Source organism: Arachis hypogaea, chromosome 4 (genome assembly GCF_003086295.3).
Source record: "Arachis hypogaea cultivar Tifrunner chromosome 4, arahy.Tifrunner.gnm2.J5K5, whole genome shotgun sequence".
NCBI lineage: Eukaryota > Viridiplantae > Streptophyta > Magnoliopsida > Fabales > Fabaceae > Arachis > Arachis hypogaea.
In genome coordinates this window covers 7,675,424-7,747,512 of record NC_092039.1, presented here as the reverse complement: position 1 = coordinate 7,747,512, position 72,089 = coordinate 7,675,424, and the positions used below count along the sequence as shown (strand labels likewise).

Sequence of the window (72,089 nt, the reverse complement as noted above, 5' to 3'; positions counted from 1 at the left end):
TGTCACCCCGGATTTCTTTGGCACCACTTGGACCGGGCTCACCCACTTGCTATCCGAGATAGGTTAGATGATGTCCGCTTCAAGCAGCTTAGTGACTTCTTTTTTCACAACCTCAAGAATGGTTGGATTAAGTCTCCTTTGAGGTTGTCGGACCAGTTTTGCTCCTTCTTCAAGAAATATGCGATGCTCGCATACTTGGGGGCTTATTCCCACTAGATCCACCAAATTCCACCCGATTGCCCTTTTATTTTTCCTTAATACATCTAGCAATTTTTCTTCTTGTTGTGGAGTTAACTCTTTTGCAATTATCACGGGGAGCTCTTGGGCTTCATCAAGATATGAGTACTTTAAATGGGGTGGTAGTGGCTTCAATTCCATCTTTTTGTCATTTTTTGAAGTTTGAGTTTCCGGATGGTTTGTATGGTGTGTGGTGTTTAATTTGCTTGGATCTTCATTCGCTTCTTCAATCATGTATTTCTCATCTAACCTTGCAAGGTGCACTTCGGCAACCATGTTGTCAATTGGGTCACACCGGAATAGAGAGTGATTCTCCGGTGGATGCTTCATTGCTTCTTCTAAGCTGAAACTTACGACTCTCCCATCTATTTCAAATGAGTAGGTTCCCGAGTAGGCATCTAGCTTAAATCTAGAAGTTCTCAAGAATGGTCTTCCAAGTAGGATAGATGATGCTCTCTCGGTTTCGCTTGATGGCATTTCAAGGACATAGAAGTCAATTGGAAACACCAACCCTTTGATATTCACCAATACATCTTCCGCAACACCCGTCACGGTTATTATGCTTTTATCCGCTAGGACAAATCTTGCCGTCGACCTTTTTAGTGGTGGCAACTTCAATACTCGGTAGACGGAGAGTGGCATGATGCTAACACATGCTCCGAGGTCACACATACAATCGATAAATTGAACTCCATTGACGGTGTAAGTGACCATACAAGGGCCCGGATCATCACACTTCTCGGGCAATGCTCCCATTAAAGCGGAAATAGAACTCCCCAATGGGATGGTTTCCAATTCAAGAATTCTATCCTTGTTCATGCATAGGTCTTTAAGAAATTTTGCATATCTAGGAACTTGATGGATAGCATCAAAGAGGGGAATGGTTACCTCAACTTTCTTGAACATTTCTACCATTTTGGGGTCGAGTCCCATGCGCTTTCTAGCTTTCTTTGCAAGTGTTGGAAATGGGAGTGGTTGAGCAATTTCTTCTTCCAAGGTTCTCTTGGCCTTGGGGGTCTCCTTTGTTGGTTGAGCTTCTTCCTCAATTATGACTTGTGGTGTCTCCTCTTCCTCTACCTCTTATATATCTATTCTCTCCTCCTCTTGGGCGATTGTGATAGGGTTTGAGTCCTTGGCTCCCTTCTCCTTTAATTGTGTTCCGGATCTAAGGGTGATGGCATTGATGCCTCCCTTAGGATTGGGTTGGGGTTGAGAGGGAATGACGCTTTGGATTGGGGGTTGAGGAGTGGGGTTTGATGGTGTATCCATTCGTGCAAGAAGAGCTTGTAGTGTAGAGGTGAGGCCGGTGAGGCCGGAAGCAAGTGTGTTTTGTAGTTCCTTTTGGCCTTGGATGATGGTCCGGAGTGTTTCGTCTTGGTTGGAGGGGGTGGTTGCATATGTGAGTTGAGAAACTTGTGATTGGTTGGGTGGTGGTCTTTGATGTGGTGGTTGGTATGTTTGGTAGTTTCTTTGTGGGTTTTGTTGGTTGTATGGTTGATTTTGTTAGTTGTATGGTGGCCGGTTTTGTGAGAAATTTTGTGAGTTGTTGCTCCATCTTTGACCTCCTCCATTGTTGTTGTTGTCCCTATTCCCTTGTTGATGATTGTCTCTCCAATTTTGATTATGGTACCCACTCCCTTGATTGTAGCTTCCTCCTTGATAAGGGTGCCCTTGGTTAGGATTACCGCCTTGGTAGTACCCTTGATTTGGGCGGTCATAGAAATTATGGGTAGCCGCCAAGGTGTTATCTTCTTGAAGGCTTGGGCACTCATCCGTGTAGTGGGAATAGCAAGAACAAATGCCACATACTTTTTGAGGGACCACTTGTTGGTTGTGTTGTTGAGGGGATGGGGAGTGTTGTTGGTATGATTGAGGTTGTTGTGGTTGTTGTTGGTTCAATTGGAGTTGCCTCAAGATGGATGTCATTTCGCTCAAGGATTGAGTTAGAGCGGTAGTTTCACTACTAGTTGATACCTCATTCACAGTTCTCGGGCAGTTGACTCTTCGTCTCATATGTTGATTGGATTCGGCTAAGTCAATGATAAGTTGCCATGCCTCCTCCGCTGTTTTATATTTAGACAAAGAACCATTGCTAGAGGTGTCCAAGAGAGTTCTATCTTGTTCTCGCATCCCTTGACATATGTATCCAAGCAATACTTGAGTGTCAAGCATGTGATTAGGGCATGCATCTAGTAGCTTACGAAACCATTCCCAATACTCGTATAGCGGTTCCGTTTCACCTTGCACAATACAAGACATTTCCTTCCTTAGCCTATCCATCTTCTCCGGGGGCAAGAATTTATCCAAGAATCCTCTTCTAAGTAAGTCCCAATCGGAGGTGACTTCACTAGATAGAGTGTAGAACCATTCTTTCGCCTTGTCCTCAAGAGAGAAAGGGAAAGCAAACAATCATATAGCAACTTCATCGGATCAAAAGGGACTAAGCTCGGATTCGGTTGTGAACGCGTCATGCAATGAAGGGGAAGTGAGATTCATGGTAACGATGAGGGGTTAGTCACTTGAACAAATTACAATGAAATGCAACTATGTACATATATACACATTCATTCCAAACAATAACATGGCACACTAAGCAAACTCCCCGGCAACGACGCCATTTTAATAAACAAAATTTAGCATGTCGATTTAGAATTCAATAATGAATATGATCGTGAGTATAGTCTAATCGACACTTAAACTTCGCACCAAACAATCCTACAATCTATAACCGAGAGTACTAGTCTCCTGAGTCATCCTCCCTTGGAATTGCTAGAGTGTGCATCTTATTGATTAGAAAGCCTTGTTATGATTCCTTGAAGGTTTTAGCAAAATAGAAAACAAACAATCAATCCTTAAAAGACTTGGCTTAGGGTTGGCATTAGAGATTCTATCCTTATAGTTCTTTCAATGATGACAACAATTAGGCCTTGCTTCATTTAGTTAACCCCTAGGCATAGAGGAAAGTCAAATGAGAGTAATCAACTTGAGTCACAAGTCCTAGCTTTACCTTATGGAAATCTAGCTTTAGTGTGCTCCAAGTCAATTAGCAATCCCTAATTCTAATTCAACAATTGACACAACTATTCAACTTCTTTTAATGGCCCAAACCCTATGCCAAGTAAGAAACTTTTACTCTATAACTAGTGTTGGTATTTCATCAAACATTTGGTGAGCAAGAGTGAAAGTCATAGTAAAATTGAGAAGAAAGTAGAATTAAAAGTATTTCAACACAAGGAACTAACAACAATGAACAAAGAGAAACAATGGAAACAAGATTCTAAGGAAATTGATTAAATCCACAATTACAAGATTGAATCTAAGATCTATGAGAATTGAGCAATTACAAATACTAATGGAGATTGGAGAAGAAGATCTATGACATGAACAAAATGAATTGAGAATTGCAAGGGATCTCACCAAAGAGTGAATGAAAATTCAGAAATTAGATGAAGATGAACCCTAATGAGAGCTTGGGATCTCTCTCCTTCTCCACAAGTGTAACTAACTATCTTCCAAAATATCTAGAATCTAGAAATTGAGCTAAAAGTCCCTTAACCCTTGTTCCTTTGGTCTTTTTATGCTTTTCCCGCCAGGGCACTTTCCCAAAATGGGATTCCCAACTGCCTCCACGCCCAAGTCACGTGGCTCTTAAAAAAATCATATTCGAACATCGGCGCGCACGCGCAATGTACGCGTGCGCGCCACCGGGCATCTTGTAATGTGCGCGGAGGCGTAATGTACGCGTGTGCGCCCACTAAGATCATGGCCTAGCCGCTACGCAAGCCGGCTCGTGGCTTGGCTCTTGGCTTCGACTTCTAGCTTCTCAATCCACGCGGACGCGTTAAGTGCGCGCACGCGCCCATGCTGAGATTTCGAAAGTTCAATTCTCATGCTCTCTTCCTTTGCACCCGTCCTTCTTCTCTCTTCCGGTCCATCCCTGCTCTATATTCTGAAACCACTTAACACACAGGTCACAGCATCGAATGGCATCAAGAGAAGATTAGAAATGTATCTAATTTAGTGCAAAATAAGCATGTTTTCATCCATGAGGCAAAATTAGGAAAGGAACACAAAGTCTTGTATTTTCATCTAGAAAGCGTGCAAAATTATTGATAAAACCCCTGAAATCAACACAAGATGAACCCTCAAAATGGGGTACATCAGCGTCTGGACTCTATTTTCAGACACATTAGATAATAGTTCAAACTGGACAACACCTACGTCAAATATTATCAAAATCAGACCTAGCAGGTCGACTGACGAAATGGGCAATAGAGCTCTCGGAATTCAATATCTCCTACCAATCACGAGGATCCCCTAAAGCACAAGCACTGGTCGACTTCATTTCATAATTTACCAACACAGAAGAAACGACCAAGACATGGGAACTATATGTAGATGGAGCGTCGAACGAGAATGGATGCAGAGCAGGGATCTTCCTGAAAGACGACACTGGAGTTCAAGCAGAATAGTCAATCAATTTTCTCTTTAAAACAACCAATAACCAAGCCAAATACGAGGCGCTCCTAGCAGGCCTAAGGTTAGCAAAGTAAATAGAAGTCAGAAACCTAAAGGTATATTGTGACTCCCTCCTCGTAGTATAACAGGTAAATGGTCACTTTCAAGTATGAGATCCGCTTTTAGAAAAGTGCTTAAATTTGGCAAAAAATATGATACAACCTTTTTAAAATTTTAAAATATCACATATACCTAGAGAACAAAATTGTAGAGCCAATATTTTATCCAAATTAGCCACATATAAAGTAACCGACCTGTCAGACAAATTATACCATCTCACATTAACAGAACCAAGTTTAGATATCAAATCTGTTCCAAGTGGGTTGCATGAAGAAGATTGGCAAAGCCCAATTATTTGCTACCTAAGAACTAGATAAATACCAGAAAACAAAAACCCGAGGTCCTTTAGACAAAGAACAGGCCATTACACTATCATGGGGGCCGACCTATACAAATGAGGAATCTCTCGACCACTACTAAAATGCCTCGACCGAGCAGATGCAGAAAATGCCATAGATGATGTCAATGATGGAACCTGTGGACATCACACTGGAGGCAGAAGCTTAGCCATAAAAATCCTACGAGCAGGATACTACTGGCCGACGTTACGAGAAGACTGCAAAAATAAGGTACAAAGGTGTGATGCATGCCAGAAATGCGCACCGCTCATTCACAGCCCAGCCAAATTGTTACACACCTCAGATATTAGTTGGCCATTTCACAAATGGGGACTGGATATACTCGAACCATTTCCGATATCACCAGGACAGGTAAAGTTCCTTTTCGTAGCTATAGATTACTTTACAAAATGGATAGAAGCACAACCACTTGCAAAAATTACGTCGGATAAGATACATAATTTTATTTGGAAATCCATTATATGTAGATTTGGTATACCTAGAGCAATTGTCTCCGATAATGGCAGGCAATTTACAGATAAGAAAATTGCTTCATACTTAACCGATCTGCATATCAAACATCATTTCTCCTCCGTCGAGCACCCGCAAAGTAACAGGCTTGTAGAGGCGGCTAACAAAGTTATTTTGCAGGCTTTAAAGAAAAAATTAACAGATGCTAAAGGACACTGGGCCGAACTTATACCAGAAATACTATGAAGCTATAACACAACACCACAATCCACAACAAAAGAAAGCCTGTTCCGATTAGTGTACGACACTGACTGCATGATTCCCATAGAAGTCAGCCAAGGGTCTACTCGGACCGAGTACTTTGATGAACAGGCAAATGCGGAAGCCAGGTCAACAGAGCTCGACATAATAAGCGAGGAACGATGCTTAACCGAACTCAGACAAAAAACCATACAGGCAGCCATGAAAAGGCAATATAACAAAAAATATGACCGAGAACTCCAAGAGAAGGAGACTTAGTGCTAAGAAAAATACAAGAAGTTTGAAAACCACCAGGACATAAAAAATTAGCGGCTAATTAGGAAGGCCCCTTCTAAGTTTCCAAAGTCGTTGGAAAAGGAGCATACTCCCTCGAAACGTTGGAAGGAACGATCCTCTCCAACACTTGGAATATTTCATTCCTGAAGATCTATTATAGTTAATCTCTTCTTGTAAACGTGGAGTGGTCAGGTACTCTTTTTCCTGATTACGAGGTTTTATCCCTAAGGAGGGTTTTACTCTGGCAAGTTTTAACGAGGCCGACCACCCCACACCTCTCAACAACAGAGAGATCTATTTCACGTATACAAAAATCTAATAAATTTTTTCTTCCTGATTATTATACCAAAGTTGTTCTTTGACAATCATCAATATCAAACCAACAAAACACAAGTTGGAAATCACATTCATATGTATGCAACAACTATTCAGAATATTCATAAAAGTCAAATCCGACACGATACATTGGTAAAAAAGTTTCAAAACATAACCATCTTAAATATCGGTTTTCAAATGACAATACCAAACAAACATACTCGTAAATTTCAAATTACAAATATTAACAAATTTCTTTAAGAGGGGAGAGGAATATTCTCAGCATGACCCTTGCCCGGCTTATCTTCCACAAGTCGAGCGCCAATCATAATCTTCGTCACATCAAGCCTTCTGACGTCAAACTTGGGAGAAAACAGAGCAACTTGGCTAACAGCACGGTCAAATCCCGCATCAAACATCTCAAGACCCTCATCTTCCAGCTCATGACTCAGGGATGTCATCTCACCCTTGGTCTTGTCATTCTCCTTAATCTCGGCCTAGAGAAGACGGATTTGATCCTGAAGTTTAGTAATTTCCTCCTCCCCACTTTTCATCTTTGCAGTTACGTCAACAATGACGTCATCCCTCTCCTTCAAGGTCCGCTCCAAGCTAACCACCTTGTCCACAGCAATTTGTTGCTCCGCTCGTAGCAACTCGGTCGCATGACCAATGCATAACAAACGCGACGCCACAATCTACATAACAACTAATTAGTGATAAGTCCAGATTTAAAACAAATACACAAAATAAAACACTTGCTGACCTGGATAAATTTTCCTATTCCTTCTACACCAGTCCACCGAGTCAGCCGCATATCCCCAAGATAATGGGAAACTTGGTCAGCAAGTTCACCAATAGGAAACTGGTCGCTCCAAAGAGATTGGAGATTCACTCCATCAATAAACCCGTGAAGCCTTTTATGTCTTTCAAATACTAACTTATTGCCAGTAACAGCTTCCATACCTTCCTTGGATATGACTTCCAAAGACTTGTCCGACTCATTTTTCCTCCTCTTCAAAGATACAGAACGTTAAGCAGCAGAGTGGGCATCGTCCCCACCAGTTTCTTTCATCACCCCAGAACTACTACCAACCTTTTTCTTTTTCCAACTCAAATAGGACTAGAGCCGAGAAGTGTTTAGATGAGGAACTCGTCCACCTACAAGAAACAACAACAAAACATCAACAATCAGAAATTATCAAAAACAAAAACACAGGTTCATGAGTAACTATATATGCTTTCATCCCCTCTTTATCATTTTCCCTCTCAAAATGTAACATATCTATAATAGACAAGCATTCGCCAGCAGAAAAATTTTCTATGAGAAAATCTAAAAAAGGTCTTCTTCCTCACTTCTCTTATTAGCCTCAAGAATCTGCATTGGCTGCGAACACCAATACAGAGGATACTTCTCTATCAGTTCATTAATTATCTAAATAAAAAGGATATTCGGTCTCTAAAGATCGAACCTTTACAAACAAAGACTTAAAGTTTTTAAATAAAAACTTGTACAAAAGAAAAATGGAGCGTCTAGGGAAACTACTGAAAAAAACTCAAAGGCCCTTCCACACCCCCTTCGATTGAAATAAAGAAAAGAAAACGTTCAGAGAATAGAAAAACTCAAGAAAATCCATCAAAAATTTATACGCACGCAGAAATGCCCAGGAATTAGGGTGCAACTACGACGGGGCACAATTAAGCTGAGTCAAGACTTTGCATTCAAAGTCAGAAAAGGAGAATTTCACATGCAACTCAGTAAAGTAAGAAGTATACATATAGAAATACCCCAAATCTCCCCTCCTTTCGTAGACTCTCTCCTCACTAGTACAAGGGAGAAGTTTAATGAAAAACCCCAACTCCTCTCTAACATGCTTCAAAGCTTTTAGCTCACGAAGCGACTCGACATCGCAACACAACGATGCTCGAGTTTTCATATCAATGTGAACCCAATGGTAGGGTTTCTGCTTATTTACATCAACTACTTTTACCTTGTCTTTTTCCTTTTCTCTAACCATTTTTTCAAAAGAAACCGAGACAAAGAAAGGGACAAAAAGGGGAGAAGACAAACCTTCCGAAGACATGTCCTTTTCCACTTAAGCAAAAGTGGCTTGAGTCGTGCGTTGTGTTTCTTCCCAATGAAAAAACGGCAAAAATATTTTATTACAAGCCACTAATTTAGTGGGAAGTTAACAATTGAAATTGTTCACATGGCCAATGTAAACAGTCCGTATCCCAATCGGCCAACCAAAATTATTGCAGCCCAGTCAACAAAGTAAATAATTATTCAAAACCTATCTTTTCTTTTTTAAACCCGTTAGGTATCTAAATAATAATCATAAAACTCAAGCTTGAAGTAGTAGCAATGCGCGTTGAGCTTGGGGGCTACACACTTCCCATTAAACACTGAGTTATAACCACAAGGTAAGCTCAACTTGCTAAAACTACGTTTTCCATGTCAAGCTTGGGGCCTATGTATGGTATCCTTATAACATCGGATGAACCGCGTCATACCTCGGCACGTCAACCCACATAAGAAAATAAACGACTATATCCTAACAAACCATTCCCCACGATCTCGTCCTAAAGTTGGCCACAAAGATCTCGACTCAAACCGATGACTCATTCAGCACCAACCAATCTATAAAACGAGAATAAGGTCAACTATGGCTGGTAGATCATTCAACAACAACTCACTGATCATACACTCATTTTTCTAAGTGATTATTCATTGACTTGAGCATTGGAGTCTTTTTTGCAGGTACCACGCTTGGGTCTGAGTTCACGAGGATACTCCCAGTTCAGTTTGAGTTGTCAGGCACTCCGGATTAACACAAAACCAATGTATAGCTCGAAAAGAGTATTCTTGTCAAAAATATATTAATAAAAATAACTAATTTTTAAAATTATTTTTAAAAATTATTTTAACACTTAAACCTAATTAAATAAAAAATACAGTTGTTGAACTTAATACATCTAAATTAATATATAATTATTCAATTACATAGATGTATATGTAAGATTTAATTATAAAATAAAAAATTATATTAAGTGTATATTAAAATTAATTAATACTTAAATATGAAATATATACTAAAAACAAATTAAATTATATATTTTTAATTATTTATATAAAAAGTATATGATGATTTATTGGATTTTTTATTTAAATAAATAAAATAAAAGTAATAATTACCAAAATAAATAATTTAAAAAATATTTACCGATTTAAATTTTCTAATCTTATCTCATTTGCACTGTAAACGAGATAAGACACGTCAGCCAAACCATGTCTATCTCGTTTACAATATAAACGAGATACACATATATCTCGTTTACACTATAAACGATAAACGAGATACATGAAATGTTCATCTCGTTTATACTGTAAATGAGATATATAGAAGACAATCCCAGCAGCTATAAAAAGATGTGTAACCCTTGGTATTCTTTACAAAGTTTTCCTATACTTTATATGTCTCATATTTCTCACAAATACAAGGGATTAATAGCCAGTAATAGTCCATACATACTTGTGCTTGTGTATCCCAATTGTCGTATGAGAAATGGCGACAATGGAGTGACATTTGAGTGTGAGGATTCGATATTATTTCGCACTCGGCGTGTGAAGACGTTGTCCGATTTAAAGAGTTTGATATTGAGCAAGCTCGGTGGTACACAAGCGAGGGAAATCAAAAGGGTGGCGTATAGGTTGCTGGCACCCATGGGTAATAGAGTCTTCCGGTTTCGACTATTCTGACTTCTTGGGGACGAGCATATGCGACTGATATTCGACATCCATGGGAGGATCATGGTGGACTAGGTAATGGAGCTTTCAGCAGAGGTGGGACACAGTAGTGGTGGGAGTTACGTACACTCGACCTATGTACAGGACGTCCGACCCCTCACACCACCGCCCATTCATGTCGCCATTCTAGTGGATGAGGCAGAGGAGGGCGAGGAGGAGTCGAACGAGGATTACATGGCGGACAGTGCAGACAACGACTTGTCCGATAGTGGGGATGAGGATGAGTATGTTCCGGAGACACCTGTTCTGACTGTGGCGCACCATGTCCTGCCTCCACCTCTCCTAATTTCGACGCTTTCAGCAGTTGCATCTCACTATCACAGTCTGGATCTGGACGCCATACACGAGAGGACTCCATTTCTTGACACGGGAGAAGAGGATTACAATCTAGATGGCGGTGTAGAGTTTCAGGTCGGCCACGAGTTTAGAAGCCGAGAGGCAATGCTTCAGGGTATGAAGAACTACAGTATTCAGAGGAGTGCGGAGTACCGGGTGATCGAATTAGACTGGTTAAACTACCATGTGCAATACCGTCAAGATGAGAATGAGTGTCAGTGGAGCCTCCATGTGGCCTTTCGGCAGAACCTCGAATACTGGTAAGCTTAAATTTACTTGTGCTTTTTAGTACTTCAATGCGATATATTAAGTAGGTGTACGACATGGCTTAAGCAATACTGTTTTGTTGTGTTCAGGGAGGTTCAGAGGGTGGGTGGAGTGCACAGTTGTCTAGCACCCACGATGTCTCAAGACTATCGTCAGTTAGATAGCAGTCTGATCTGTAGGATCATCTTACCGTTGATTCAGTCCAACCCCTCTGTAAGCATTCTAGTATTGCAAGGTGCGGTCCAAGCAAGCTATCACTTCAATCCATCCTACAAAAAGGTGTAGATGGCCAAGTAGAAGGCAATTGCACAGATATACGGGAATTGGGAAAAGTCATACAATAAGGTTCCAAAGCTGCTTCAGGCACTGCAGATCTGTTTTCCTGGTACCATTTATGACCTATGCATCAAACCGTTCTATGATGGACACCTCCTGGTACGCGACTACAGTATGTTCAACAAGGTATTTTGGGCTTTTCCATCATGTGTCGAGGCCTTCAAGCATTGCAAGCCTTTTGTCTCTATAGATGGTACACATCTGTATCGCAGGTATGGTGGTGTGTTGCTCATTGCGGTGGTGTAAGATGGGAATAGTAACATACTGCCTATTATTTTTGCCATTGTGGAGTCCGAGAGCACCGAGTCATGGTCGTTCTTCCTAACTAATCTGAGATGCCAGGTCACCCCACAAGACGGCCTACTGGTTATCTCCGACAGATCTTAGGCCATCAAGGCCGCGCTTAGCTCCGATGATAGTGGTTGGCATCCTCCAAGAGTCTTCCATGCTTACTACATCAGACATATGGTTGTGAATTTCATGACTTGGTTTAAGTCAGTCGAGGGCAAGTGATACTTCATTAAAGTTGCTTATAGTCCAAGCAAGGCCGGGTACGAGTGGTACATGGATGCCTTGAGAGGAGTCTCCCTGTCGATAGTGGATTGGGCTGGTTATTTCAGGAAGGAGATTTGGCTACAACATTGCGATAGCTGGCGTAGATTTGGTCACATGACGAGAAATATGTCCAAGTGCATTAATGCAGTGTTGAAGGGGACTCGTTACTTGCCGATTTCTGCCATTGTGCACATCACGTACGAAAGATTACAGAAGTTATTCAAGGCGAAGGGCAGAGAGGCGCAGTCCCAGCTGGCTGCTGGATGCCGATTCTCACAGAGCCTCTTGGCCAACATTGAGAAGAACAGAGAAGGGATACCGAAGATGCGTGTCACTAATTGTGATAGGCAGGCCTTTGTGTTTGTTGTGGAGGAGCTAGAGCCGTTCGAGGGATGGGGGGAGGTTCCTTCCGCGTTCAACTATCGGAGGGTATGTGTGATTGTGGCTTATTCCAATCTATCCACTATCCGTACCATCACACACTTGCCGGGTGCGCTGCAGCTAGCATTGAGTGGGCCCCATATGTGCATCCTGTGTACTGATGCGTGAGCATCTTTCCTATCTTTTTCTAGTGAATTTCATCTAATTTTTTGAGTTTAATAAAGAATTATATATATTTTAGCCAATATGGATGCTACTTTGAATCTTTTGCAATTTTGTTTATTTTAGGTAGCATTCAGCTGGATTTGATGGAGTTTCTGTAGCACAAGAATCAAAGGAGATGGCAGCGAGGAGTGACGCGTATGCGTGACTGACGCGTGCACGTGATTTGGGCTTTCCATGGCGACGCGTGCGCGTGATTGACGCGTACGCGTGATTTGAAGAATTTCACAGCGACGCGTGCGTGTGACCGACAAGTCCACGTGACTTGCGGAAAAGACCATCGACGCGTACGCGCGTGCAGAAAATGCAGAAAACGCTGGGGGTGATTTCAGGGCCCCATTTTAGCACCCAAGTTAGGCGTGGATCCAGTGAAGCCAAGTGGTCCCCACGTTACAAGACGCGGAGTAGTTAGTTAATTCTGAATTAAATTCAAATTTGATTTAAAAATAGGAAAATATATTATTTTTAATTTTTAATAATTAGATTTTAAATTTATTAGGATTAGTTATAAAAAGGGATTCCATTAGTTACTTTAGAGGCCATCAGATTGAAACTCTGTACATTTTGACAATCCTTATTTTCTCTCTGAACCATGAGCAACTAATCCTCCATTGTTAAGGTTAGAAGCTCTGTCTATTTGTATGGATTGATTTGTTTGATCTTTCTAATTTAATCTATGTTTTAATTTATTTTTCAATAATTGTTTTCGCTCTTTATTTTATGAATATTGGGTTGAACGGAAGTATGACCCATGTTCTAATTGGGTTCTTATAAAACTTGGAAAAGCTCTTTACTTGAACAACAGCTTGAAAACATATTATCCTAAATTTCTAATTGTTTGTATTTAATGGGATATGTGACATATAATCCCCTTCTTTTTGGATAATTAGGATTTTTGTGGCATATAAACTGGAACTTGATCATCACCCTTCAATTGGAATTAATTGACCAAGGAATTGGCAGTTAATGAATTTTAGAGGAGACTAGGAAGCTTTAAGGAATTAGGGTCTAGTCACACATAGTTTGCCATGAATTAAATCTTGCATGATTAAAATAGTTAGTAAGAAAAATTAATCCAGAAAAATAGATAACTCTGAAACCTTAACTGTTTTCTCAATATCTTATTCCCAACTTATTTATCTGCCTGTCTTTAATATTCTGAATTTATTGTTAATGCTTTTGAACTTCCAAATACTATTTTCTGCTTGTCTAACTAATCCTATCAGATGCTATTATTGCTTAATCCATCAATCCTCGTAGGATCGATCCTTACTCACGTAAGGTATTACTTGGTACGACCCGGTGCACTTGTCGGTAAGTTAGTGGGTTACAAATACCGCATCATGTACAAACAGGAAGCTGTGTTCAAGGTGTATGAGATGGAGTTTTTTCTTATCCCAGACGAGTCAATATGGGCGGAGTGGCATGGGACGAGGCTGTGTCCTAACCCAGCCATGTGTCGGAAGGCGACTGGAAGGCGCATGTCTACCAAATTCCGGAATGACATGGATGATCCCGAGCGACATGAGAAGCGGTGTGGCCTATGTAGGCAAGTCGGTCATTCAAGAAAGGGATGTCCTAATCAGCCCACGGGCGATGTGTAGGTCGTACTAGGCTTCTATGTTTACTGTAGGTGGCATGTGTTGGTCTTTTTTTGTAGTGTAATATTTTATGTTCTAGAAACTTTGTATGTGTAATATTTTAACTTCAAATGAAATATTTTATGATTCAGTGATTCTTTATGATATTTTGGTATTTTTCTTCAAAACGACAGTAAGATATACGTAAATACTCATAACAATATACACCATCATAAATAACAATATACACAACTACAATCCAACTAAAGTGCAATCCAACTAAAATCCAAAAGTACATACATAAGCTTAATCCAACTAAAGTACATACAAAACTACAGTCGTCATCGCTGGTGGGGATCATGGTAGTGGTGCCTGTGTCCGGTGCCACATGGCGGAGGCTGAGCTTGGCGTTGAGGTCGAGAAGGTCGAGTATCTATGCCCGGGGCTGCCTTATCCTAGTGCATCTGAAGATGATACGGCTAGAGCCATCCGGACGGTGGACCTATGGCATACTGGTGTAACTAAAGCTGAGTCTGGGAATGTGGAACTGCCGGTGGGGTCACCTGAGACTGGGACTGGGTCAGGTACATACTATAGTCGTGAAAGGCGGTGTCGCATACTGGCTACTTGGCCGAAGACCCGTCCCGTATGATGACCCAGAAGCCGGTGATATCTGAGGCATCGAGGAGGAGGTTTGGGCGGGAGCTGATGGGTGCTGGGAATTCGCAATGCCAACCTCCCTACTTGTGCGGAATGCCTTGGCTAACCGATCCATGGTGATAGGCTGGACGGTGTGAAGCTGGAAGGCGTCGTCAATGAGGATCTCGTCAAGGAGTACCTCCTCATTCTACTGGGTCCCGGATGGACCTCCCTCATACCAACCTGGGGGTGATGTATCCCAAGCTGGCCGAGACTGCTGCCCATAGAAACCGGATGAATGCCACACTCCTTGCGCAAGGGGAGGGGGAGGAGGTGGAGGAGTCGGTCCTATAGGTGAAGCCACACTATGAACTGGGATGTCACCCTCATCCTCCTAGTGGTCGTACTTCGCCTCCTCTTCAGACTCTGCATCACCCCTAGCCCGTCGAAGTCTGGCCCTCTCTCTCCTGACCGGCTCACCTGGTTGACGCTCTTTATGGCCCCGCTCCCTCCTAGCTGGTTGTTAAATGTCCTCTCTCACTTCCCTGGCTCGTCTCCTTTGATTCGGCACGCCCCTCGAGAAGGTGAGACCGTCTCTCGGCTAGCTGGCAGTGGGCTAGACGTCGGGGGGCAACTCTACCAGCCTGGGGTCCTCCAAAACCTCTTGTTTCGATAGATGCCGCACACGGCAAGCCCTACACCACCAGTCGTAGTACTCTCCAGTGGGCCTAGTGTCGAACGTATGGTGCATAGTAATCCTGCGACCGAGGTTGAACCTTTGCTTGCAACCGTCGTACCACTGCTGGAGTCACTCTGGCCACCAGACATCCTCACTGCAGCCAGTGGTTGTCAAATACCTATTGTTCAACACAGTAAGTAAATAAACTCGTATCACTATCAGAATAACAAACAACTATAATCATATAACTCTCAAGAAATAATCAACGATTCATACCTGTCAAGATTCACTAGAGTGCTTGGCACCTGCTGCTCCCCATCGAAACCCAATCCATGTGGTGAAATCGAACAATGTTGAAGCAGACCAACGAGACGGCTGACAACCAGATACCCCACTCGTCCTCCTCACGGAACCAGTGCAGGCACATGGCCTACATCGCAGGGTCATCGTAGACTCTCCAAGCAAACTGAATAAAAAATATGTCCAACATCAGTAACTATTCCGAGGGTTACCTGAAACTGTAGGTCGATCTCGGATGAGATCTTTCGTAAGGGTCGGAGCTCATATGTCTGACTTGATGGACTTGATGGTGGTGTTGATCCTTCGTCACCGGAGGGTGGTGGTACCTGCAAGGGACTCCGATGCTTAAGTTAGCAAAGGTATTAAGCAGATTTTTAGTAGAATCAGAGTATGAGTTATACCTGAGTGCTTGATGCGCGAGCATCTTTCCTATCTTTTCCTAGTGAATTTGCATCTAATTTGTTGAGTTTAATAAAGAATTAATTATCTTTTAGACAATATGGATGCTACTTTGAGTCTTTTTGCAATTTTGTTTATTTTAGGTAGCATTCGGCAGAATTTGATGGAGTTTCTGCAGTACAAGAATCAAAGGAGATGGCAGCAAGGAGCGACGTGTACGCGTGATTGACGCGTGCGCGTGATTTGGAGGTATCTATAGCAACGCGTGCGCGTGACCGAAACATACGCGTGATTTGAATATTTGCTTAGCGACGCGGACGCGTGACTGAAGCATCCGCGTGACTTGCAGAAAAGACCAGCGACACGTACGCGTGACATGCGCCACGTGTAGAAAACGCAGAAAACGCTAAGGGGTGATTTCTGGGCCCCATTTTAGCACCCACGTTAGGAGCGGATCCAGTAAAGTCAAGTGGTCCCCCACGTTATAAAACGCGGAGTAGTTAGTTAATTCTGATTTAAATTCAAATTTGATTTTTAAAATAGGAAAAGATATTATCTTAATTTTAGATATTAGATTTTAAATTATTTAGGATTAGTTATAAAAAGAGGAGACATCTCTTCTATTAGAGGGATGACAAAAGGGGGATTCCATTAGGGAATTCTATACAAATTTACATTCTGCATTCCATGAGCAACTAATCCTCCATTGTTAAGGTTATGAGTTCTGTCTATTTGTATGGATTGATTTTATTACTTTTTCTATTTTAATTTATGCATGGATTTATAATTTAAGAATTGTTTTCGCTCTTTATTTTATGAATTTGGGTGGAACGGAAGTATGACCCTCTTTCTATTTGAGTTCTTATAAAACTTGGAAAAGCTCTTTACTTGAACAACAGCTTGAAAACAATTTCTCCTAAATTTTAATTATTTAGATTTAACAGGATACGTGACATATAATCTCCTTATTTTTGGGTAATTAGAATTTTTGCGGTAGATAAACTAAAAATTGATTATCACCCTCTAATTGGAATTAATTGACCAAGGAATTGGCAGTTAATGAATTTTAGAGGAGACTAGAAAGGTCAAAGGAATTAGGGTATAGTCACATACAGTTTGCCATAAATTAAATCCTACATGATTAAAATAGTTAGTAAGAAAAGTTAATCCGGAAAAATTGATAACTTTGAAACCTTAACTATCTTCTCATTTGTGATGCGCGAGCATCTTTCCTATCTTTTCCTAGTGAATTTGCATCTAATTTGTTGAGTTTAATAAAGAATTAATTATCTTTTAGCCAATATGGATGCTACTTTGAGTCTTTTACAATTTTGTTTATTTTAGGTAGCATTCGGCGAAATTTGATGGAGTTTCTGCAGCACAAGAATCAAAGGAAATGGCAGCAAGGAGCGACGCATACACGTGACTGACGCGTGCGCGTGATTTGGAGGTATCCATGGCGACGCGTGTGCGTGACTGACGCGTACGCATGATTTGAAGATTTGCTCAGCGACGCGTGCACGTTACCGACGCGTCCGCGTGACTTGCGAAAAAACCATCGACGCGTACGCGTGATTGACGCGTATGCGTGACATGCGCCACATGCAGAAAACGCTGAGGGGTGATTTCTGGGCCCTATTTTAGCACCCAAGTTAGGAGCGGATCCAGTAAAGCCAAGTGGTCCCCCACGTTACAAAGACGCAGAGTAGTTAGTTAATTCTGATTTAAATTCAAATTTGATTTTAAATCTTATCTTTAGGAAAAGATATTATCTTAATTTTACATATTAGATTTTAAATTAATTAGAAAGGGGGGACTTCTCTTCTATTAAGGAAATTCCATTAGGGGGATTCCATTAGAGAATTCTATTCAAATTTACATTCCGCATTCCATGAGCAACTAATCCTCCACTGTTAAGGTTAGGAGCTCTGTCTAGTTGTATGGATTGATTTTATTACTTTTTCTATTTTAATTCATGTGTGGATTTATAATTTAAGAATTGTTTCTGCTCTTTATTTTATGAATTTGGGTGGAACAAAAGTATGACCTTCTTTCTATTTGAGTTCCTGTAAAACTTGGAAAAGCTCTTTACTTGAACAACAGCTGGAAAACATATTCTCCTAAATTGTAATTATCTGGATTTAACGGGATACGTGATATATAATCATTTTATTTTTGGATAATTAGAATTTTTGTGGCATATAAACTGGAATTTGAACTTCACCTTCTAATTGGAATTAATTGACTAAGGAATTGGCAATTAATGAATTTTAGAGGAGGCTAGAAAGGTCTAAGGAATTAGGGTCTAGTCACATATAGTTTGCCATGAATTAAATCTTGTATGATTAAAATAGTTGGTAAGAAAACTTAATCCGAAAAAATAGATAACTCTGAAACCTTAACTATCTTCTCATTATATTATTCCCAACTTATTTATTTGTCTGTGTTTAATGCTCTTTGAATACCAAAACACTCTTTTCTGCTTGTCTAACTAATCCTATCAAATGCTATTGTTGCTTAATCCATCAATCCTTGTGGGATCGATCCTTACTCACGTAAGGTATTTGATAAACCACTATTTTATGGTTTATCTTATGCTCAATTGAGTGGTTTTTATTAAGCCTTTGCACACTTATTCATACTATTTGCATGGTTTTACAATTCCTTCCCAGAATTTGTTCTATGATTGAAAACTTACTTCCTAGAGTCTTTAATATGTGTATTTTAATCATCTCTTATTACCATTCGATGCCTTGATATGTGTGTTAAGTGATTTCATGGATTACAGGGCAAGAATGGCTTTGAGGATGGAAAAGAAGCATGCAAAAGTAGAAGGAATACAAGAAGTTGAAGAAATTGCTAAGATGTCCAGCCTGACCTCTTTGCACTCAAAACGGTCATAACTTGAGCTACAAAGGTCCAAATGACGCGGTTTCAGTTGTGTTGGAAAGCTAACATCCGGGGCTTCGCAACGATATGTAATTTGCCATTGCTGCCCCAAAGTTAGATGATGCAAACACGTGGATGACACGCACGCATCGCATCTACGAATTTCAATCCACGCAAACGCGTGGACGACGCCCCGCGTCATTTTGCCGCGACCTGTACGAACCAGTAGCGATTTCTGGGCTATTTTTGACACAGTTCTTGACCCAGAAAATACAGATTAGAGGCTATAAAGTGGGGGAATGCATCCATACTTCATACAACATACATTCATTCATAATTCACACTTTTCATAGTTTAGATGTAGTTTTTTTAGAGAGAGAGGTTCTCTCCTCTCTCTTAGGATTTAGGATTAGGATTAGGATTTCTTCATCACAGGTTCAATGTTCCTTTCTTAGGTATTTTCTCTTTCATTTGTTTATGAACTTTTCCATGTTGGATCTGATTTCTTTTATTAATAACTGAGGTATTTCAGACATATGATTTTAATTTAGCTTTCTACATTCTTGGCTTTGGTTGATTAATTGGTAACTCTTGAGTTGTCAAACTTATCGTGATTGATAGTTGATATCTTTGCTGATTGATTTAGATTCCTATAACTCTAGTCTTTCCTCAGGAGTTGACTAGGACTTTAGGTGTTAAATTGATTTGTCCACTTGACTTACATTCATAGTTAGAGGTTGACTTAGTGGGAGCAAAAATATAATTCTCATCACCATTGATAAGGATAACTAGGATAGGACTTCCAATTTTCATATCTTGCCAATAGTTTTATTAGCTATTGATTTATTAATTCTTGCAACATATTTTCTTTTATTCAAACCCTTTTAAAAACCCAAAAACACTGTTTTCCATAACCAATAATAAAACACACCTCCCTGCAATTCCTTGAGAAGACGACCCGAGGTTTAAATACTTCGGTTATCAATTTCAAAGGGGTTTGTTACTTGTGACAACCAAAACGTTTGTAAGAAAGGAATTCTTGTCGGTCTAGAAGCTATACTTACAACGGGAATTTATTTGTGAAAATTCTAGATCGCGCGAGAGTTTCGTTCTTCAGTATTACTTGGTACGACCCGGTGCACTTGCCGGTTAGTTTGTGGGTTGTAAAATACCGCACCAAGTTTTTGGCACCATTGCCAGGGATTGATTGTGATTAACAACTACCAGTTGTTTGATTGCTTAGATTAGGCGTTTTATTTTTAATTTTATTAAAATCTATATATTTTTTAAAAAAAATTTCGAAAAAAAATTTAAATAAATAAATAGCACCAATATTTTTCTTACTTTCTGAAATTAAGTTTGGTGTTTCCTAGTTAGTTTTATTTTAATTTTTTCCTATTTTAATTCTTAGAATTCTGTTTTTTCTTCTTTGCTTTCCTGTTTACCACATGGTGCGTTTAATCCTTTTTGGTGTTTTGTGCTAAGGAAAAATAATGGAGAGAGATCATATGGGTTACTACTCACACCCGAGTAGTGATTCATATTATTGTGGATGGAGGAGCTATCCAAATTTTGGTTGGCAAGGTCAAAACCAAAGAGACTTCAATGCTCCATGTTCCAACTATCAAGAGCCACCACCTCCATATTCATATAAAGAACCACCATCTCAATATTCATATCAAAAACCATCATCTTTCTACCCATACCAAGAGCCACCATCTCCCTATTCATATCAAGAACCATCATCTCCTTCTTATTCATATCAAGAGCCACAATCTCCTTATTAATCTCAAATACCATCAGATCTTGAGCTCCTCATGAAAAATTCCTACATGATATACAGACGAGTGTCAAAAATGTAGAGAATTATGTGCAAATGATGATCAAGAACCAGGAAGGGGATCAAGCAAATTCCTTCCCAAGAGATACAATGCAAGATCCTATAGAAGAAAGTGAGGAAACCAATCAAAGGAATTTATACTCCAGTGAATTAGAGAACTTTCCACCCTCACATATGGAAGAAGAGGAAGATGCACAACCTCCCATGCCCTTGGTAAGCAATGAAGAAGAGATTGAATTAGAAGAAAGCTACCAAGAGAAAGAGGTTGAAATTGAGGAAGCTTGCAAAGAGGTAGAAGAATTCAAAGGAGAGCACAAGAGAGTGGAGCTTGCAAGACCTCTTCCAAAGCCATCACCATCCAATACAACATTTAAGTGGGTAAAATTCCTATCCTTAACCTTTGCTTTCCCACTTGAATATGGGTTACTAGAGACGGATGGTCAACTTAGAGCTCTTTGTGGCATTAAGAGTAAGAGGAAGATGGTTAGTGGCAAGAGATGTCAATCAAGGTTCAATATGGTTGCATGCTCCAAATTGAAGTGCAAGGATTGGTGTAAAGCTCACTTGAATGGGTCTAGAAGGTTGTTTGGATGTCTCTGTGAGAATTCAGATCACTTGTCACCCGGTGGGAACAATGGTGATCCACAAGAAGACGGGTGTAAAAGCAAGGTTTGGGACCTTGGAATTCATTCCAACAATCAACACTCTTGGGGCCTTGTCACTTGCTTCAACTTGCTCAAAGGCATTATGCGCCTAGTTTGGGATCCCAGTAGCCATTGGAATTACAAACATTGGTGGAGATTCCTGGATCAGTACAAGCATAAGCCACCATGACAAGGAGCTCACCACATATCCAACTTAAGGACTTTAACTAAAAGTGCTTGGTGGGAGACAACCCACCGTGGTATGATCGTTCCTTTTCATTCTTAGTTATTTTTCGTAGTAGTGGTTTTCTTACTTATTTGATTTTTTATTGAATTCTTACTAATTTTCTGATCATGCAGCTATTTTAGAACAGGAACCGGATAATAATAATAATAAAAAAAGAAAAAAAAGAGGAGCACATGACGTGCAAGCGTCGCTGATGCGGACGCCTCATATGCATGTGCGTGAAAAATAAAATTTAACAGAGAGTTGCGCGGGAGTGGCGCAGAAATAATGCCTTTCGCACAAATAAGCCCACGCGTACGCGTACCCCACCGTGCGCGTCATTGGTGATTTTGGCACTACACGCATGCACGTCACTGACGCGAACGCGTGACCTGGAAAATCGATGTAAATATATGTTGGGCAGAGAGTTGTGCTGGCTTGGGGCTAGAAGCGTGCTAGAGGCACAAATTTACTCACGCGTACGCGTCCCTAACACGTGCACGTCATTTGCATAAATGGCCCTCCACGCGTGCGCATGCATGACGCGCACGCGTCGTATGAAAATAGTAGTTCCCAAGCCACACGAACAGAGAGTTGTGCGTGCGCGCGGCTGGCTTCGCGCGAATCTTGCAAAACCCAGGGCACGCGGACTCGTGTCTGATGCTTACGCGTCATTAAGAAAATTTTGCGCCCCACGCGTACGCGTGCTGCACGCGTACGCATCGCTTGCGCCGCACAACTTCACTAGTTCTCCGCCCAAGTTTTTAATTTTCTCTCTCTCCCAATCCTAATTCCCTCTTGTTCTTTTATCCTTATATTCTTCTTTCCTCTTACTATTTGTTTTTATTTTCAATTTTTCTTTGTTTGAGGACAAACAAACCTTTAAGTTTGGTGTTGACGCTTCGCTTAAGGGTTTTCTGTTTACTCCTATGGCATCAAAAAGGGAGGCGAATCATCTTTAATGAGGAGTACAACTTGAAGAATAAAGCGACTGCAAGGATAACTAAGGTGGTTGAAATTTACTCATGCGTACGCATCCCTGACGCGTGCACGTCATTTGCATAAATGGCCCTATGCGCACGCGTCGTACGAAAATAGTAGTTCCCAAGCCACGCGAACAGAGAGTTGTGCGTGCGCGCGGCTGGCTTCACGCGAATCTTGCAAAACCCAGGGCACGCGGACGCGTGTCTGACGCTTACGCGTCATTAAGAAAATTTTGTGCCCCACGCGTACGCGTGCTGCACGCGTACGCGTCGCTTGCCCGCACAACTCCACTAGTTCTCCGCCCAAGTTTTTAAGTTTCTCTCTCTCCCAATCCTAATTCCCTCTTGTTCTTTTATCCTTATATTCTTCTTTCCTCTTACTATTTGTTTTTATTTTCAGTTTTTCTTTGTTTGAGGACAAGCAAACCTTTAAGTTTGGTGTTGACGCTTCGCTTAAGGGTTTTCTGTTTACTCCTATGGCATCAAAAAGGGAGGCGAATCATCTTTACTGAGGAGTACAACCTGAAGAATAAAGCGACCGCTAGGATAACTAAGGTGGTTGACTTTCTTTCATATTTATTCCTCCCCTCTTTTTCTATGTTATGTTCCGGTTTTCTGCTATTTTGCTTTGTCTGTTGCATGATCCTTTATTAGTGAGAATCCTAGGTCTAGTTTAGTTTTTCCTTAAATGCTTTAATTCTAAAAAGATGTCTTATGTATTACTCACTAAGCTTGAATTCAAATAAAAAATACAGAAGTGATGTATTGCATGAGAAATTGAGTTAATTTTAACAGTAGTCTTATTTACTTAAATGTGGTGGTATTTTCTATAATTCTGAATGCATGACATGAACAGTGCATATTTTTGATAGTGAAGTTTATGAATGTTAAAATTGTTGGCTCTTGAAAGAATGATGAAAAAAGAAAAATGTTATTGATAATCTGAAAAATCATAAAATTGATTCTTGAAGCAAGAAAAAGCAGTGAAAAACACAAAGCTTGCGAAAAAAATAAAAAAGTAAATAAAAAAGAAGAAAAAAAGAAAAAAGCAAGCAGAAAAAGCCAATAACCCTTTAAACTAAAAAGCAAAGGGTAAAAAGGATCCAAGGCTTTGAGCATTAATGGATAGGAGGGCCCAAAGGAATAAAACCCTGGCCTAAGCGGCTAAATCAAGCTGTCCCTAACCATGTGCTTGTGGCGTGAAAGTGTCAAGTGAAAAGCTTGAGACTGAGCGATTAAAGTCATGATCCAAAGGAAAAAGAGTGTGCCTAAGAACTCTGGGCACCTCTAACTAGGGACTCTAGCAAAGCTGAGTCACAATTTGAAGAGGTTCACCCAGCTATGTGTCTGTGGCATTTATGTATCCGGTGGTAATACTGGAAAACAAAATGCTTAGGGTCACGACCAAGACTCATAAAATAGCTGTGTTCAAGAATCAACATACTGAACTAGGAGAATCAATAACACTATCTGAATTCTGAGTTCCTATGAATTCCAATCATTCTGAACTTCAAAGGATAAAGTGAAATGCCAAAACTATTCAGGATTACAGTTGTAAACCCCACTATAAGAAGAGACATGAGCTTAATCGAACTCTCATTCTCATGCAAATTCACATCCTAAGCTTATATTAGTTTTGGTTGCTTGAGGACAAGCAACAGTTTAAGTTTGGTGTTGTGATACGCGAGCATCTTTCCTATCTTTCCCTAGTGAATTTGCATCTAATTTGTTGAGTTTAATAAAGAATTAATTATCCTTTAGCCAATATGGATGCTACTTTGAGTCTTGTGCAATTTTGTTTATTTTAGGTAGCATTCGGCGGAATTTGATGAAGTTTCTGCAACACAAGAATCAAAGAAGATGGTAGCAAGGAGCGACGCGTATGCGTGACTGATGCGTGCACGTGATTTGGAGGTATCCATGGCAACGCGTGCGCGTGACCGACGCGTACGCGTGATTTGAAGATTTGCTCAGCAACGCGGATGCGTGATCGACGCATCTGCGTGACTTGCGGAAAAGACCAGCGACGCGTACGCGTGACATGCGCCACGTGCAGAAAATGCAGAAAATGCTGAGGGGTGATTTTTGGGCCCCATTTTAGCACCCAAGTTAGGAGCGGATCCAGTAATGCCAAGTGGTCCCCCACGTTACAAGACGCGGAGTAGTTAGTTAATTCTGATTTAAATTCAAATTTGATTTTTAAAATAGGAAAATATATTATCTTAATTTTAGGTATTAGATTTTAAATTAATTAGGATTAGTTATAAAAAGGGGAGACTTCTCTTCCATTAGAGGGATGACATAAGGGGGATTCCATTAGGGAATTCTATACAAATTTACATTCCGCATTCCATGAGCAACTAATCCTCCATTGTTAAGGTTAGGAGCTCTATCTATTTGTATGGATTGATTTTATTGCTTTTTCTATTTTAATTTATGCATGGATTTATAATTTAAGAATTGTTTTCGCTCTTTATTTTATGAATTTGGGTGGAACGGAAATATGACCCTCTTTCTATTTGAGTTCTTGTAAAACTTGGAAAAGCTTTTTACTTGAACAACAGCTTGAAAACAATTTCTCCTAAATTTTAATTATTTGGATTTAAGAGGATACATGACATATAATCCCCTTATTTTTGGGTAATTAGAATTTTTGTGGCATATAAACTAGAAATTGATTATCACCCTCTAATTGGAATTAATTGACCAAGAAATTGGGAGTTAATGAATTTTAGAGTAGACTAGGAAGGTCTAAGGAATTAGGGTCTAGTCACATATAGTTTGCCATAAATTAAATCCTACATAATTAAATTAGTTAGTAAGAAAAGTTAATCCGAAAAAAGATATAATTTTGAAACCTTAACTATTTTCTCCATATTTTATTCTCAAGTCATTTATTTTACTATTTTAGTTTCTGTACGATTGTTTAATGCTCTTAGAACATCCAAACACTCTTTTCTGTTTGTCTAACTAAGCCTATCAAATATTATTGTTGCTTAATCCATCAATCCTCGTGGGATCGACCCTTACTCAAGTAAGGTATTACTTGGTACGACCCGGTGCACTTGCCGGTTAGTTTGGGGGTTGTAAAATACCGCACCAATGCTCCAGTGTATTTATAATAGTGTGGAACGACCTTCTTAGATAAGATAAGTTAGTTATCTTATCTTATCTTTATCTTTTGAGTGAGGTCATCTTATCTTTAAGGGAACCGCCTTTCTGTCTGTAGGCTTGGGCTGCCTTAGCTTTTGGGGCGCGGTCCTCCATTTGGGCCCTTTTCGGGCTTTTCTGGTGATTTGGCCGAGCTCTTTGAGAAGAGGTCGGATTTGTCCTGACCTGAAGAGGTCGGTCGACTTATCAGTAGAACATCCCGGGTCGGACAGCTCGACCCAGGGTATGAATAGTGCCCCTGCTCGAGTTCAGTCTTCTGTTTTGAGGTCGAGTCTTTAGCTTTAGGACTTCGATCCTTTTATGGTGAAGCCGAACTTGAGCATTTTGTCGACTTCTTCTTTGTAGGGTTTCTCCTTTGAATGCGGAATGTTTTCTTTTGAATTTTTATTTCTTTTGAAAATGCGTGTCTCCTTGCTTTGGAAATGCGCGAAGGTTTTAATAACTTCATTAATACTTTTAATGTTCCGTTTCTTCGTTTCATTTTGAACTTCTCACAAAAAAGGTTTCTCTTTTCTCATTTTTTGCTGTAACTTCCCCCTTTTCTTTCTACCTTTCTATTTGCCTGAGACTTTTGCGTTTCTCTCTGCGACGCCTTTTTGGTGTTTTTGTTGCTCGAAAAGGCGATTCCGTCTCTCCGTCTTCAATCTCTTCGAAGTTTTCTTCTTTGTTCAGGTTGGTTCTTCTTATTTTTGGTAAAACTTTTTGTACCTTTATGCTTGTTCGTCACTGTGATGTATTTTCGTCTTTATGCGTACTCCTATTATTTCTCTTGATTGAGGCTTTTTAGGGCTTTGCATGCTTTGTTGCCCTCTGATTTTGTAGCTTTGTTGAGATAATGGCTTATTTGATTCTGGGAAAGGTTACATTTTTTATGATTTTCCTTGGTATATTTTGATAGTTTTTTTAGACTGAAACTGTAGTTAAGAGGTGGCTTAATCCATTTTTCTCTTCGGAGTGTTGATTGAAAAAGAGTCTCTTCTGTTGTGGTAGCTTTTGTAGAGAACGATGGTTTTCTTGGTGATCTTGCTCTGATTTATGCCTTTTTTTGCTTAAAGTCTTTCGGTAGGTTGTTTTAGCTCTTGTGTGTTTTCTTGAGTCTTCCACTCTGTATCACTGCCTCCAAAGGATGCCCCTGGATCTTTGGTGTGTGTCTTGGGGCATTCCTTTTACTGTTTGCATTGATCATATTGTTTGAGTTGTTTTAATATCGCCCGAGCTGTTTTTTGGTTAGTAATCCATTTTCTTTTCTTGTTTGTAGGATTAGTTGGCCATGTCTTCTCGCAAAAATATTGTTGAGGCATCTTCTAAGGTTCCTGAGGGATGTCCGACTGGTTGGACTCCCTTGTGTTGCTGTGTGTATCTCTAGCTAATTCGGAATTCTGTGTGGAGCTTAGGAAACATCATCAAATATGTAGTAGTGGGGATCAAGAAAGTAACCCTGAATTGGTAGCACCTGATTCTGATGAAAGGGTCTGCTTTCCTGTTCTGACCCAGGGGGAGCGTCCCTTCTTTTATGCATATAATTTCTTCTTTAGCCAGATGAACATCACCCTTCCCTTTACTTCTTTTGAGACTGACCTGTTATGGTCTTGTAATGTAGCCCCTTCTCAGCTTTATCTGAATTCTTGAGGTTTCATTAAGATTTTTCAGTTGGTTTGTCATGAACTTGGTGTTACGCCTTCTCAGACTCTTTTTCTGTATCTGTTTGTGTTGACCAAGCCTGGGACTACCAAAAAGAAAGCTTCTTGGATTTCTTTTAGGTCGGCCTAGGGACATAAAGTTTTTTCCCTGTATGATGAGTCCTTCCGAGATTTTAAGAATTATTTTTTTAAGATCCGAGCTATTGAGGGAGCTCGTCCTTTCTTTTTGGAAGAGAATTGCGAACCCCGTTTTCCCTTAGAATGGCAGAAGAATGTAGTGGTGTCTAGGTATACTTGGGAGATGTTGGACGAGGTTGTGCAGGCTTTTGTGGCTGTCTTGGAGGATATTTGGGGGGAGCCTTCCCATCTTGATACCAAGAAATTTTTGGGGGATCCGTCCCTAATCCGAACTGTGCTGGGAATTTTAAGTTGATATGCTTTGGTTTTGTTTTCTGCTTTCTTCTTCTTTTCTGGCTTGTAAGCCGTTGTATTTTATTTTTCAAAGATGGTAAAAAATAATTACTCGATGAAGGCCTTTAAGAAGGCGAAGAAGGCTACTGCGGCTCAGAACGTCCCGGCCAAGGTGGTTGGGGAGGGGTCCTCTCAGGTTTTGTCCAAGCCATCAGTGCTGAGCTCTCCTGGACCGAGGAGGATGATTCCTATCCCTCGAGTTCGTTTGGTCAATCTCCCCCAGCCTTCTGCACCTACCTCTTCTCTTACCGGCACTCCTCATTCGAAAAAGCAAAAAACTGCTGAGTCCTTTAACCTTGATGCTCCTGACTTTGACGCCGTGGAGTTTGTGGACCAGCAAATTGGTCCTTATGGTACCATGCCTACTGACGATGTTTCTCTTCTTCGTCATTTGGACTTTATTACTCGGAGCAGTGTCAAGATGACACACATGGGTGCGGCTTTATATCGGATTGCTCAAGATCTTCTCATTCATGCTACAAAAGCCTTTATGGAGGAAGCTAAGTCGGAGTTCGACCGGATGAAGGGTTTAAAGGAGGAGCTTGAGGTGAAAGTGACCAAGCTGGAGAAGGAGTTAGAGGGCGAAAAGGCTAGTTCTCTTACCTTGGCGACTTCTGTGAGGTTGGCTGAGGATACGGCATTGAAGCACAAGGATAGCTATGTCACGACTTATAGGAAGATGATGCGTCTCAGGGATGATTTAGAGTCTGCTCGAGCTGATTATGCCGAGCTCCAAGGTCACCTTGTAGGCAGTGTAAATGCTGCTTATGAGAACCTGAAGGAGTAGGTTCGGGTTCTTGCACCCGAGCTCGACCTTACTCTCTTCAGTTTGTACAACGTCGTGAAAGACGGTAAAATTGTTCCTGATGACCTTGATGATGATGATGATGTCGTCCCCCCTTCAATGCCTGCCACCAAAACCTCTGTTGCGCCGACCTCTTTAACTTCTTCAGCTGAGGCTGGTCATCCTGAGTCGAAACCTGACTGTTAAATCTTGAACCGGGATGATGGGACAGTGGATGCGGTGCCTCTTCAGACTCGTCCTCCTCCACCCCGTGTTGATGCTGTTGAGAAGTCTTCGGGTCCTCAATGATTATTCTGGATGTTTGTGTAGATAGCCCGGCTTGTGGGCTTTTGAACTTTTTATATTTTGTAATTGGTAGTTCTGACTTTCTACTACTTTCCTAATTGCTTGTTTAGCAACTTTATTTTGAAAAACAAAGTAGTTTTCAAGCTCTTGGGGCTGATTTTGGTGGCCTCTTGAGTTTGTTATTATTATAACTTGTGCTTTTTGTGACACGTTTGTCTGCATCTGTCTAGTACCTTTTTATGTTTTTGAGAGTGTTGGAACCTTATTGCCCGACCTCTTTGGATTGTCCTTGTATTTTCATACTTTGTGGCTTGATTGAGGTTGCGGATGTATCCGGGTTCAACTTGTATGTCGACTTCCTTACTTCGGTTTGAAGTTATTTCTAGTAATCCTCTTTTTGGACCTTTATCAGGCTTCCTTTAGGGATTGCTTTTTATAACTTGTTCGTGGGAGCCTGACCTCATCATATCGGTCCCTTATGACGTATTTCTAGTAATTCTCTTTCTTGGACCTTTGTCAGGTCTCTTTCAGGTATTACTTTTTATAATTTGTGATTTTGGGGCTGACTTCTTTGCGTCGGTCCCTTCTAAGTTATTTTTAGTAATCCTCTTTCTTGGACCTTTATTAGGTCTCTTTCAGGGATTACTTTTTATAACTTTTCTGATTTTGGGGCCGACTTTTTTGCGTCGGTCCCTTCTAAGTTATTTTTAGTAATCCTCTTTCTTGGACCTTTGTCAGGTCTCTTTCAGGGATTACTTTTTATAACTTGTCTGATTTTGGGGCCGACTTTTTTGCGTCGGTCCCTTCTAAATTATTTTTAGTAATCCTCTTTCTTGAACCTTTGTCAGGTCTCTTTCAGGGGTTACTTTTTATAACTTTTCTAATTTTGGGGCCGACTTCTTTGCGTCGGTCCCTTCTAAATTATTTTTAGTAATCCTCTATTTTAGGGCTGGCCATGCCTCTTTCCAGGGATTGACTATTTATAACTTTGGTTATTGTGGTCGACTGGTCCGACTTCTCTACGTCGGCCTGTCTTTTAAGTTAATTTTAGCAACCCATTTTATTAAGACCTCGTCAGGTCCTTTCTCTGGATCACTTTCGATAACTTCTTGCATTATTCTGTTTTGTCACTTTTTCATCTTTGCCGATTTTGTCAAAGTCAGGTTTGATCCTTTGTTTGGTTGACCTTTTGATGAATTTGGTTTTTCATCCTTTTTTATCTTTGAGGTCGAACAGTGAATTTGATCTTCACTTTCTACCGATCTTGTAGCTTTATAATCGGGCGATGAATTATTTAGCGTTTCAGACTAATACGTCTTGAGAATTTGTAGGAAATCTAAAAAACTTTATTCAGAAGAAAAATGCATATATATACATGTGGGAGTGTTACCCCTCTAGGTCGAGCAAATTTGTAGATCTTGGCTTGGCACCTCGTTTAAAAACCTTTTCAGGAAAAAGAGTGTACCTTATCCTAAGATCTTTATTACCTCTAACTGTAGTATCTTTTTAGGTTGCAGGCGTGCCATGACCTGGGAAGCTCTTGCCCTTCGAGTTCGGACAGTCTGTAGTAGCCCTTTCCCAATACTTTTATGACTCGGTAGGGTCCTTTCCAGTTTGCTGCCAGCTTTCCCTCTCCGGGTCGAGTTGTTCCGATATCATTTCGGATTAGGATGAGGTCGTTCTCACCAAAACTTCGCAGTACTACCCTTTGATTATATCTTGAAGCCATTCGACGTTTTAATGCCTCTTCCTTGATCCGAGCTCTTTCTCGAATTTCTGGCATCATGTCGAGTTCTTCCCTTTGAAGTTGGAAATTGGCCTCTTCACTGTAGTGGATCACTCTGGGTGACCCTTCTTCGACCTCTACTGGGATCATTGCCTCCATCCCATAAGCTAATCTGAAAGGGGATTCCTTTGTGGTTGAATGTGGTGTTGTTCGATACGCTTATAAGACTTGTGGGAGCTCTTCGGCCCAAGCTCCCTTTGCATCTTGTAATCTTCATTTTAACCCGGCCAATATGACTTTGTTGGCAGTTTCTGCTTGTCCATTGGCCTGAGGGTGTTCTATAGACGTAAATTGGTGTTTTATGCTCAAATCGGCCGCTAATTTTTGGAAGCCCGTACTGTAAATTGAGTACCGTTGTCTGTGGTGATGGAGTATGGAACCCCAAACCTTGTGACAATGTTTCTATATAGAAATTTTTGACTTTTTTGGGCGGTGGCGTGAGCTAGGGGTTCTGCCTCGATCCACTTTGTGAAATAGTCTATCCCTACTATGAGGAATTTGACTTATCCCGTTCCCTGAGGGAAAGGTCCGAGAAGGTCGAGTCCCCATTTTGCGAATGGCCAAGGTGAAATTACGCTGATGAGTTCCTCTGGCGGGGCGATGTGGAAGTTGGCATATTTCTGACATGGTGGACATGTCGTTACGAATTCTGTGGCTTCTTTTTGTAGAGTTGGCCAATAAAATCCTGCACGAAGTATCTTTTTGGTGAGTTCATATGCCCCAAGATGATTGCCACAGATGCCACTGTGTACTTCTTCTAAAACTTCCTTTGTGTTGGAAGTCGGCACACATTTTAACAATGGTATTGAGATCCCTCTTTTATATAGAGTATTATTTATAATAGTGTAGTATTGTGCCTCCCGTTTTAACCTCTTTGCCTTTTTTTTGTCTGCGGGGAGCGTTTCTGTTTTAAGGTAGTTGATTATGGGAGTCATCCATCCTTGATTCTGACATGTTATGGCTATGACTTTTTCTTCTTCCATGATTGACAGATTCTGCAGCGTTTCTTGGATAAGGCTTCTATTGTTACCCCTGGTTTGGTGCTGGCTAGTTTTGAGAGTACATCAGCTCGGGCGTTCTGTTCTCGGAGTATGTGGCGGACCTCATATTCCCCCAGTTGTCCGAGTTGCTCCCTAGTTTTGTCCAAGTACTTTTTCATGGTGGGATCTTTGGCTTGGTAGCTCCCTGCTATTTGTGAGGTAACTACTTGTGAGTCGCTGAAGATGATGAGCTTTTGAGCTCTGACCTCCCTAGCCAGCTTCAAACCAGCCAGTAGTGCCTCATACTCGGCTTGGTTGTTTGAGGCAGGGAACCCGAATTTGAGAGAAAGTTTGATTTGGGTTCCCTGGTCGCTTTCTATGATAACGCCTGCACCGCTTCCAGTTTTGTTTGAGGAACCGTCCACATAAAGATTCCATTCTGTAGGAATTTTTGGAGTGTCTGTAAATTCTGCAACGAAGTTGGCTAGATATTGCGATTTGATGGCTGTCTGAGCTTCATATTGAAGGTCGAATTCGGACAAATCGACCGCCCATTGCAAAATTCTGCCTGCTAGGTCCATTTTCTGCAAAATCCCTTTTATAGGTTGGTTGGTCCGAACCTCAATGATGTGAGCTTGGAAATATGGACAGAGCCGTCGAGAGGTTAGTATGAGGGCATAGGCGAATTTTTTTATTTTTTGGTAGTTTAGCTCGGATCCTTGTAATGCTTTGCTAATGAAGCATACAGGTTGTTGCCTATTGTCGTCTTCTCGAACTAATGCTAAGGCTACTGCCCGACTTCCTACTGTGAGATACAATATAAGTGGTTCTCCTTCCCGAGGCCGAGTCAGGATAGGTGGCTACCCCAGGAATCTTTTGAAATCTTGGAAGGCCTGCTCGCAGTCCGTTGTCTATTCGAACCTCTTTCCCTTCCTTAGAGTGGCATAGAAGGGGAGAGATTTTATTGCTGATTCGGCTAGAAATCTGGACAAGGCTGCTAACCTTCCATTGAGTTGTTGTACTTCCTTGACACAAGTCGGGCTCTTCATGTCGAGTATGGCCCGGTATTTATCCGGATTTGCCTCGATTTCTCTTTGTGTGAGCATAAAACCCAAGAACTTGCCCGCTTCTACTGTGAAGGTGCATTTTGCAGGATTAAGTCGCATGCCATGCTTTCTTATAGTGTCGAATACTTGGGTGAGGTTGGACAGCAGTGTCTTTTCACTTTGTGTCTTTATTAACATGTCGTCCACATATACTTCCATGATTTTTTCGATGTGATCCGTGAAGATCTTATTCATTAATCTCTGATAGGTAGCTCCTGCATTTTTTAGTCCAAAAGGCATGACGATGTAGCAGTAGTTTGTCTTTGGGGTTAAGAACGAGGTTTTTTCTTAGTCGGGTAAATACATCAGGATTTGATTGTATCCCGAATATGCGTCCATAAACAAGATGTATTTATATCTGGAGGAGGTATCTACCAGAGCGTCGATACTTGGGAGTGGATAAGGATCTTTTGGGCAAACTTTGTTGAGATCAGTGTAGTCGGTGCACATCCGCCACTTCCCATTTGCTTTTTTCACCAAGACAATGTTGGCTAGCCATAGTGGGTACATGACTTCTCTTATGAATCTTGCCTCCAGTAGAGCTTGTACCTGCTCTTCCACAGCTTCGGATCGTTCTGGTCCGAGCTTTCTACATTTCTGTTGTACTGGCCGAGATCCTGGGTAGACTGCTAGCTTGTGGCACATTAATTTGGGGTCTATGCCTGGCATGTCTGCAGCCTTCCATGCAAAGAGGTCGACGTTATCTCGCAAGAACTGTACAAGTGATTCTTTCATGACTCCTTTTAAAATTGTGCCGATATTGGTTGTTTGGTCCAGGATATCTCCAATTTGGACTTTTTCTACTTCCCCTCGGGTTGTGAGCGGAGTTTTTCCCGCCTCTGAGCTCCTTCAAGTTCGATGGTGTGGAATTCTTCTCTTCTGCCTTTGAGGTTTAAACTTTTGTCGTAGCAGCGGCGCACCGTCTTCTGGTCTGCTTTTATTGTAGCTATTCCTTCTGCAGTTGGAAATTTCATGCATAGATGTGGAGTCGAGACCACTGCGCCGAGCTAGTTCAATGTTGTTCGACCTATTAAGGCATTGCAAGCTGAGCTTACGTCGACCACAATGTAGTCTATTTTGAGTGTTCTTGACCGATTTTCTTTTCCAAAGGTCGTGTGTAGTGAGACGTATCCAAGTGGTTGAACTGGGGTGTCTCCTAGTCCAAATACGCTGTTCGAATATGCTCTGGGTTCTTTTTTTTCTAGGTCGAGTTTGTCGAAGGCAGTTTTGAATAATATGTCGGCGGAGCTTCCTTGTTCTATCAGCGTGCGGTGAAGATTTGCGTTTGCCAATACAATAGTGATGTCCATAGGATCGTCGTGTCCTGGGATGATGCCAGATGCGTCCTCTTTGGTGAAAGTAATTGTGGGGATGTCGGGTGTTTCCTCTCTTCCCTCAACATGATATACTTCTTTAAGATATTTTTTGCGAGATGATTTGGAGATCCCGCCTCCCGTAAATCCTCTGTGAATCATGTGGATGTGTCTCTCAGGTGTACGAGGTGGTCGTTCTGCCTGTCCGATATCTTCGTCCAATCTTCTTTTTCTGGGATCGTCTGCTCGGTTCGCCAAGTACCGATCTAATTTTCCTTCTCTTACTAGTTTTTGTATGATATTTTTTAAGTCGAAACATTCGTTGGTGGAATGTCCGTAGATTCGATGATATTCACAATATTCTGCCCGGTTTTCTCCTCCTTTTTTGCTTTTGAGTGGTCGAGCCGAAGGTATCTTTTCAGTGTGGCATACTTCTCTGTAGACATCCACAACGGATACCAGAAGGGGGGTATAATTGTGGTATTTTTTATCTTTTTCCCATGTCGATCTTCTTTTTTCTTGGATTCTTTGTCCTTATCTCGGGAGGAGTAGGAGAATCTGGATTTTGAGGTTTCTCCTAGTCGAGCATTTTCTTTTATGTTGATATGCTTCTCTACTCGTTCTTGTACCTCATTCAGAGATATTGGATGATTTTCGATATGGATTGGCTAAAAGGCCCTTCTCGTAGGCCATTGATGAGGCCCATGATGGCCGCTTCCGTGGGTAGACTTTGTATGTCTAGACATGCCTTGTTGAATCTTTTCATGTAGCTGCGGAGAGTTTCCCGATCTCCTTGTTTGATTCCTAATAGACTCGGGGCGTGCTTGGTTTTGTCTTTCTGGATAGAGAATCTGGCTAGAAACTTCTTGGCTAAGTCGTCGAAGCTTGAGATAGACCTGGGGGATAGATTGTCGAACCAATTAATCGCCGTTTTTGTTAAGGTAGTCGGGAAGGCTTTACAACGGACCGCGTCTGAGGTGTCAGTGAGGTACATTCGACTTCTGAAATTACTGAGGTGATGGCTGGGATCTGTCATGCCATCATATAAGGCCATATCCGGGAGTTTAAAGTCTTTTGGGATTTTGGTCTTCATGATCTCCTTAGTAAATGGATCTTGGTCCTTGCGGGAGCTGTCCTCGTGGGTAGGTCGAGTTGCCTTGGTTTTGAGATCGGCTTCGAGTTGTAGGAGTTTGTCCTCCAATTCCCGGCGTCGCCTTATCTCCCTTTGTAGGTCCTTCCCAGCTTCTCGTTGATGTTGGGTTTCTTTCTCAAGTTATTTTTAACGATCTTGAAGCGTCTCAAGGGCTCCCGGATTTGGTGAATTTTTGTCCCCATTAGGTTGCGGAGTATCGTTTGGTGTAGTGTCCGCGTTTTTGTGCGGCGTTCTGTCTTCTAGACCCGAATCATGGTCGTTGTCATGGTCGTCCGCCATGAAGATGAGATGACTTCCAGGTTCCCCGGCAATGGCGCCAATGTTCCGAGGGTTACCTGAAATTGTAGGTCGATCTCGGATGAGATCTTCCGTAAGGGTCATAGCTGATGTGTCTGACTTGATGGACTTGATGGTGGTGTTGATCCTTCATCACCGGAGGGTGGTGGTACCTGCAAGGGACTCCGATATTTAAGTTAGTAAGGGTATTAAGCAGGTTTTTAGTAGAATCAGAGTATGAGTTATACCTGGGTGCTCCAACGTATTTATAATAGTGTGAAATGACATTCTTAGATAAGATAAGTTAGTTATCTTATCTTATTTTTATCTTTTGAGTGAGCTCATCTTATCTTCAAGAGAACCGTCTTTCTGTCTGTAGGCTTAGGCTGCCTTAGCTTTTGGGGCACGGTCCTCCATTTGGACCCTTTTCGGGCTTTCCTGGTGATTTGGCCGAGCTCTTTGAGAAGAGGTCGGATTTGTCCTGACCTGAAGAGGTCGGTCGACTTATCAGTAGAACATCTCGGGTCGGACAGCTCAACCCAGGGTATGAACAGTAACCATACACTATCTATCTAACTGTCAAAAATATACTGTAATACAACATAGCGAGTAAATAAAATCACAATATATTTTTTTATGACTAACCTCATCGAACCATAACCGGTCGATTTACACCCTCCAAAATAGGACCCTAGTCTGATGCTGATCCCTACTCTGCTGCTGCAATGCAACTGATCTGACAGTAACGGAGATATATACAATTCGATAAGTAACAAACCATATGAATTGACAACAACGTTTAACGCAAATACAATAATAATATTTGGTTACCTCGTAGTGATGCGTGAGCATCTTTCCTATCTTTTCCTAGTGAATTTGCATTTAACTTGATAAATTTAAGTAAGAATTAATTATATTTTAGCCACTATGGATTCTACTTTGAGTCTTGTGCAATTTTATTTATTTTAGGTAGCATTTGGCTGGATTTGATGAAAAGGAAGCATGCAAAAGTGGAAGGAATCGCAAAGCTGTCAAGCCTGACCTCTTTGCATTCAATCAATCATAACTTGAGCTACATAGATCCAAATGAGGCGGTTCTAGTTGCGTTGAAAAGCTAACATCCAGGGCTTCGCAACGATATACAATTTGCCATAGTTGATCTAGCGTTTAAGGGCGCGAACACGCACATCACGTGCACGCGCACATTGGCGAAAAGTCCATCGGTGCGCACGCGCACCAGGCGCGTACGCGCGACATGCGCGACGTACTGCAAACTCAGAATTCGCCCCTAGCAATTTCTGGGCTGCTTTTGACCCAGGTTTCAACCCAGAAAGCACAAATCAAAGGCTGCAAAGTGAAGGAATCAAGTGGTCCCCATCCATCAATTGAAGACTTGTTGATTGCCATAATTAATTCTGATTTAAATTTAAATATTATTTTAAGATAGGAAAAGATATTTTTTGTTTTAAAAATTAGGATTTGAGTTTATTAGGATTAGATATAAAGGACAACATTAATTAGTTAACTTTACATTCCATCTTAGACAATTTACCTGAATCCTTATTTTCCCTCTCAATCATGAGCAACTAAACCTCCACTGTTAAGGTTAGAAGCTCTATCTATTGTATGGATTGATACTATTATTTCTCTATTTTAATTCATATTTTGATTTATATTTCAATAATTATTTTCGTTCTTTATTTTATGAATTTGGGTGGAACGGAAGTATGACCCATGTTCTAATTGAGTTCTTGTATAACTTGGAAAAGCTCTTTACTTGAACAACAGCTTAAAAATATATTATCCTGAATTTCTAATTGTTTGTATTTAACGGGATACGTGACATATAATCCCCTTATTTTTGGATAATTAGGATTCTTGTGGCATATAAACTGGAATTTGATCATCACCATCTAATTGGAATTAATTGACCAAGGAATTGACAGTTGATGAATTTTAGAGGAGACTAGGAAGGTCTAAAGAATTAGGGTCTAGTCACAAATAGTTTGCCATGAATTAAATCTTGCATGATTAAAATAGTTAATAAGAAAAGTCAATCAGAAAAATAGATAACTCTAAAGCCTTAACTGTTTTCTCCCATATTTTATTTTCAACTTAATTATTTGTGTGCCTGCCTTTTGATATTTGGAAGTCACTTTTTAAACCTTTTGAACATCTCAAAACCATTTCCTGCTTGCCTAACTAAGCCAATCATTTAACCATTGTTGCTTAGTCCATCAATTCTCGTGGAATCGACCCTCACTCACCTGAAGTATTACTTGGTACGACTCGGTGCACTTGCCGGTTAGTTTGTGGGTTATAAAAATCCTGCACCACGCAGCTAGCAGATACTAGTAGATTCCTCTATCTGGCGGACATCACTGAGAAAATCTCTGATAAATCTAGCTCATCAAAAGCGGAGTGCAATCGACAATGTCCGTGATGCCCCGCTGTGCCGCCAAACAGAGTGACTGGTACGTCCAGGCCAGCACAGTCGAGTCCCAAGATAACGCCCTACACTCCGCGAAGTCCCGGAGAAGCGGTAACCAACATACGTGCACCAGGTTGTTGGACTTGTCTATCAACAGATACCCTTCGATCAGTAACATAATATGGCACCGAGTATACTGTCGAAGGGTCTCCGGGTCGTCGGTCAAGGGCATCTGAGGGACTCGATCACGCAACCACACTAGCTTCAACGTGAAGGACTCCTTCCTCTGTGCAGTCTGCTGGGCCGCCATTGGAGGCCTGGCACCAAGCAGCTGCTCCACCATGGCCCACGTCTCCGTGCCGTACCACCTACCGAAGTCACGAAGTCACCCCCAACGGGGTTCCCGTGTGCGCGTAGGCCTAGGTGGTACGCCACGTCCTGCAGGGTGATAGTGACCTCACCCCACGGGAGATGAAACGTGTGCGTCTCCGAACGCTATCGCTCCACGAGTGCTGAGATTAGAGAATTGTCAAAAGTGAAGTCTTTGAGGGGCACCGTGTCGCCGAATCCAGCCTCAACCAGATACGGGACGATGGCGTCCGGTGGAGAAAGGGTATAGCTGACTCGCCGGCGCAGTAGAAGGTGAGGCCTTTGCGAAATAAATTTTTTTTTTACCTTATAAAGAGATAATCATAAATTTTTGTTGTCTACATAAGAACATAGAGCTACTTCTACTTAAGAACATACTTCCATGTCTCTAATCTACACATGTCTCTAAATTATTCATGTCGGTAAGCAAATCCTAATTAAGTCATAACAATCTTACACAAGTAAATACAGTTCTAAATTCATCATACATTCCAATCTCTAAAGCATTTAACTCAGTGCTGGTCACTACGGGACTACCTTAACAATGTCCACATACTAAGATTAACCGAACAAAACGCAACTAACCTCGAAGTCGGCCGCCCCGACGTAATGCGATATCTCGTTCAGTCTGTTGATGCCCGCGTCGTTTCCCGCCTGGCGTGCCATCACCGTATCAATCTCAAATATGGTAAGAAAGGGTAAAAAGAGGGGAGAAAGAGGTTGACTAAGTCAAAATGGAACTAGAGTCACGCTGTAAACGACTTATACTTATAGGCGCGGTACGGTCTTATTTCGTTTATACGGTATCTCGTTTACAGTATAAACGAGATAAGACTAGAGAATTTAAATTGGTAAATATTTTTTAAATTATTTATTTTAGTAATTATTACTTTTATTTTATTTATTTAAATAAAAAATTCTGATTTATTTTTTTTTTTTGGTGACTAAATTCTGATTTATTTTAGTGACCATTTTTAATATACAAATAATAAAATTCGAAATATCCACAATTTTTTATAATAAAGAAAAAAAAAAAAGAAAATTTGGTGACAGGGAGAGAAGAAAAGGAGTCGGGGGAGAGTGGTAATGAGTTTTTCGCTTTTGCTTTCACTGCAAACCTAAGCTCGGCGACAGAAAGAGAAAGAGAAACTCTTGGCGCGCTCAGCGGAACCCTAGAATATCAGGCGACCCCTTATTGGGGCGGCGTTCCTTCAAAGCCACCCAAACTCTGATCAGAGACACATACAGACAGAGATGAGCGGCAAGGGGACGACGACCACGACGCCGGTTCCGGTGCCGGCGTCGTGTAGGAAGATTGTTCAGAGCGTGAAGGAGATCGTTTCCAACTTCCCCGACCACGAGATCTACGCCACCCTCCGCGACTGCAACATGGACCCTGACGAAGCTGTTACTCGCCTCCTCTCACAAGGTTCGAACCGAAACTAACTGAACTGAACTCAGCCGTTTTCCTTTCTCAAACACTATGGAGTTTCTGTGATTCTTCGGTTCAATAGGGGATTGTGTGGCATGTGACCTGCACGTGACATGAATTGGCTCTTCTTGTTGATATATTTAGATAGTGCAGTAGTTCGGTGATCATTTTTTTTCCTGCTAATATGTTTATGAATTGTGTACTGTAGATACTTTTCACGAGGTGAAGAGCAAACGAGAGAAGAAAAAAGAGGTGCGTTTTATGTCGGAAGTCTGCATATTGTTTCTGCTGCTCAAAGTTGATTCTCTGTTTGTGAATTCTGGCTTTTCATCTATGAGTGTGTGTTTGCCTGCTATTATTGTATTATGCTGTATTATGCTTTTACCATGTTATGCGTGTAGGCTTATAAATTAGTCGTATGCTAGTTTTGATAAGCGGATTTGAAGGGTTAGTTTAACTTGCTTCTGCTAACCGCTGCCATCCTGTTTTGCACTTATTTCAGAGTAAGGACCCAGCTGATTACAGGCCTAGTGGGACAAATAACACGTCAAATCGTGGCGGTGCTAGGACTGGCACAGATCGCCATGGTGGACGTAGTGGCACAAACCAGTTCAGCAGTAGTGGTAAGCCAATGATGCCCTTTTTCTTTCTTACTAGTCTTTGGACCAATATGTATTTTTGTTAAATCATTGCTCTGGAGTCTGGAGTTTGTATTATTTATCTTAAGCTGGTTTTCTTGTTATGGCTTACATTTTCTGTGCTATTTTTGGATATTAGATGCTGGTCTGCTGGGAAAACCTGTATACAAGAAGGGAAATGGAACTCCTGCTTATGGAAGCTCTGCACCCGGTTTGTTGGGGAATAATGGGAACAGGCAACTACCATCCTACAGGTAGCTTTTCCTTCATACTTCCTATAAACAGAAACAGCTAGTTGCCTAGTTATGCGGGTATTACTGCTGTAGCTGAGGTGGAGTTCCAGTTCCCACTTACGACATTTAACTTATGTTTAAAATTGTTGCAGTGATTCTGTGACTACTGAAAATAAAACATCTGCATTAGGAATGGGTGATGCAGTATCATCGTCATCACAACAGGGTGGATTGCAATCTCCATGGGTGCGGAATGCTGGTCAACTTTCAATGGCTGACATTGTTAAGATGGGTAGACCACAGACCAAGGTGCCTATGCATAACTCTTCTCTCCATAGTGGTCATCATCAAAATGCTGTGGCCCCTCCAGCACCATTGGATTATAATTCCCAATCATTTCAAGGCCATGCTTCCAAGATTTCAGAGACAAATACTGATCAAGGCTATGCTACCGTACCACAGGATGATGAATGGCCTCGTATGGAGAACCAACAAGATATTAGTGTATCTACTGCGGTTGATCCACAAGTGAATTCAGAATATGATGGTGAAGCTAATTGGCACCAGAGGACTCACCTAGAAGAACATGTAGCTGATGATGGTTCTGTTGAGAATGCAGACAATACTGAATCTGCTTCTATTTCTGCTAAAAGTACGTCAGAAGATAACACAGGAGGTATATCTGTTTTTCGATGTAATTGTTGCTTGTACAAGGAACACACCAAGACACTTATAATTGTTTGTTAGACTTGGTTCATGAAGCGAACCACTCCTAATACAAGAGTCTTAGTTGTTTTTTAAATGATATTAGAGATGCGCTGATGTACATACTCTAGCCATAATTCTTAAATTTCTTTCTTTCAGCCGAAGATGGTATTTCATCTGTAACTGCAAACATGGGGCAGCTAAATTTACAGAGAGACAACAGTGCAACGGAACCAGATGAGGACAATCCTTCTTTAGTAATTCCAGATCACCTGCAGCTCCATACTCCAGAATGCTTGAATCTGAGCTTAGGAAGTTTTGGGCCTGCGAACAATGCTTCGCTTTCGGGACCTGCCTCATATGCATCTGGGCCCTTCAAAAGTAACTTGGACGATGCATCTGCACCGGCAGATGTTTCAGCCATTGGATCCTTAGAAACTAGGTATGTTTCTTATATGACGGTCTACGTTGTTTCGAACTGCAATATTCTAGCCATTCATAGTTTCTTGTGGATATTTTTCCTCCCAGAAATCCAGAGTATTACAGGGATGAGCATCTTGCTACTACCTCAGGTGAAAATTTAGTTCATGGAAATGGTGTGAATGTTGAAACATACGAACAAGCATCTGTTTCCCAAGAGGCTTTAAAACCTCAACCCCCTGAAGCTGCTCAGGAGAATCAATATTCATTTCCTTCATCCTCGCATGGATTTAATTATGAAACCGCACAACAACCAGAGGTCCCATTCCCTCAACCACAGACAAGCTTGCCGATGCAAAACCTAGGTCCCTTCTCTAATGTAATGGTAATACTTGTTATATGTTGGCTATGTAGATTAAATTGATTTGATGTCTGGATATTATTTTAGAACTCCAATGAACTAGAGTAGGTTTTAAAATGATTGACAAAAAATTTGTAGTGTTTAAACTTGGATGGCCAATACTGTGCCTTTGTCCACTCCTTGGAGAATATATCAACCCTGTAATCTTGCAAACCTTTCGTTGAGAGTAGAGCATTGGATCAAATTGTATAAATAATTTTCAATATCATTGGATCAGTTATACATTAAAATATGATCTTGACATCTTGTACCAACAGATAGCAGTAGAGGAAGGCCAAAAAAAAAACACTGCAAGATACACCAATTTAATACCTAGAATCTAAATAACGTTTTCTGAAGAAAAACAGAAACGCCATTTGATCTATATAGCAACTCCCAGATAGTGTGGGAAGTCTTGTTATTGTAATTTTGTGTTCCTTGATGGGATTGTGAATCTGTGTAAAGTTATTGCTTTAGTTTCTGTCTTTTGTCTTGTAAAGTTATCCAGTGGTTCTGCTTTCCAGCTCTAAAGTTCTTTTTGATATTATAGCAGGCGTATACAAATTCTTTGCCCAGTTCTCTGTTGGCTTCAACAGTTCAAACTGCAAGGGAGGATAGTCCATACTCTCCTTTCCCTTCAGCAACACAATCAATGCATGCAAAATATGGCAACATCACTTCTTCAATTGGCGGTCCTTCCTTATCAATGTCAGAGGTGAACCTTCTATTCTTCCTAATTTAAGTTTCTTCGTATACAAGCTGGGAGATGATTTGTATGAATGAAACATAGTAATATGGCTTATAGAGTATAAAGTTTTATATCAGCAACCTTTAAAATGCATGGTGAAAGTGAAACTAAGCAATCTGGCTTATGATATATTTAAAAATAAAATCAAACCGATCCAATCCAAACTGCAACAAATTATATACTTTGGATGGATTGATTTTTCTTCAAAACCAATCCAAACTGCGCCGCGTACACCCGCTAATATTCAATTGCTGCAGAACTATTCCATTACATTTAACATTAACCACATATTCGAAGGTATGTTATACCATAAATTTCACATGTCCACAGCTATTACAACATCAATTATTTGTACATTGGTTAAAGTTGACACATCCTATGGTCATGGCCTTGTGGGTGTATTCTGCATTGTTATAGATTTGTTTTTATGATTTCTGAGATCCTGAAGTTATTGTTCTGGGAAAGATGGAAACTGAAATCTGGTTTTTGATAATTTTCCCGTCAATGTGCAGGCTCTAAGATCAAGTGGCATTTCTGCACCTCAACCCAATCCACAGACGCTGCCTGGTGGCAATGTTGCTACCGGACCTGGGCTCCCTCAACATGTGGCTGTGCATCCGTATTCTCAACCTTCTCTTCCGATGGGACATTTTGCTAATATGATTAGCTATCCTATCTTGCCTCAGAGCTATACCTATATGCCATCGGCTTTTCAGCAGGGCTTTGCTGGAAATAGCACATACCCCCAGTCTCTGGCAGCATTGCTTCCTCAATATAAAAATGGTGTTTCTGTCAGCAGTATGACTCAGTCTACTGCTATTCCACCTGGATATGGGTTTGGAAGTTCAACAAACGTTCCTGGAGGAAATTTTCCTTTGAACCCCCCTACTGCTCCTACTGGAACAACCATTGGATATGATGATGTTATAAATTCCCAGTTTAAGGACAACAGTCATATGATGTCACTACAACAGGTACAGTCGGCTCTCAAATAAAACATGTTAATAAAAATGAAATTCTGTTAACTTGCATTTGAAGGCTGTTTACACATGACAATATAGATGATGTGACACGTGGTTCATTTTGTGTCACTTTTTCTGGTGAAGCTGAATTGGTTGTTTCTCTTTTATTTATTTATTTTTATCTGCCAGAATGAGAACTCTGTAATGTGGCCTCATGGACCTGGATCACGATCAGTGTCTGCACTTCCTCCCAGCATGTATTTCAACTTGCCGGAACAGAATCAACAAGGTGGATTTCGGCAAAGACAGCAGCAGCCTTCACAGAATTTCGGATCCCTTGGATACCCTAATTTCTACCAGTCTCAGGCTGGCGTTTCTTTGGAACCTCAGCAGCAGCAGCATCCTAGGGAAGCAAACTTGGGTGGTTCACAAAACCAACCAGCTAAGCAGTCCCAACAATTATGGCAAAACAGCTACTAATCCTAATCACTACCCAGTTTTTCAGGGTTCTGATGTGAGTTTGTAAGTGACGAATTAGAGGCATTTCCACGGTCTATACGGCCAAATGTGTTACTGTTTGGTCTGATGGGACCATGATTGGCTGCTGCCCGCTGCCACGAGGGTGTATTTTACATAAATTATGTTTGTCATGTTTAACGTAGGTACTAAGTGTGCTAATTTGGTTTATTTGGTACATCTTTTCTATTTAGTATCATGGTTATAGTTAAAAAAAATCTTTTGTTCCTATCTACAGCTCGCTGTTCCTTTGCACACTTTATTTTGTTCATGCTGCGGAAATACTTTCAACATGCGAGCACAAAGCTTTAAACGTTATTTAGATCGGAATCGGATTAATCGACATTTTACAATGTTTAATTCTTTTTAGCCAAGACAAGGCATGATGTGTAGTAAATGTAAATCCTTTTCTCGCCCTTCCGTTTGTTCCTTTACTTGGATCGGGAAAAAGATTTTGAAGGAATGTTGGTGTATTAGATTTGGGATCTATAGCAAAAAAAATGTACAAATGAGGCAAAGTGAGAACGACTTCACTCTCTTCCAGTCAAGCAAACAATTCAGGTGTGAACAATAACTTACACCCATCATAAGGTTTCTAGATTGGAAATTTTGAAAATAGAATCAAGCAATTTCCACATTTCTTGTGCTTGCGGATGAGAATGATCTCCTGCAAGAAACTCTTCGACTTCGTTATTAACCTCTATTATGCTGCAACCGGGTTTCTTTTGCATCCCTGCTTCCGAAATCCTACTTCTAACTCTGTTTGCCTCTGCATCACACCCAGCTTCTCTGTATATATTGTATGTAAGAACATGAGTACCGCAGTCGGCTACGCCGATATCAAGCAGCTTCTTCCATACTCGATTTCCAACATCAAGATTCTTATGAATTCTACATGCATTCAGAAGTGCACCCCAGACATTGGCATCACCAGTGGCAAGTCCACCCATCTTCTCCTCCACGAATTTCTCGGCTTCCTCCACCATACCAGCTCTGGACAAAAGGTCAATCACGCATGCATAATGCTCCAACTGTGGCACGACGCCATAAATGCTACTCATTTCATCAAACAATTGAAGGCCTTCCTTAACCATCTTTGCATGAGTACAAGCAGTAAGGACAGCCACGAATGTGGTCTCGGTTGGCTTAGTTCCACAAGCAACCATTTGGCGAAACAACTCTAAAGACTTCCTTGCATCACCATTCAAGGCAACACCAGAAATCATAGCATTCCATGCTCCAGCATCTTTGGATGCAATCCGATCAAAAACTGATAAAGCAGCTTCCACACATCCACATTTAGAGTACATATCCACCAAAGCCGTAGCCAGAATTGAATTCGACTCAAGCTTGGATCCCACGGCATAGGCATGCACCCAAATTCCCTGCGTGAGCGCACCCAGATGCGCACACGCAGTAAGAACAGTAACGAGTATCGACTCGTTCGGCCTTATGCCTTCATTTTGCATGTCTCCAAACAAAGCCAGCACTTCCCTGAAGTCACTAACCCGCGAATAAGTCGCCATCATGGCGCTCCACGATATAACATTTCTCTCAGGCATTTCATCGAACAGCTTTCTTGCATGCTCACAGTTTCCAGTTTTGCCGTAGCCATCGATCATGGCCGTCCAAACCACCACATCTTTCGTCATTGCTCTATCGAACAACAGCCTTGCCGTGTCCACGTGGCATAAAGCGGAGTAAAACTCGATAAGCCCACTCAGGACAAAGGGATCTTCACAGTACCCGAAGTGAACGACATGGCCATGCACCAAACGACCAACAACAGCATCATTGCGTGCGATGCAAGCCTTGATGAGAGGCGGGAAGGTGTAGTTGTTAACGGCAACTGCGTTTTGAAGCATGGAGACGTAGCAGGAGATTGCGGAGAGGGGTGAATGGGCTTGTTGAAGGTAGGCTCTGATCATGGTGTTGTACATGAAGGTATTGCGGTGAATAAGGTGGAGCGTGGAGAAGATGGAGTGGGCGTAGGAGAAGTGGTTGGAGGAGGCTGCAGCGGAGAGGAGAGGGGCGATGGCGAAGGGCGTGTGTTTCACGCGGCATCGGAGAATGTGGGCGTGAAGTTGCTTCAGTTGGGTGAGGGTGTTGCATTTTTTGGCGAGGGTTGTGAGGAAGCCGTTCTTCACGTTGGTATTCTCTATCATATCAGTAAGGAAAAGTATATCACGACACCTGCTCTATCAAACACAAAAATCCTTATCTACTAAAACAAAATTAAGACTAGTGTCAAAATTTAGAAATTTTCAACTAAGTGCTTTTTAATTAAAAGCTAAAAATTTATATACCAAGAACACAAAATCGAAATAATACTTAATTTTGGTCTCTAAATTTATAGGTGATTTTGAATTTAGTTCTAAAATTTTAATGATCTTCATTTAATTTTTAAATTTTATAAATATAACTCATGTTAATTTCTAAAACAATAATGTTAAAGAAATATTGATATGAACAATTAGATATTACACTGGACTCTATATAATACTGTCAATTAAAATTTTTCTTCCAAAAAAAAAAATGATACAACATTTTTAGATTATTTGACGACCAAAACAAAGCCAAAACCAAAATTACATTATTTTGGTGTTAATTATTCATGTCAGTGTTCTATGTTTATTAATGTTTGTGTGTTAGAAATTCTCTCAGGAACTAATGTAATATAATTTACGGTTATAAAATTTGAGGATTAAATAAAATAATTAAAATTTTAAGATTAAATTAAAATTCATATGTAAGTTTAAAGACCAAATTAAATATTAACTTCACAAAAATAATATTTTTTGAGTAAAATATTCTATAACAGTATAAATGCAATTTTATCATTTTATTTAAGATAAAATAATATTGATAAATAAAATTAAAAAATACACTAAAATTTTTATTCATAAATATTATATGTATATTAAAATTAATTATTATATATTTATATATAAATATATTATTTAAAATTTTTAATATATATTTTATATTTTTAATATATATATTCAGATTTTAATAGTTAATTTTTATATATATCTAAATTCGTTATCCTTTATTAGTCACTACTCTTTCATTATAAACGTGTACAAAAAAATTTAAATCTTCTAAAATAAAAAAATAGGTTATCTCAATATGTAAAACAAAAGAATCTCACCATTAAATAAAAAAAATGATATGGTGTTCGAAGAGCATTTTTTTTTAGATCTACTACATATTTAAGTTTTATTGTCATTTAAGTTTAACTATTAAAAGAGCATGTAACATGCGCCCAAAACACCAAAAAACGTTACTTATAGAATTTGAAATTTCTCAAAAATCTTTCAAATTTTCTGCGAAAACTATAGAAAAATTCAGTGCTGCGTTTGAGATCATTAATAAAAAACACAGAAAAAGAACAACAAAGTTTTCTCAACATACTGATAAAATTACTTATTCATTATTATGTTCAGTTTTATCCTTCGTATTTCTCGCATTTTTGGTATTTCTACTAGTTCGGTTTAGAGTTTAGTGGATCGAGTTCGTTCATTTTAGTAGATTGAGTTTCTTTGATTCAATTTTTTTCTTATTTTTCTTTGTAAATAGGGCATCGAATGAAACTGTGTTGTTAGTTTATTGGTTCTTATAAATAATTTCGGTTCATTGCTTAGTTTATTTGAGGTTCATGTAGATCCAAAAATGAATTTGATGTATTTTTGTTGATAATTGAGTCTTTTTGACTGTTTGTTCAAATATGAACTAATTTCGGTTCATTTGTGAATTATTTGAGGTTCACTTGATGCTGCTGTTAAGTATTGACTAAATTTTTTATTCCTTAAAAAATTTTGGTTCATTTCTTAGTTTAATTTAGGTTCATTTGGTTTCATTTTGCTTGAATTTGCTGAACTTGTTCATGTGTGGTTGTTTAGGTAGTTTTTGTTCAAATCTAAACTAATTTCGATTCATTTGTGAATTAACTAAGGTTCACTTGATGCTGCTATTAAAGTATTGGCCAAATTGTTTATTCCTTACAACCAAAATGACAAAGAAGACCATCTCAAAAAAGGAGAAGCCACTTTACGATGTAAGCGTATACACATTAAATCAACTCTATTTTTATATTATAAATATATGATATAACATAATATTTTAAATCCTTGCAGAAAATTCACGATTTGGGATGCTCAACAAGAACGATAGCTATAGTATTCACCAACATGAGTAATCGAAAAAAAGCTATTGCCGAGGAAATGGGATTTGGTGGACTGAGACATATCCCATCACTAAAAGTCTCACACAAGCTCTTGAGGGAATTGATACTTTCCTTCGATCTTTATAAAGGATTCTTGGAGAAGCGCTGTAGGAAAATCTATGTAACTCCTGCCAAGATAAGAGATGCACTGGGCCTAAATTCAAGCGATAAAAAACAAGGCTTTTCTACTATATTCTATCAATAAAGTTTTACTGTTATTTTTATATTAATTTGTTTATATTAAACTATTTCGGTGCTAGTGCTATTGTAGGGCTAATTTTCCTGAAAAGGTTGTGTATAACAAAATAAATGAGTAGTAGAAGAAAATTATTGACAGCTTTAAAGGTGCTACTTTGGCGTCTTTGACAAAATCTGTGCTAGAGATGATTGTTGAAAGGAAGGAAAATCTGCTGAAATTTAAGACGACATTCATCCTCGTTATCCAGAAATGCTTTTTGTTGCCGACAACAATAAGCACAGTCTCCTCAGTCCATAAGCCACCTGTTCTTCAAGTGGACACAGTCTGAGAATAGAATTAGGCGTCTCATGTGCTCAGCATCCTGATCAAGGGCATTGAATGAAATTGTGCTGTTAGTTTATTGGTTTTGATAAATAATTTCGGTTCATTTCTTAGTTTATTTGAGGTTCATTTGGATCCAGAAATAAATTTGATGTGTTTTTGTTGATGATTGAGTCTTTTTGGCTGCTTGTTCAAATCAGAACTAATTTCGGTTCATTTGTGAATTAACCGAGGTTCACTTGATGTTGCTATTAAGTATTGATCAAATTTTTTATTCCTTAAGAAATTTCGATTCATTTTTTAGTTTAATTGAGGTTCATTTAGTTCCGTTTTGCTTGAATTTGCTGAACTTGTTCATATCTGCTTGTTTAGTTAGTTATAGCTCTGATATTTGTCAGTTGTATACATTTAATATGTTTTTATTAATGATTGAGTCTTTTTTACTACTTGTTCAAATCTAAACTAATTTTGGTTCATTTGTGAATTAACCGAGGTTCACTTGATGCCGCTGTTAAGTATTGACCATAATTTTTATTCGTTAAGAAATTTCGGTTCATTTCTTGTTTAATTTAGGTCTATTTGATTTTGTTTCGCTTGAATTATTGAACTTGTTCACGTGTGGTTTCTTAGTTAGTTATAGCTCTGATATTTGTCAGTTGTATACGATCAATGTGTTTTTGTTGATATTCGTTTCCCTGACTTGGAGAATAGTTTGTGCTGCTAGTAACATTATTGAAAACCAATATAGGATCTTTAAACTAGAATTTTACTATTGCTCCAACTAACAACCAATTACATTATTTTCATTATAGTTTCTTTGATCATTCTTATTTTTCTGCTTGTTTTCAAATATGGGTTGTATGTTGCAATCATTTAAAAATTTCAGTTTATTTCTTTTTGAATTAAGGTTCATCCTAATTTTAAATCAAATTTTTTTGTATGAATTTTCAGAAGCAAAGAAATAGAGGAGATAAGTAAAAAAAAAGAAAGAAAGAAAAGAAACAGAAAAAAGGATGAAGAGAAAGAATGACAGTCCTGCATAAAGAAAAGTTGTTTAGGCAGAAACACAACAAAATAATCGCGACTCGACAGATGTGCAATATGATTCATCACAGACGTAAGATTTAGTTTCTTATATAACATTCTTTTTCTTTCTATGCTAAAGCCTGATGTAATTTCTTTGGTTTTACTGAATAATTTTTTTTCTTAGACTGTCAATTGTAAATTTGGACAGCGAAAATGAACCCGTGTTTCAAACACAGACAAGCTTGGAACGGTTTGTAAATGCACTGAACAATACCATGTAATTTCTCTTAATATTTATTTACTACTTCTACTTTTAATTAGAATATCTTAGTTGATGATTTTAATTTTGTATCTTTTTTATTAGAAAAAATACACCTGATGACTTTTACAAGAAAAAAATGGCAGAAAAAAAAGGAAAAATAGAGTTTACAAGCTGCAACTATGTAAGTTGACATACTTACATTGCTCTATTAAATTTAGATAATAATAATTTTTTTAATTATTGACACAGAATTTTATTTACTATGAATAGCCCTATAACTGATCGTATAAAATAAATCCTTGTAATTCGATGACAAAGTCAGTCTCATCCTCTATATATGTGAGTTTTCTAATTTACTTTCCTATTCTAATCAATGTGCATATTTTATTAATGCAGATTTATAATTTACTTTACTGCATATTAACTCCTTTTTTGTTTACCTTTATTAGAGTTTCTATTGCAATTGCTCTTCTAAGTTCTCTTAAGGAAGAACTAAAACAAGTAAAAATCTTTATCTCTGTCCCTTTACAAACTCAAACAGAAGAAGCTTCTATTAATAAGTAAGTACTACTTAAAATATTTTTTATTAGTTTTGATGCTATATAATAATAATTTCGGTTCATTTTAAAACACTTTACTGTGTAATCCAGCTGCCCTCCACAACCTCAACAGCAAGCCTCCACAAAAATTTTGGCAAGGGAATCAGAGCAAGAAGCTTCTGTTAATTATTAAGTTCTACTTAAAATCATTTTTATTAGTTTGATGCTATATCATAATAATTTCAATTCATTTTAAAACACTTTACCATGTAATCTAGTTGCCATCCACAATCTCAACAGCAAGCCTCTGCAAAAACTTCGACAAGGGAATAAGAGCAAGAAGCTCCTGTTAATAAGTAAGTTCTATTGAAAATATTTTTTTATTAATTTTGATGTTATACCATAATACTTTTTTATTATTTTTGTAAACTTTCCTCTGTCATCTTGTAGTGCATTTGAAAGATGACTTTGGTACACCTTTATTCTACCTTGGCATAAGTTCACCGAGCTCTGCACCAACAATAACACAAATTAAAAATTTCGTAGAGGTGGTGATGGATGCTGGGATGGCAACAACATTACAATATGCGAAGGAAACAAGTCCATAGCCGAGTTTGAGCACCCTTAAAAAGTACAATACTCTGATAGAAGAAAAGAAAATAATAGAGGATCTAAGGGAAAATTTTAATCAGTGGATGACGCATGTCAAGACTAACAAAGATGGGTCAAGCAATGAGTTCAATACCATATTCCTTTTGGACCACAAAGCTCACTTAGAGGGAAGTAGATGCCACTTCATGTCTCTAAGACCCACAGAACACATAGAAAATATGGTAAATTCTTCTGTTATTATATTAACATTAATGATTTTTGGTCCTATAGGTGGTCTCTACACTGTGTATGCTTCTCAACAACGAAAAATGTCACAGATTTGATGATGAAATATACTGCGTCCCAACAAATATTGTGGTAAGCTATCATTAAAGTTTATCATTAATTTTGGTTCAATTTGATTATGTATGGTATGATACAAGAAACATATTTCGGTTCATTTTGCAGAATTTCATGTTGTCGAAGCATAAGCACGAGTACATTGATCCAAACACTAAGAAGACCTTTCAGATCAATGAATTTAAGGACTACCTACCTTTTCAGGACAAAAAATAGCATCCCATATATTTGTAAGTTATGATTTCTAAAACTTCTTAAATAATTCTGTCATTTGGTATCATTTAGACTGAAATATTCTATTATTTGCCCAAACTTCAGCTGTTTGCACCAATTTGTTATGGAACCCATTGGTGGTTGTGGATTGCTAATGTTCAGAAGGTTTTTCATATGCTTGACTCAATAAAAAAAAATGTGTCTGATAAGAGAAGAGCTTTGAATAAATATGTTGTAAGTTATTTACATAATACATATTTTTGTTTTTCTTATGAAATCTCTTATTTCTAGTGTTTTTTCTCTAATTAAATCATATCAATCACTTTTTATGCCTGATTGAGCATTGTTTGTATGCTTGTTTTCGTGCAATTATTATTGAATTGAAGTGCACTTTTTATTTTTTTATTTTGCTGGTTTTGTGTTGTGCTTCTTATATTTGGATTTCTATCATTTTCAGAGCTTGATAGTATTTCAAATAAGGGTCTATGCTGGGAAAAATCTTTGGTGGACAATGAAGAGGGCATTGATGCACCATATATTTCGATCAATAGTAAATAAACAACGTATCAATCTTCCTATTATTCTTTGCTATAGTAGTGTTATTTAATATGTTTTCTTGTGCTTTTCTGTGTTTGTCTTATTAATCATATTTTATTTTCTTATTTCTTTATTAGTTGAGATTGCAGAATATACGTCATGAAATGGTTGGAAATAATCGATCCCAAAAAGATCAAAAAGAAAAAATACAAATGTAAAAACTGGAAACATGTAAGTATCATTAAACATAATTGATCCTTTATTTTTAAATTAATACATATTAATAAATTTCTTTCAATTTTAGGAATAAATTGATGTTTTCAGGTTGAATATGGTCCAACCATTCTCTTGGACAAGATAAATAAATTGAGAGACAAGGTCATTGAAGAATCTGAAGGGATAAGAATCTCAAAGCCATCCGTTGCCATCTTAAGTGCTTTTTATAGATTTTCATATGGGGATATAGAAAGTAAATAGGTTTAATCTTCTAAATTGTAATGAATTTCTATTGATATTTTTGAACACTATTTTGTAAGAAATTAAAAAAATGCAAACACTTCTTTCACTCTTTGTAAATGTTAATGTGTGTATGTGGGGGAAAAGTATTAAATTGGTCCCCTACAACTTGGGCATAATCCTGTTTGGTCATAATTTGGAGGATAAGTACAAGCTCCAAAGGTACAAAATCAACCGTGGATGTATCAATACATTTATTTATCATTCTTCTTACAATTTAAATGAAATATTTTCTATAGAACTAAAGAGAATGATAAATAAATATTTTCAATCAATACATTTATAGAATCCTATATTTGAAAATATTTTTTTAAATTCCTTTTGATTTATTTGTTGGAAATATCTGGACTATATTGAGATCACATTAATTTGAATGAATCTAGGTCCATACTGAATAGATTGAATGTATCTATAAAATCTCAACAACAGCAAAAACACAAATGAACCAGAATTTAGACACAAATGAATCGAAATGTATTCTAATAAACACCTAAACTGTTTACCACAACACAATTGCAGAAATTAATTTGAAAAACCAAAATGTGACTATTCAATAAAACATAATACAAATAAAAAATTAACCCTAATTTTCATCAAAGGAAAAATATTATATGTGTAACACCCTTACTACCAGAAAGTCACGCTTCCGGCTGCGCAACTCTGATAGCAAGAAGTATTACGACTACTTTATATACTTAATATTAAAATAGAAGCCTGTGACTCAACGCCGTATCGCTGCTTTCTTTGAAAACCGGAAATAAAAACTTTATCTTAAAAAAAAACACACACATAGATTCAAATACAAGACTTCTTACATAATATCTTATAATATAATATATATAAAACATATAATTCCTATCCCTCTTACAAAATTGTAATAAAAAAGACGAGGGAAGAAAATAATCTAATTAATTCAACAACATATAAACCAAACGCAGTATAAATCCTCTTAATGCTTCTTCTTCTGGTTCCTGAAAAGGTAAAGCTGTAGGGGGTGAGAACCTAACCATACGGTCTCACCACGGAGTTTCAAAGTTGTCATAAGAAAATATTTAATAAGAAAACTGTTTTCAAGCTCAGTGATTATCATTGCCTTATGAATCTTTTAAAAACCAATAAGTAAACGTTCAAAACCTTTTCAAAGAAACAATGTTTAATCTTTCAGAAATCCGAAACCTTTCCTTTCTTAAAAGAAAATCTCATTCAGAAACTGTTCATGTCCTGGGTCGAGCTATACGACCCGGGCTGATCAACGACAAATCGACCGACCTGTTCAGACCAGGACTATCCGACCTCTTTATGAAAGAGGTCGGCCAAATTGTTACAGAGGCCCAAGAAGGCCCAAAAAAGAGCAACACGACCCAAATCTAAAGGCAGCCCAAAGCCTAGAAAGATAAAGGTGGTTCCCTTAAAGATAAGATAACTTCACTCAAAGATAAGATAAGATAACTATCTTATCCCAAAGAAAGATCATTCTACGCCATTATAAATACATTGGAGCACCCAGGTATAACTTATAGTCTGATTCTAATAAAAAACCTGCTTAAGACCCTTGCTAATTTAAGCATTGGAGTCCCTCGCAGGTACCACCACCCTCCGGTGACGAAGGATCAGTGCAACCACCAAGTCCAACAAGTCAGACACAACTGCGCCGACCAGTACAGAAGATTTCATCTGAGATCGACCTACAGTTTCAGGTAACCCTCGGAACAGAAACCAACCACGCAATCAACAACACAATCATTAATTCAGCACCAAAGTTTGTTCTCAAATGTAGCACATCAGAACAAACATAGGCAAGACAGACAAGGAAAGCACAAGTAGGTAGCAGTTACAGCAAATAGTTCAAGTAGCAGTTAAGAACAGTTTAGCAATTAGGCAAACCCAAAGATGTTTAAACCCAAACAAAGCATACAAATGCAGATGATGCATGCCTGTCCTATGGTTGATGAGGCTCATCTGTCGATTATCCAGCCAACCCGATAAGTTTGAATTGTCCTTAGACTGTCCTCCGTCGCGCATTCCCATGAGTCTATGCATAGATTTTACATTCATACATCATTCAAATCACTCATTGGGGGCTATATATACCCGGGAATTTATACGTGTCCGGTCACCCTTACGACGTAAGGTCAACAGAGTATCGAGATCCAACCTGGAACACGTGATGGCAAGCCACGGTTCTTTACCCAGGAAACTCGTATCTCAGATAAACGTGCAGAAGCCACATATGTTTATTCATAATCATTCATCCATCATCATTTCCGCATTTCATTAACAATTCATATCAAACCAATCATTATTCAAGCCATAAGTCACCTTTTATTTCTCAAATCTCTTCAAACTCATAATTCAACTTTCCTCAAAATCAATTCCTTTTTAAATCTTAGTCGCTTAATATAACATTTTACAAAACTTCCAAGAGACTTTCAATCATCACCTGAAAATGAAACTTTCTTTGAGAAGAAACACAAGACTTTAAGGAAGAATAACCTGCCTCACTTCTTAAACTCTTTAGAAATCCTCGGAATCATAATTACTCAAATTGAAATCATTTAAAATGGAGACTTAAAACCAAAACCAAGGCATGTAGGCCAAAAGTTCTGAACCAGTTTCAAAACCAACATTATTTAAGTGCAAAAACCCAATTTGTTTTCATTCTTAAATCGGAAACTTTCCCAAAGGCTCATATTTGTTTAGTTAAAATTCAAAGAATACTTCAAAAGTAATGCGAAATTAAGTAATCAAAGTTCAATTTTCTTTAAAATCGGCTAAAAATCCTCCAAGGGTACTTCTTTTACCAAACCGCAAAACATAGGTCCCCTCATGTTTAAATCAAACTTAAAACATAAGCTTTCCTTAAAAGATTAAACTTGAATCACCTGTTTCTTAATAAATCAAGAACCAAACAATAGAACCTCTCGAATCCAATCCTTTTCTAAATCATGTTTGAAAACAAAATCTTGAATTTCATAAAATTTTGGCAACACCTCCCCTAAAACTTGGACTTTACCACCCGTTTCGGGTCCCAACCAAACCAGTATACAATCCCTTCCACGGGTTCAAAACCAAATCAGTTTAAAATCAGACTAATTTCGAAAATTCATATTCTTCTTATAATTCAAGAGATCAAATCCAAACTCAATCCCTTTTCAATGAACCAACTCGTTTTCCAAAATTGTAATGAAATATTTCAGCAACTAACCGTATAACCAAATCAAACAACAATTCAATCCAACCACAAATACATTCATCACAAAACAGCCCAGCAATACATAAGGCTTATACAATCACCAAAAGTACATTTATCACATTAATATCCATTTATAACAACTCCAAATCATAAAATTAAGTTCTTTGAAAAGACCCCTACCTCGATAAGTGAACCCATAACCCAAACGCGTTAACGAATTCCTTTCATCTCGTCTCGAAACCAACGACAGCTTTAATTCATAGCCCGCACCCTTTCGCAACAGCATAAACATCTTTAAGTCACAACCTGCAACCCCAGTTATTAACTCCTAAAACATCAATATCATGGAAACCTCAAAACACATAACAGAAAATCAAAGGCGAGGATTTCGAGATATAAACACTTACTAGAATAAAGGAACGACACGCCAGCCACCCTAAACTTAACCGGCAGCAGCTCCGACAGCGGCCAGGAGCTTCAGTGGCTCAGCAACAACCTTAATTTTTGACATGTATACTCATAAAATTAACCCTACGACATCTATACATCAGAATCCTTAACCACAGATAGTTAGAATGATTACAGAAAGAGCTTCAAGGCGCGGTCAACTCACTGTAAAATGAAGAATGACAGAAGTGGAGCGGCGGCTCCGATGGCGACCTCTGGTAGCGGCGACGGAGACAGCTTCACAGACGGTGACGTGATTTGGCGACGGGTTGGCTGGGCGGACCGGCGGTGACAGATCCGACATGCGTCTCTTCTCTCCATGGCTGAGCTCCCACGCGGTTCTGTTTCCTCCCTCGCACATCCTTCTCTCGTGGCGGCGTCAACATGGAACCCGACGCGGCGGTGGTGACAGAATCGACCTTCCCTCTTTCGCGCATCTCCTCTTCCCGACGGCGCAGCTGGCGGCGGCAAGGACGAACGGCAGCGACAGGTTACGGTGGTGCGAGCTTCTTCTTCTCTTCGCGGTTCTGGAGGCGGCTCGTGGACAAACCGGTAACCCGCGGCCTCCTCCTTTGCGCGTCTCTCTTTTCCGCGCGGTCTCCTCAGCTTGGCACAAACGGCGACGCGACGGCGGTTGTGGCGAGGCGGCAGTCCTGAGCGGCGCGGTGATGGCGCAACGGCTTTCCCTTCCCCAGCGCTTTCCTTCTCTCTCTTGGATCCCCCCCTTCTTCTCTCTTTCCCTTTCCTTCTTTCTTTTCTTTTCTTCTTTCTGTTTAAGTTGTTGGGTAGGTTGTGTTTAGTGTATGTGAGTTTGTGACCGTGAGTGAGGTTGAGTGAGTAAGGGTAGTAGTGTTAGGATTTGGGATGGTGTGGGTTAGTTTAGGTATTTTTATTAAAAATGGGGATAGTAGTATGATTTTATAAAATAAATAAAAGATAGAATAATAATTAAAAATCAAATTAAATTTAAAGTATTTATCTTTAAAATACTTTTTAATTACCAAATTGGTAAATTATATTTAGTTAAATACTATTTTAATAAAAATCAGAGATAAGTAAATTAATTCTTCTTTATTTATAAAATAAGATTAAAAATCTAAATACTTAAAATTAAAACATATGAAATATTCACTATTTTTCAACTATAAGAACTCTAAATAATAAATAAGAATTTACTCGGCTTATATATAAAAATCTCTAAAAATATATTCTTAAATAAATATAATAGATCATAAATAATTTATTTAATAATTTTTTTAAAATTTAGGGTCTTACAATATGAGTAAAACATAAATTAACCGAAATTTAGGCACAAATAAATCAAAATGTATTCTAATAAATACCTAAATTATTTACCACAACACAATTGCAGAAGCTTATTTGAAAAAACCAAAAAGTGACTATTTAATAAAACATAAAACAAATCAGAAATTAACCCTCATTTTCATCAAAAGGAAAATATTATGTGAGTAAAATATAAATGAATCAAAATTTATCTTACTAAACACCAAAACTCCTATCATAGTGCCTCACATTATAACACCCTACCACACAAAGCTTTACACTTAGGATGTAAATCAGAGGTGGTAAGGCGCTACGACCTCTAAAAGTAAAAATATATGTACATAACAAGGATAATATATCTGGGAGCCTTGAAAGAAAAGGAGTACGATGAAAACAAAATTGAAGGAACGACGCTCACGAGAAACAAAAATATAGAGAACTTGTATAGAAAACCAGAAGACAGATATAAGAAAAGTAGAGTTCCAAATGATAGTTATATAATCAAGATCTAGACTCGACCTGCGAAGCAAAGGTCGGCTAGAATATAAATATATACAACCCCAAAAAATAATCCAATAGATAAATATAAATCCTGTTTCTCCAAGTCAACCTCTAAGAGGGACAAAACATAATATATACAAGATGGAGAATTTATACACATATATAAACATAAACCAAACATAAACACCAAGTCCCAAGATAGTTCTTCACTTCTAAGAGTCTCCAGAATGCTCAGTGCAGTGCCTCGCATCCTGCATCTGAAAATCACAATATATGTATGGAATGAGAACCGGGGGTTCTCAATATGGTAAAAGTGCCCACGTACATAAGATATAAGGTGCCGGAAAAGCCAGAGGCAATTCTAGAACTTCGACACTCAGATTTAAATCTTAAAGTTTATAAATTAAAAACCATAAACAAGGTAGTTTATCTAAGGTTCTTATTTCTAATTCCTTTCTAACTTAAGCCCTAATTTCCGCTTTCTTCCAATCCTCCAAAACTCCAGTGCATAGACAAGCAATACAAATAAAGGAAACACAAGTAGGATATAGATATAGTAGGTAGCAAATATAGCAGGTAAGCATAATAATCACATAGGCAAGTCCAATTAATGCAAATCAAACAAAACACACATATGCATATGATGTATGTCTGCCCTATGACTGATGATATCATCTATCAGTTACATAGCCAACTTCGACATGTCTTGGTAGCTAACCATGGATAGAAACACCCATTGCAGAGCAAGTGGGTCTGAGCCACAACCCCCATGCTACTACCCGCTTAACCTAGAGCAAGTGGGATAACCATTACTACTGCTACTACCCAGGTGGGTGTTTAAAGACTCAACCTGGAGCAAGCGGAATAATCCACTAATGTTGCTACTATCCAGGCGTCACAATCACTGACCTGGAGTAAGCGGGACGAACCACAATCCTTGCTACTGCCCAGGTATCACAAACATACATTCATTCAATTTTAATCAGATAAACGATTTTTCCATCCAAATTAACTAATATAAAACTTCCAAAAAATTCTCATAAAATTTCGGCAGCACATCCCCTAAAACTCGAACTTTGCCACTAGGGGTGGAAAAAGGCCAGGGGGCCTGCTAGGGGCTGCAGCCTGGCCTGTGTTTGGCCTGACCTGGCCTGGCCTGTTATAAAATAGGTACAGGCCCAGTCTCTTTTAAAAGCCTTAATACATTAATAGGCCAGGCCCAGGCTCACTAATTAGCCTTATAGGCCTGTCAGGCCTGCCTGGGCCTGTTAAAATATAATTAAATATATAAATAATTATTTATTATTAATAAAATTATGAGATATTTTAAATTTATTATATTTTATTATAAATATTTTTGTATATTTTAAATATGTTAAAAGTTTAAAACTTTTTATAAATATTAAATATACGACATATTACATATAACTATTTTTATTAAAAAATAATTTTTTTAAATAATATTTTTATTTTTGTAAAAAAAATTATCAAGCCTTTTAACAGGCTTCAGGTCAGGCCAGGATGAATAACAGGCCAGGCCTAGTACTTTATAAAGAGCCTATAACAGGCTGCAGGCCAGGTTCAGGCCAATCAACTGTATGACAGGCCAGGCCTGTTAAGAGCAAAGCCTGGCCTGGCCTGGCCTGTTTCCACCCCTATTTGCCACCCTCCTCGGGTCCCATACATACATACATACATACATACATACATAGATACATACATACATATTCTACGATTCTCCACAATCTATCCTCATCATCATTTACTATCAATATTATTTATCACATTCATTATCCCTTTCAAAGCTCATTATTATAATTCAATATCATTCATCAACCATCAATCATTCTCATCATCATTATTCACAATCATTAATAATCAATAATCATGCATTTCAACCATCCACTTAATAATTTCTAACAATGAGTCACTAAACCTTAACCTTCTATATCATACAACTTATCCTATGGTCATCTAGCCTATATTTTTATGAAACATTATATATTATCTACGAGAAATCAAAACCATACCTTGGCCGATTCCTCCTTAATCTTGGAACTCCTGAAAAACCTCTCCTTTCACAAGCTCCAAGCTTCCAAACATCAATTCCTCAAGCTTAATCACCTGGATTTCATTCCAAACTGCCCAATTGAACTCCATATCAACAAGAACACAATCTAATTCATACAATATCACTATAATCATCATAGGGTTCACTAACTCGATGATTCACAAGGGTCTAATAGTTTCTTACCTTATTTACTGATTAATTGGACAGAACCTAGTGAATATCCACCGCTAGAGTACTCCAAAACTATCAAAATCACAAAATCTCTCAATTTCAAAACCTAAATTATGAAAATGAAAGGAAAGAACTGAGAATGAAATCTCAAACTTCTTACCAAATTATTTGGGTGATTTTTGTAGAGAATTTTGAGATGAACGCGTGGCCGTTGACGGTTCGTCAATCAGAGCTATGGATTGAAAGTTATGGACGATTGAATTTTTAAAGGTGAGGTTAGGGTTTTTAACGCGATTTCTCTATTCTTCTGTGTATCCAGGGTGAAAAATGATGAAGAAAGCCAATTTTGGGATTTTTATAGGTGGGCTTTGGACTTGGTTTGAGTCTGGTTCAACTGGTTTGGTCTGTTGGATCGATTTTGGGCCAAAATCTTTAAAATTAGTGTAAAAATTCTTATTTTAATTATTTCTACTTCATTAAACTATAAAATTTAAGTTTCTAATTTTTTTAAATAATAATTAATTTATTGGTTAATTATTTACTAATTACCCATGGTTTACACATATCTTTTTCAGGATAATTCATATCTTGTGCATGATAAAGGCTGGAGTTTGACTGAATGATTGATTCTCCATCTAAAAGGTTCAATTGCAAAAGAAGTAAATCATATATTAGCAAATGTACTAATATGCACAAACACATTTTTGCTTAATCAAAAGCAAATTAATGTTACCTCACTTAGAGCTGCATTTTTCTTTTTCTTTGACTCATTTGCGATATTTTTTTCCATATTCGATCTCAGTCTATTCTTGGGATGTTCTCTTGTTCTAACACGTGGGGGACTTTGAAGGTCGTTAAAATCATTCAACGTAGCATCTTCATGAGATAACGAAAATTTACCTTTACTTTTCGTTTGATATTCTTGCATTTCACCCACATTATCAAAAGTGCGGTGCTGAATTTCAGTCAACTCCTTAGATTCTGACAGAAATTCACAAATATTATACGAGCAAAACACCAAATCATCAAATCTCTTGCTTCTTGTCTCCAATAAAGGCTTGTCTTGGCTGCTTTTGATATGTGTGCCCCCTCTTTACGTTCTCACTCCAGTGTTGCAATATATATTTCGGTGCCACTTTATCTACTCGCTCAAAACTTAAGGCACTCAAAGAATGACGACACAATATACTCCTTGACCCAAATAATAAGCACTCGCCTTTTACTTCGCATGATATCACATGATATGTAAGAAGAGTTAGAAACCTGTTCTACAACTTCATATGCCGTAAAACCTAGAGCAGATTACGTTGATCTTGTGATGCAATTTACATTTCCTCTAAATTGTGTTTGAACTTCCCTGAACTTCTCATGACTCATGAGTATACACATGTTGAAATTGAACCTCTATTGATGATTTTGTTGCACACAGTATGATAGTATAAAAATCTGCAGCATCAAATTCTCTCTCTCTATGCTCTCTGCTTCATAGGCAATTATCATATTGCTTCACAAATTGAATCAATGAGCTATTGCTATAATAAACTTGTTAAAAAAAAGCATGCATACTCTCGCTCCTTTGTGTGCTTCTCATCCCAACTCAAAAATGGTGATCAAGATAAATTGAAATCCATAAATGATGATCTTCAAATAGCTCTGCAAAATGGGACAGAATTAAAAAATCAGACACAAAATGAATCGAAAGTTATAACTGTTTTCACCGAAAAATAACAATATCAATTTATTCGAATGAAACCACGGTTACCTAAAAGCCACTTATTATCTCCAATACCATACTTCATGAGAAAATCATTCTAATTTTTGTCAAATGCATCTTTTGTAAACGAGTTCTAAATAATATGACTCATCTCTTGTTCAATTTCTTTGTGTCTTTTGTAGCCATATTTAATTTATGTGGAATCTTCTTCATAATATACCAAATACACCATCTATGAATTATTGTTGGCATACAGATCTCAATAGCCCTTTGCATCGATACACATTAATCGGTAAAAATTTCTTTTGGTACCTTTCCTCTCACGCAATGAAGTCAAAATTCAAATAACCATTTGAATGACTGAATATTCTTATTTTTCATCAAAGCACATCCAAGAAGTGTCACTGATCATGGTGATTCACACCAACAAAAGAACAAAAAACCAAATTGTACCTGCAATGGACAAGAGAAGAAAAATCCATTATGAACAGAAACTAGTTGCGCGTATGAACCAAATACTATATTAAAAAGAACCGAAACTAGAACGGAAAAAATTACCTACTTGTGTTGTAAGTCGTATCAAATGAAACAACATCTCTAAAATACTCATACGTAGTCCTGCTTCTTGCATCAGCCTAAAATGTATTTTTGATAGAGTGATCAAATTCAAGATTAAGCTCATAAAAGAAATTTTGATTCTTCTCTTTCATTCTTAATAAGTACTTCCAAAATTCTTTGGCATCATCTTGTTTAGAAACATTCTGTACTTCCCTTGTAATGTAATTTCTCATATCTTTTTCAATAAAATTTAGTTTACGATGACCACTCACTGCTGCTACAAATGACTAATATGTTTTACTCGATCTAATTCTGGCTTCCTCTTTATTTTCAATGGTACGACGCACAAACATGCTTAGCTCCCTATGTTGTTTAAGCATCTCTGCTTGATCTGAACAGCATGGATGTGAATAATTCAAAATAACTTTAGAAATGATCCAAAGACCAACGTTCTTCAATATATGTACATAAATTCTGGCTGGACAGTTTATTCCTGCTGAGGGATTTGTCTTCAGAGTTTGAGATATCTTGGATTTTCATTTTTCCTCTCTACTACATGTAATTAATTGATTCTTAATTTTATCCCCTTTCCAAGTTGTGTTTCTTATTTTCGTAGAAAAATCAGCAATTTTAGAATAATCTTTGTAGAATTTTCTAGCTTCTTCAAGTGTCTTGAAAGTCATCCCAACCTTTGGGATAAATTGTTTATTAACAACACACCTAGACTGCAAATGAACCGAAATATCCTCATAACAATACCATTGTGTACTAACAAATTAACCGAAAATTATGCATTCTATAAATTCAGAAACTCCTATATTCTGTCCAAATTCAAATTCATAAACAACATTGATTTTAGCAAAGAAGAATGAAATTATTCATTATCACTTTATTCAATTGCATTAGCTTCCATTCCATTCCATTCAATTTAAAATTGTTGAAGAATGAACTGAAATATTCTCATAACAACACCATTGTGTACTAACAAATGAACTGAAAATTGTGCTTTCTATAAATTTAGAAACTCCTGCATTTTATCCAAATTTAAATTCATGAACAACACTGATTCTAGCCAAAAAAGAATAAAATTATTCATTATCACTTTATTCAATTGCATTAGATTCCATTCCATTCTATTCAATTCAAAATTGTTAAAGAATGAACCGAAATATTATCATAGCAACACCATTGTGTGATAACAACGGAACCAAAAATTTTACATTCTAAAATTCAGAAACTCCTGCATTCTATCCAAATTCATTATCACTTTATTTAATTGCATTAGATTTCATTCTATTGCATTCAATTCAAAATTGTTGAAGAATAAAATTAGATAAAATTAATAACGATCCAAACCTCGTCCACTTGATTCGATTAAGAAGAATAATTCAAATCACCCCGATTCAACTGATTTGAATTTGAATCATTAATTGTTTTAGAACACGCAAAATTTAAACAATTTTAATTACACTGTTTGATTTAAAAAAATGCAAATCCAAAATTTGAAGAGAAAAAGAATAAAATTCGAAGAGAACACAAGAAAATTGAAGAAAAAAACGAAAATCTAAAAAAAAGAGACAATAATTAGAAAAAAAAACACAGAATAAACATAGAAGAAGAGAATGTTACATTGAAAAGAAACGAAGAAGAGGAGGTTTAGGTGAAAAATTTGTTATAAGTGGCACGTGACTCTAAATTATTTAGTTGGAGTTGATTAGTGAAATCACTTAAATGCAAAGCATTATCGGATTCCTTTTTGGATCAAGACAACATATATTCAAAAAGGTTTAATTCAGCTAAAAATTATTTATTAGATAAATACTTATATTATTATATAGACTTTTAATATATATTTTATAATTATATTATGTGTAAATTTGTTATCAAATTAATCGTTTGGATAATAATAATAATAATAATAATAATAATAATAATAATAATAATAATTTAATTTTAATTCATTAAAAGTATAAAATATTTTATACAATTATATAATTAGATAATTATTCACATAATTAATATAAAATATAATTTTTTTTGTTGATGTGATGTTACGTAATTAAATACATATCTAAAATTATTTTACGTTGCTAACGCATTAAAATTAAAGAGAAAAAAATCATAAATTTTTTGAAAGACAACGAAACTCTCAAGAAAAAAAATATCATTTCCGGCTCTTAGTATTTATTTTGTGAGACTGATTAGTCTTTTTGTTAATATTTTTTTCTGTATTAACAGAATAAACTTACATGACACATTAAACTATTGATTTATCCATTAAGAGTCAACTAGAATTAATAAAATCTTTTTTGTTGGGAATCACATTATTTTTTGAAGATAATTGTCGGGATCGTTTAATTTTTTTATATTTTTATTATTTTTTAAAATATATTGATTAAATTTTTATATTTTTACTATTTTTTTAAATATATTGATTAAATTTATTATGTAAAATCGAAAAATATTATTAATTTTAAATTATTTTTATTTACAAAAATTAAATAAAAGATATATTAGAGATTTACTTGTTGTATAAACATGTTTCGAAAAATCATTAAAAAAAATTAATTAATTTCATAAAATTAAATATTAAAAACAATTTTTTTTTAATTAAGGATCTCATGGTCTTTGGAACAAATTATTAGGGGATTCCAAAATTAAATTACAATAAAAATCCATGTAAAGTGTAAATTGCTGAAAATACAGATTGGTCCAACTCCTATCATCCATAGATGATGGAATCATGGAACATCCTGGACCAAGTTGTTAGTTGTTTGTTAGGGTATGAATCTGCCAATGAAATAAAATTACTCATTCGTAGCTGCTTCGATGAATCTAGCTTTAAAGTTTATGCATTAACGTAATTCATATCCATAATCACTCATCAAATTAATCAAAGCCACATAAAGAGTGGAACAGAATATGGTCATTGCGCATGGCACCCTCCAAATTACAATGTGCATGTGGCGTACGTTAGCAACTTAAACATCATTCTCCCTTTACGTGCGCAAGGTGCGCGTTTCTTTGCTTTCATATCAATCAACTATATTCTTAAGCTCACTTTCCTTCCAGGATTCGGAGCCACTTCGCACTTTCATCTACCTCTTTGGTACGTTCCGTTTCCATTTTTTATTTTTTTATATTTTTTATATATAATTTTTTGTTTTCGTTTTTCTTTATTGTTTATTAGATTGTTAATTCCTTGTCTTCTAGTTGCCAATTTGTTGTTTTGTTTCTATTTTTTGAAGCATGATTTGAATTGGTGCGACTTTAGAAGAACGAACGAGAAACAGTTATTGGATGAATAGGTTGATTGATTCATTGTTCAAGCAATAACATTACTAGTTAAAATAAATGGTTATGGTTATGCCTTTCTGGTGGAATTAAGAGGGGATTTGAATTCTGATCAATAAATACACTATGCAGTATCAACAGAGATAATGTAGTTTGATATGCTGGAATCTAACTTAAAAAGTATACACCTAACCTAATCTAATGTACTATTATCTAAGCTGGAGCCTTGAAGTTCTGCTTATTCTTGTGCTTTCGCCGATAAATTCTGTTTGATAGTTCTCTAAGATAGTTAATTGCTCAATCTTTCTTTGATTTTAGAATATCCGACTGTGCTATATTTAAAACAAACATCTTTCCCTTCAGTTTGAGGATTGCAGCATTGATTTATAAATAATCAGTGGGGTTGCTGTTGGTTGTCGAACCCATGGTTGAAATCAAAAGCTTTTCAAACAGCATGTTTTGTGTAGAAGTTTGCTCATACAAGAGTGGTTTTCAAGTATAGGTCTAATGTAACTTCGCTACATTAGCTTCATGAAGAGCTGAGAAAATGAGTTACATGAAAGACCAACCACGTTCCTCAGTAAAACATCAAAAATCAGAAAGCAATAGCACCTATAATACTGGAGAATCCAACCCTGGAAATAACCTTTGGACAGATGGGCTTATTTGTGCTTTCGAATTTGTTCAAGGACGAAAAAAACCAATTAAACATAGGTCCCCATTGAAGATCTCAGACAAACTAAATTTGGATGTTTATCAGTGCAAGAGGTCCGGCTCTTCAGAAGGTTTAACACATGCTGCTTCTGGCAGGGCAGATAAAGATAATCTCTCACATCATTCATCTGTAAATTCCTTGAGGGACAGTTCGCTTGGTGCCTCCGATGATGACAAAGAGAGCCAGGTTTCTCAGGGTGGCCAATTTAATGCTGCAGGAAAATACGAGGGTGGTCATTGGGTACCGATTGGATGGAAAAGAATTGTGCAACTTGTTCAAACAGTTCAGGTTGATGCAGACTGGGGTTATCATCAAATTGAAATCGAGGATCAAGAAGATGAATTAACTGTAGCAGATTTGGCAGCTCCTTATTGGGAGTACCCAGCTGGGCCTATATGGTGGTGCCATGTTTGTGCAGGTCATCCCAATGTTGAGACTTGGCTCATTAATGCTAAATGGCTACACCCTGCTGTTAGTTTAGCTTTGAGAGATGAAAGTAAACTAATAAGTGAGAAGATGAAACACCTTTTCTATGAGGTACGATGCATTTTCAGCATTCATAGCTGCTAGCAGTAATGGTGTAATTACTGGTAACCTTCTCTTGAATTACATGCACTATTATACCAAGGGCATACGAGGTTGTGTATATACAAAATGTTCAAAATGTGCCATTGATTGAACAAATAGGATGTGATTTTAGTATCCTTTTGTGAAAATCTACGTGTTGTTGAGATATATCTATATATTACTACTGTATACAAAAATAAAGCATGACTAGAAAAGTTCTACAACTGAAAACAAGTATTTGGTATATGAAAGTTGCATGACATGATCTTCAAAAAGGTTACTTTTCTTCCCAAAAAGTAAGTCGTTTCCTTTTGCATATAGTTCAATATGATTTGAAATGAAATCTTATATCTTGAATTTCTTTACTTTACATTATGTTAGAGATTAACCGAGGTAGAGAGTAAATCAGGAACCCTTTCATGGTATATAATATAACATTTACAGCAAATTGACAAAATTCATGTTTCTCTCTAAAATTAAGTCCTGGACTAGCGTTTAACTCGATGTTTGATTAGAATTTACTCTTCTATATAGGTCCCAGTCAGAGTTGCAGGAGGGCTTTTATTTGAGCTATTGGGCCAATCGGCAGGTGATCCTTTTAATGAAGAAGATGACATTCCAGTTGTCGTTAGATCTTGGCAAGCACAAAAGTTCCTATTAACTGCAATGCATATAAAAGGATCAGTGTCCCGGATAAACGTTCTCGGTATCACAGAAGTTCAGGTTGTTCTTGCTAGAATTTTCCTTCACTGTGCTTCTCTTCCATGTTAATAACATTTCTTATTTAATCAAAGGGATAAATTACTGGTTCATTGTATGCATTAGTTTGGAAATATGTAATTCACTCAGTGCTGCACTTTGGTTAGGAGCTTCTTTCTGCTGGAGGATATAACATGCCAAGAACAGCGCATGACATTATAGCACATCTTGCATGCCGTCTTTCTCGGTGGGATGATAGGTAACAGAACTTTCTTTGAATTATTATTTTATTTTATTTTTATATTTGTTGCAGAACATAATTGATTTGCCCATATGAAGCAATACATGTGTTGGTGTCATGCATTCTATCTTTCTAGCCTTTACTATGAGATCTTCAACATAAGTTTTCCTCATTTACTTTAAATATTAAACCTATGCCATCATAACTTAGTAAAAGAACAGATAAAGTCCATGTTTAGCATCTAATCAGTAAAGCCATCCTTGTTCACCTTTCTCTTTTGTAGAACTTCTGCTTATGTGGGTATAATCTAATGCAGTTATTTTTCTATTACTGCATTTTATATAATCTTCAACTCATGTAATTCTGTTTAACTTTTCTTGTTTAGTTTTTCAGGTTATTCCGTAAATCTATATTTGGGGCAGCAGATGAGATTGAACTGAAGTTTATGAACAAGTACTAATACTAAAAGTTTGTTTCAGTTCCACAACTTGTCTTTACACTAAGTTGTTTATTTTATTTTTTATTTTTTATTTTTTTATTTTTTCCTTTGGCTAGGAGAAACTATGAAGATTTAAATCTTTTTAGCGTAATTTTAAATCAAGAAATCAGAAGGTTATCAAGACAGGTATGCCGATTCTCACTTAGCCTAGTTACGTCATTAGAGGACTCAAATGATTTTATGATTTGACAGTTATAGTCTGAAGAACCCTCTGACTACTGTGTTCCATGCAGGTTATCAGAGTGAAGTGGTCACTCCATGCAAGAGATGAGATTGTCTTTGAGCTTCTCCAACATTTGAAAGGAAACACAGCGAAAAGCTTATTAGAAGAAATTAAAAAGAGTACAAGGGAAATGATTGAGGAGCAAGAAGCAGTCCGTGGACGCTTGTTTACCATTCAAGATGTTATGCAGAGCAATGTGCGAGCTTGGCTGCAGGTACAACACCTCTGAGCTTTCATTTAAGATGCTTCTAACTCTCAAGCACTGCCTAGTAACATTTTTGCACAATTTTCCATATCTTTAATATGATGATTTTTTTAATCCACTTAAACATATCTATCCAGGATAGAAGCCTTCGGGTGACCCATAATTTAGCTGTATTTGGTGGTGTCGGTGTTGTCCTTACCATCGTTACAGGGTTATTTGGGATCAATGTTGATGGAATGCCTGGGGGAGAAAACACGCCATATGCATTTGGTGTCTTCGCGGCCGTCCTTGTCCTTTTAACAGCGGTGCTGATTGCGGCTGGCTTGGCGTACCTTGGCCTGAAGAAACCTATTAATGAGGGCCAGGTTGAGGTTAGGATGCTTGAGCTTCAAACACTAGTGAAGATGTTTCAACATGAGGCAGAGACTCATGCGCAAGTCCGGGGAAACAGAAATGTGTCCCGGAATAACTTGCCTCCTACTTCCAGCGAAGGTGTACATATTGATCCGGACTCTCTTCTCATACGATAGAAGATAATATGATTGCTCAAGCATGTTTTGACATTACAACAATTTAGACTTTGGAGGCGACAAGTTTTTCCAAGTCTAAAGTTGAAAAGGCATGAGTTGAAAAAGCAGTTCTTGAGCTCTAATCAGAAACATGGCAGGATGAGAAATCTGTGATTAGTTGATGACTATTTAAGGAAATACTGTTACTGCCACATTATTCTCAAAAGGTTGAAATTCTTCCAAGAGTATACTATTCATCAAAACCAGATAAATAAAATTTCCATATAGATCAATTTTTTATCTTTCTGGAGAACAATGATTATCTTTTTTGTTGTTTTCTTTCATTGAAGATGTAGTTAAGGGGATACGTAGAAAGTTTCTGTTATCAAACAGTGAAGGGAAGTGAAAAATACGATACTAGTGAAAATTTATACTTTCCAGTTAGTCAAATAAAAATGACCCATTGCAAATTAGCATTTTTGAACTTGTTATTAGCACGTTAAAAAATATAGTTTTACTATGTCATCGTAAGATCTAACTTAAACGCCAAACTTTTTTATCCAGCAACATTTTATGTTTGGGAAAAAAATGGGATAAAAATGTTTATAGATTGTTACTTCTTTATCGATGATGCCACTCATCAATTATATTTATTGAAAAAGTATAGGTAGACAATGAAAATTTTATTCAATCACTATGAGAATGGAAATGAATCCTCTCCAGTTTTTTCAACACTTGAGAAAATGAAGTGTGATCTCTCATCTTTAATTTTATAAGTGGGACAAAAAATAAATATACTAGAGAGAAAAATAAAGGGTTAGATTTAACACTAGACACCATCCAGTTTTTTTTTTTTTTCACCAGAGAAGATCCACTCACGTAAAAATTAATTAGAATGAAGAGTAAATTAGAAAAATTACATACATAAAGTATATCTATCTATAAAACTTTTTACTACCAAATATAACCAACTCCAATGAGTTAGAACTAGTATGAACAACAAAATTCATTTAAACGATATATTCACAAAAATATGCCAACAAGAAGAACTTGTTCCAGCAAGCAGAGTTGGTTATATGAAATGTCCTTTCATAGATGTAATGGGTAGGTGAATAAACAAATGTCACATGAATAAGTGTTTAAAAAGAAGAAAAAAAAATAGAACTATATTCTCATGCAAAGTAACTTTTCACAGCTCAAGCGTCATCATCATCCAGGTTCAGAATACAATAACAAGTGAGATTCTTATAAACGTTTCTAAGAGACCAACAGACATGTTTCCTCCATTGCGAAAAACCATACGGATCATTTAAGTAGGGATCTTGTAAAATGCTCCCTTGCTGTGGCAAATGCTTGAGTTAGTGTCTGCAACAGAATGAAAATCAGTTAATAAAGATTGAATTTCATTTCAATGATCAATATTCTATTCTGGTAGTAAAATGAAATGTGAATGGTACCTGTTCAGACAGAGGAGCAGCAGAATCTATACTATTACTTGCAACTTTCCCAGCAATAACATTTGGATCAGTCTCAAGAATGATGCTGCACAAGTCATTAACACAACAATTGAGTGAATCATATTTAGTCACTTAAATCTAATGGTATATAAAATTAATATAAGCTCAATACATGACAAACTATTAGTGTATAGAATTGAAAAGTATCATGACAAACTATGCAAGTTCCAAATTGTGGTATTTATGTTCCTTCCTAGCAGGATAACACTTGAAATATGGTTTTCGAATTTATGACTAAATCACCATTGCAATTATTAACTGCATATGGGAATTTTACTCTCTGGTGTATCATATGGCACTTTTAGTCTGTAGTTTGGAAGGGAAATCTTAACAACAAACAATCAAAAAGATATAACTATCATGGGAAACGCAAGCCTACCCGCCATCCACAATTTCATCAATGCACAATAGGATGAGATCCAAATTTTCAAGAGCTTCCCTCTTGTCCACATTGCCTCTGAAGGAGAAAAGGAGGGAAACCCAGTAAAATCAAGG

The 72,089-nt window shown here is 38.0% G+C and overlaps 4 protein-coding genes and 1 long non-coding RNA gene across 18 annotated transcripts in view; 2 read left to right on the top strand and 3 right to left on the bottom strand.

Moving 5' to 3' along the window:
* The first annotated feature begins 39,359 nt into the window (after nt 1-39,359).
* Nucleotides 39,360-44,632, top strand: LOC112796115 (uncharacterized). Of its 8 annotated transcripts, none has more exons than XM_025838417.2 (10): nt 39,360-39,772; nt 39,984-40,027; nt 40,278-40,398; nt 40,553-40,667; nt 40,799-41,322; nt 41,511-41,793; nt 41,880-42,156; nt 42,725-42,886; nt 43,432-43,893; nt 44,071-44,632. In XM_025838417.2, exons 1-10 carry the CDS (start codon nt 39,598-39,600, stop codon nt 44,359-44,361), a joined length of 2,454 nt encoding a protein of 817 aa, XP_025694202.1. In that variant the 5' UTR covers nt 39,360-39,597; the 3' UTR covers nt 44,362-44,632. The 8 variants fall into 8 exon arrangements, with proteins under 8 accessions (XP_025694202.1, XP_025694201.1, XP_072091078.1 ...); XM_025838416.2 differs by having other exon boundaries at nt 42,722-42,886; XM_072234977.1 differs by having other exon boundaries at nt 39,369-39,772; nt 40,799-41,298; nt 41,880-42,150.
* Nucleotides 44,633-44,981: 349 nt separating this feature from the next.
* LOC112796116 (pentatricopeptide repeat-containing protein At5g48910-like) lies at nt 44,982-46,562 on the bottom strand. The gene has a single exon (XM_025838420.2). It carries the CDS (start codon nt 46,560-46,562, stop codon nt 44,982-44,984), a length of 1,581 nt encoding a protein of 526 aa, XP_025694205.1.
* Nucleotides 46,563-53,978: 7,416 nt separating this feature from the next.
* On the bottom strand, nt 53,979-57,726 carry LOC140184389 (uncharacterized). The gene is made up of 4 exons (XR_011880900.1): nt 56,993-57,726; nt 56,787-56,875; nt 56,560-56,685; nt 53,979-54,157 (listed from the first exon to the last, which is right to left on the bottom strand). It is a non-coding gene; the product is annotated as an uncharacterized lncRNA (long non-coding RNA).
* An 8,095-nt stretch (nt 57,727-65,821) lies between these two features.
* Nucleotides 65,822-70,393, top strand: LOC112796114 (uncharacterized). Of its 7 annotated transcripts, none has more exons than XM_072234970.1 (9): nt 65,876-66,093; nt 66,198-66,234; nt 66,783-67,671; nt 68,236-68,424; nt 68,568-68,659; nt 69,035-69,094; nt 69,197-69,266; nt 69,374-69,577; nt 69,706-70,393. In XM_072234970.1, exons 3-9 carry the CDS (start codon nt 66,967-66,969, stop codon nt 70,096-70,098), a joined length of 1,713 nt encoding a protein of 570 aa, XP_072091071.1. In that variant the 5' UTR covers nt 65,876-66,093; nt 66,198-66,234; nt 66,783-66,966; the 3' UTR covers nt 70,099-70,393. The 7 variants fall into 7 exon arrangements, with proteins under 7 accessions (XP_072091073.1, XP_025694197.1, XP_025694199.1 ...); XM_072234971.1 differs by having other exon boundaries at nt 66,053-66,093; nt 66,922-67,671; XM_072234972.1 differs by having other exon boundaries at nt 65,822-66,234; nt 69,779-70,393.
* A 756-nt stretch (nt 70,394-71,149) lies between these two features.
* LOC112796112 (coatomer subunit zeta-2) overlaps nt 71,150-72,089 on the bottom strand; it is a 2,546-nt gene continuing 1,606 nt past the window's right edge. Inside the window, exons 4-6 of the mRNA XM_025838410.3 lie at nt 71,974-72,051; nt 71,535-71,619; nt 71,150-71,442 (exon numbers count right to left, since the gene is read on the bottom strand). Of these exons, the coding sequence (XP_025694195.1) occupies nt 71,383-71,442; nt 71,535-71,619; nt 71,974-72,051 (223 nt within the window). The 3' untranslated portion in view covers nt 71,150-71,382. The remainder of the gene's footprint in view (nt 71,443-71,534; nt 71,620-71,973; nt 72,052-72,089) is intronic.

Coding starts and splice junctions, on each gene's coding strand:
- LOC112796115 (XM_025838416.2), top strand. CDS start 39,598: ATGAGCGGCAAGGGGACGACGACCACGACGCCGGTTCCGGTGCCGGCG. Junction 39,773..39,983: donor TACTCGCCTCCTCTCACAAG/GTTCGAACCGAA, acceptor TGTGTACTGTAG/ATACTTTTCACGAGGTGAAG. Junction 40,399..40,552: donor AAACCAGTTCAGCAGTAGTG/GTAAGCCAATGA, acceptor TTTGGATATTAG/ATGCTGGTCTGCTGGGAAAA.
- LOC112796114 (XM_025838412.3), top strand. CDS start 66,967: ATGAGTTACATGAAAGACCAACCACGTTCCTCAGTAAAACATCAAAAA. Junction 69,267..69,373: donor TCAGAAGGTTATCAAGACAG/GTATGCCGATTC, acceptor TGTTCCATGCAG/GTTATCAGAGTGAAGTGGTC. Junction 69,578..69,705: donor ATGTGCGAGCTTGGCTGCAG/GTACAACACCTC, acceptor ATATCTATCCAG/GATAGAAGCCTTCGGGTGAC.
- LOC112796116 (XM_025838420.2), bottom strand. CDS start 46,562: ATGATAGAGAATACCAACGTGAAGAACGGCTTCCTCACAACCCTCGCC.